The sequence below is a fragment of the Oreochromis aureus genome, linkage group 7 (assembly GCF_013358895.1).
Source record: "Oreochromis aureus strain Israel breed Guangdong linkage group 7, ZZ_aureus, whole genome shotgun sequence".
Taxonomy (NCBI): domain Eukaryota; kingdom Metazoa; phylum Chordata; class Actinopteri; order Cichliformes; family Cichlidae; genus Oreochromis; species Oreochromis aureus.
In genome coordinates, this window is record NC_052948.1 from 42,184,266 (window position 1) to 42,240,422 (window position 56,157).

Below are 56,157 nucleotides of genomic sequence, written 5' to 3' on the forward strand. Positions count from 1 at the left end.
TACTGTGGCGTGGTGGTTAGCATTGTTGTCTCACACTAAGAAGGCCCTGAGTTTGAGACCTTTCTGTGCAGAGCTTGCACGTTCTCCCCGTGCCTGCATGGGTTCTCTGAGTATGTAGTGGGGTTAGATAAACAGGTGATCCCCCACACCATTTAACCACCACCAGCACCCTGAATTATTGATACAAGCCAGAATTGATCCATCTATTTGTGTTGTTTATGCCAAATTCTGACACTGCTTTGCAAATGTTATAGCAAAAATCAAGACTCCTCAGACCAGGCAATGATTTTTTTTTTTTAAATCTTCTGTTGTCCAGTGTTGGTAAGTCTGTGCAAATTGTAGCCTCAATTCCTCCTTCTTTTGGAGTCCATTTGAATCAAGGTTATTTTTGTTTTGTTTTCTCATTCAGAGATGCTTGTCTTCAGACTTTGGTTGTAACAGGTGGTTATTTGAGTTACTGTTGCCTTTCGATCAACTAGAAGCTGTCTGGTCATTTTCCTCTGGCATCAACAGGGTATTTTGTCTGTTTCAGTTAAGTCTCTATAAACCCTAGAGATGGTTGTGTTGGAAAATCCCATTAGATCAGCATCAGCGACCATACTACATTCAAAATCACTTAAATCACCTTTCTTCCTCATTTATGACTCTCTGAACTTCAGGGGGTCATCTCGGCCAGTTATACATGCCTGTTGAGCAGTTGAATGTGCATAGCTAATAAATAAACCAATTATGTATTGCGTTATGTAGTGTTCTTCAATCATAAGATGTACTGTTGCCTTCCTATCAGCTATAAGCACTCAGTCATCACTCACTTTCTGATAAAATGCTACAAAACAGAAAACAGATAAATGTGCAGTATCTTCAAAATTTATTATGTGGATAAAATACAGTTGTCAAAGAAGTTTCTCTTTTTACTACAAAATTGTTAGTAAAGAAACAACCAACAGGACAAGCTGCTTCTTTGTTTCCCTTTCTTGATAAAAAAACGTTTCAGTCAAAGCTTAGAGAAAAAGAGAAGAACTGAAGCACGCAGGCGATCAAACAATTCTCAGACGGGTGATAAAGAGCCTGTCAGTGAGAAACAAAGGTCAGTCACTCAGATACAATTTAATTCAGTATGACTCCAGTTAAACAGTGAACGTGCTGTGCATGTCGAGTAGAGTCTGCGGCTCTAAGGCAAAAAAAGGAGGGTGGTGTGAAAATAGTTTATAAGTCTCTAGAAGACGGTCAAAAAAATTCAAAAACACTGTACAGTGTTTTCCTGCACGCACAAAGGAGCACTGAGAGAAGAAGAGTTACAAACTGAGGGAAAGATAGGAAAAAAAAAATTACCATTCCTGGTAAATATAAATAAATTAAAAGATGGTTCAAAGAATCCTGTTCAAGCTGCTGTAGAGCCAGAAAAAATACTGTGTGATTACAGGCACATGATAGGAGAACTTGTGTTTTGTTTTTACACAATTCAACCATCTGATATCAAGAAATAAGTTTTACATGCTTTTCATATAAGACTGCAACTCTTAGAAGAGTAGAGGGACTATAAAAAGTAAAACTCTTATCCCCTCTGTGTCGGAAAGACAAACATATTCAGCCCACACTGCTGGACTTTTGTTACAATTCAGATATTTTTTTACTTTTTTACTACAGTAAACAGTTAACCCCTCATATGTAAATAATAATAATAATAATATTAATATTAATATTAAGAGGAACATTAATTCATTCAGGTGCCACTGGAACAAATAGTGCGTTGTTATACTCGAGGAAAAACACTGACACAAAACAGGGACATCAAAGATATCAACCGTTATCAAAGTACAGTTACTTAAAAAAAACATGACAGGGTAAAACAGTTCAATAAAATATATAATTCTTTTACATATTTTTTTTTTTTAACTGATAGGAAAATTATCAAGCAGCATTTTGCTTTTTCTTCATACAAGTCCAGCCATTTTGGGGGCTGCTGTAGAGCAAAGACTCATGCAACTGTTAACACAGCACAAATAATTTTAATTCTATCAGGAAAATGTGGACAGTTAACATTTAACAGCAAACTCAGATAATACTAACACTGCTGTATCATAAACTAGACACTAGAACAGAAACAGACTCACTGTTTTCATTGAGCTGATGGGTGCACGTGTGCAACTGCATGTGATTTAAGGTTACTGCACATCTTCAGTGTAGTGTTAACATGTACACACTTTAAATTTGGCTGGTACACACACGATAAACACCTGGCTCCTCTGTTTATCTGAATCATGAGTGAGCTCATGAGCACAACGCTGACCTGACAAACATCCTAACATTAACGCCCCAATTCCACCTGGTATGAACATACACGCTATATTTAGATCCTGACAGCCGGTCCATGAATGTTTGCATTTATCCTGGTATTAAAACAGCCTCTCATTGTCTTGATTGTGCCTGCGATGTGATTAACAAGAAGATGAGCTGGGAGGACACGGCCAACTTCAACTACATGTGTGTTCAGATTACAGTAAGCTACCTAGACATGTTGATACCAGGTGTACGTTAGGTAACTGGGTCAAAATGACATTAGGTAAAGGCAATGAACACCTGATTGTAAACCAGTTCCTTATAAACAAATCCTCAAGCTTCATCCAGAGGCACCGTGTGTCTGACAACATGCTTTTGGTAAATCACTCCCTGCGTGTCTCAGGAGGCTTCCTTGGCTTGGCTTGGCATCTTGCACATCATCAGGATCTGCTTCAAGGCTTTCTGGACGTCCTCATCCATCTGACCCTAAAAGTCCAAGACAGACGGTCAGTTAGTCAACTGACTAAAAATAAAGAAAACCATTGCTAAAGTGATTACTAGGTGGATAATATTAAGCGACATTCATTTAAAAAACCTTCCAATGAATCACAAACAAAAGTATCTGGATGCCTGACTTAAAGTTAGTTAGGGTGACCTGATCCCTTAAAAGTGAACACATCATCAAACTGTAGTCCAAGAAGACATAAACAAATGGATGGACTTACCTGAACAGCATAGAGGAGGTGCATTCTGTAAACTGACACTACTTCACTGTGTTGCTTCTTTGACTCCTAAAATGATATGAGGTAAAGCCAAACTTAACAACTGCACTTTATTTATATCAAAGCTAGCGTAAGTAATTTACAGAGCCTCCAGATGGGGGGGGGGATATGATTCTGTGACCTTTTGGGAGCTCCATAAACTGAATGTACAAGAAGTCTGCTTTTAATCTGATTGGCTAATTATTAATGAGAAATCTTACAGCGAGCTGGTACTGCAATTGTTTGATTTGCTGCTGCATCGTCTCAAGCTGCTGATTTTGCTGCTGTCGTTTGGAGGGGGAGCATGAGCTGTAGGAGAGCTGTGATAGGCTGTTTAAGGCATCCTTCAGCTTCACCACCTCTCGAGACAGGTCATCTATCTAATGGGGGGAAATGATAATGACAAATATGAAACATTCGTTTGGCAACAGGACAAAAGTTCACTGTAAAATGAAAATACTTTTAGCTGACGTTTTATTACTGACCCTCTTGTTCTTTTCTCTCTCTGATGCAACATGATTCTCCACCAGCTGTTTGAGCTGACACACAGCATCCTGGGACTCTCCCAGTTTGGATGTCAGCGTCTGGTTCTCCTTCTCCTTTGACATAACTAGCTCCTGCAGGGCTTCTCGCTCTGCACCATTATCCCGTGCCTGATAGATGGATGAGCGGTTAAGATAAGTAAGTGTTAAGAACAGATAGTACTAAATGTTATGGAGAAAGGAGCCTTCGGAAAGTGGATATGTTGTTTTTGCCTATCCTCCCACCTTCTGCCAGGCATCAGCAGCCTCCAGAGCCATCTCATCCTGCTTCCTGAGAGCCTCCTGGAGGAGATGTGTCAGATGGTTCACTTCACCTTCCAGCTGCTCCCGCACTGTGTTGTGCTCCACACGGGAGACTGAGTCATCTGGGGTGACATCCTTCTCAGCTGTCAGCCTGTTTGTGAAAGGGACACATGGTAGTAACTAGAACTAAAGTACATTTTATTCTAGCAGGGGGGAACATTTAATGGAATCTTTCTGTTCACTGTGCACAGTGAACAGAAAGGACAAAACCCAGTAATCCTGTAATTGATGTTAATATATTTTCAATGTATTTTATCTTTTCATCCTCATATTTTGATTTCCAACTAAAAAAATGAGACAAATGTTTTTCTCTATCAATCAAGATTAGTCAGCTTGTTTTTTCTTTCATTAACTTGTGTAATTACACTTGCAGGAAACTCAAAAATGAAGTGCGATCTACAGATATACATTGCTAAACAAGCTAATTAGTATTAGCTGATAACACTAATACTAGCACTCTATTACCCCATTATGATCACTTTTGGCATCATTATACTAAACTTGAGGCTGCTACACCACAAAGCCTATTGCTGATTTTGTGGTACACTATGTGCATCCTTCTTTTATATACAGTCTGTGCCTTAATTTTATACTCATTTACTGATAATCATTAGTGCAATATTAGCTCCTTGTTATTATTTCACATTATCCAGAAATTTTGTCTCTGTGTTACATCACTAAATATTGTATGAAAACGTTATTTATACTGTTGCATCAATGTGTAAGTAAGATTTTACTGTTGTAGCCAGCCACGGTGGAGCTCAGTAACAAGTAGAAAACACATGTTCACCATCAAAATTTGACATATTTAGTTGTGCGTTTGTGTCCCCATTTTTCACTCACCTGTGTTGAAGAGCCTCCACCTGCATGGTCTTCTGACGTAGCTCCTCTCTCAGGGCTTCCACCTCATTTTCCAGCTCTTTGATGGCATTACCTAGAGACGACATCACCTGCATTTGATCGGCAAGAGCCACAGAGCTCTGTGCCTGAACCTCTGCCTCCTTCCTCAGTAGTGAAATCTCCTCTTGAGCAGATGAATATTTCTTCTCAGCCTCAGCCAGCAGCCTCTGCAGCTCCTCCACCTTACTGTTTAACACCTGCAGTTCCAAAGTTGGAGAGGGGGCCGTACTCTTCTCAGCTTGGGCTTCAGCCAGCTGTTTCTGAGTGGCATTGAGCTGATTTTTGGTTTCACTGTAGGAGCGTGAAAGTTCCCTGCAGCGGAGCTGCAGTCCAGTGATTTCCTCATCTCGCGCAGCCTTCATCTCTTCAAAGTCTTTGGCTGCAGATTCAACAGGCACTGTGCCCTTTAGAGCCTCCTAAACAACAGAAAGGGGATAAATTGCAGGTCGCACAGATGAATGATATGTAACGAATGGCATTTTAAAAAGCAGTTTAAAGAGAAAAACAAAAAACCTCTGCTCCTCTGATAACAGCTAAATCTTGAATTGTCAGCCTCAAGCAGAGATGAAAGAGACTACAAAAGTTGGACATAGAACTCTGCATTTACCTGGAGCACCCTGACTTCCTCCTGCGCCTCCTTGTACAGCTCCTCGAGTTGTGCTGCCCTCTGTTCTTTCTCTTTAGCACTCTCTTTATCCTCCTCTGTCTTCTTCAGTGCCTCTTCCAGATGTTTGATATGTTGTGTTGCTTTATCTACCTCTGACTCTGATTGGGCGAGCTGGGCCTTTAGCTGCGTTACTTCATGTTCAAGTGCGGTTGATGTAAGTCTCTGGCTCTCCTGGGCTTCTCTCGTTCCCACCTGTACTCTCAGATTCTCCACTTCCTCCACAGCTTGGTGGTATCTCTCCTGAGTGTCAGTCAGCTTGGCTTGCAGCTCTGCTAGACTCTCCATCAGCTCTCTCTCTCTTCCTCTCTCGCTTTCATGCTCCTCTCTTTCCCTGCTTCGTTCTGGCTTCAGCTGAGCCTGAAGCGACTGGTTTTCCTTCCTGGTTTCAAGCAGTTGTATCTGAACTTTCTCTAATGTCTGCCTCAACAGTCTGATCTCCTCTTCGCCTGCTCCTCGTAGTTTCTCCCTCTCTTCTTCCTCCAGTATCACAGAGTCAGCTCCTGGACCTTCCCCTTCCACTTGGGTGGTGGACGGGACTTGTGGCAATGACTCAAACTCATCCTGGGTAGAGTGGAAAGATGAGTTGGAGGCAATGCTGTTTGGACGACTCATCTCCTTCAGGTCCTCATTTCCTTGGAGGGAGGGATGCTTCTGTGGGATGAGGGAACAAGCAGAAGTAAATGAAAGTTAGTGAGTGAGGCTGGAAATACAAAAAGCTTAGTAATGAAACCGCAGCTATGTTTTTCTCTCACATTCGCTTTGATTGCTTAAATACAAAGCAAAAAACAGAAGTATGTATATAGCTGTGGGTGTTTTAAGAATAGAAGTCAAATTTTTCATAAAAAATGAAAAGATGGAAAAATACACTATAAACTTTCACTTTTCTGTTCTTACCGAGCACTTAGGGCACTTCTTACTACAAGCCACAATCAACCGGCGGCCACGTTCTCTTTCTATCACACACAATCTGATGGATTCAATCTGGGTTCAATATCTCGGCCAAGGTTGCTTAGACATGTGGACTGTGGGAGCTGGGGATGAGTACTCTACTTCCTCAACCACATTTACACAATTTTAGGGCACAGTCACTTTATAAAAATACCACAAAGCTGGGTCAGCTGTTTAATTTAATCAGGATTGGCAGATTAATTAATAATACACACACACACTAAATTAACAAATAGATATAAGATATTACACAAATGCATTATTGCGCATTTACTCAACTGTACTGAGCAACACTTGGCAACATTAGGGGAGGACAGGAGGGATAATTAGAGTGTCAGCATTGTTTATTTAAACAGAAACCAGTGTTGAGTAATATTACTTTTAAAAGTAACATTAAATTAAAAAATATGTAATATGTGGACTACCTTTTGGTTACCAGAAATAAACACGCCGTTGCTATGACACATAAGCCAGTGACGTCATTGCACTAATGCATATGCACACTATAGGTTCCCTGCTTTTAAGAATGTGCAGTTTGCTGGCAATATTATTGTTGTTGTTGTTGTTAGGCTGAGCTTTTCTGCAGTTTTCTTAGTGCTTCCTAGCATTCAGCTAACCATAAAGAGTACACAAGTTATTACCTTTTTAATATGCTTTAAATAAGCTTTAGGACAAACCTTATAATGGAAACACAAAAGTGTAATTATTCTGTGTGTTTATTAATGTGAAAAGTGAAACAAAACAATAGTATATTTGATGACGTAAACTGAATCCTGTTGTTCTAAGTCTTAAACGTCTTCAAAAGCCACTGCAATTGTCTTAGTAAGCTTTTCAGGCTCCGGCTTAAACCACAAACAAATGTCACGTAATCTGTAGTTAAACTGACACATTCCTATTTCCTAAGTGTAACGAGCACGCTCAGTAAAGAGGCATTCATCATCTTCAGGATTTCCCGCCAGGCATAAAAGGATCAAACACTGAAACACTGTAAGCCTACTTCTTCTATGCTTCTGTTTTTCTCTACCTCTACTACTATTAACTACTACTACATTATTTGTGGATTAAAAACAGAAAACTTTAAACATCACTGTAAACAATCTGCAGTAGTAACTTGGCTTGAATTAGCAGTTTACTGTTGTTTCTTTGTCTGTTTTTGGTTGTTCGTTTCATAGCTAAACTCCTGAACGTGAATCGATGTGTTACATACCTTAAGTTTGCTTGCAAGTTGCTGGTTTTCCAGAGTGAGAGCCATAATCTTGGCTTGCAGAGCAGAAACCAGAGCAGCAGACGCTGTGAAACTTTGCTCAGCCTGCCAGGACATACACACACATACATTCACATGCCAGACTGAGGCATAAAGACAACGCTAAGGACCACCACCTGCCTACTGAAAAACAACACGAGTCGTGACACGTCTTAAGCTTAGGACAGACCTCCTTCAAGAATGCTGAAAAGCTGTTGTGTTTGTTAAGCACTAAACTTACAAAAGGCTTCTGGCTTCTTTGTAAACATATGACACACAGAAAACTGTTTAGATTAATCTAATGTTAAAATATTCAGTATAAAATATGCACAACACAAACATCTCTGATTCAAGTTTTTCCCAAATGTATGAAAGGAGTCTAACTTTCCTACAAAATACATATAAATGCAGTATATTGACTCTATGTGGGGTACTCCACATGGTATGCTAATACTCATTATTAATTAATTTATTTTTCTCCAGATAATTTGGTCTAGCCAGTACACCTGGTTTAAAAACCTGCATATATGGAATTTAAATAAAGCACCTAAGTGTTGTCAACTATTAGTCACCTTTGTATCCACCTCAGCACCCGTCACCGTCTCCACCGTTTGTTTCAGGTCTTCGATTGTTTCCAGCAGCATGTTTCTCTCCTTCTCAACCTCCTCTTTCAGTGCTGTTCCTCTGATCTCATCTTCCTGTGAAAAAAAAAGGGGAGGAGAAAAGAGTGACGAGTGGCAGAAAAAACTAGGGGAAAAAAAACATCATATGAAGGCTGATGGAAAGAATTTATCCAAGTTTTACTTAAAATGGCAGCGTGTCTGTGAAGGTTCTCAGTCATCCAGGTCATCGTAGTCAAAGGAGTTTGCAAAGAAACTCTTCGTCCAGACGCTTTTCTTTGCAAACTCCTTTGACTTAAAATGGCAGCCTAAAGGCTAATGCAGCTTTCAGTTTCATATTTCTTTTGTAATGCCTTGTGTTTTTCTGTTACCTTGTAGTTGAATCTTTTGGGAGTGTCACTTTTGTTGGACGCTGGAGTGCCAGTAGATGTAACAATTGAAGGGGAAGAGGGTCCAGAGCTCTAAAGGAGGATTGATGCATTAATTTTCCTGAAAAATTACTATCATTGATTTTTCCACTTTTAATGTCGCAACCATCTCTCAGAGATTTTACAACCTAAGGATGGCCTGTACTGCACTGACTGTTTATAGAAACAGTTTCCAAATACAAATTCTACACTTTCCACAGTTTTTACCTGCGGCCTCTTAAAAAAAAAAAAAAAAAAAAAAAAAGGGGGGGATTAAATGCTAAAAAGAGTTATAATCGCAAAACTTTTAATTGAATTTGGATACGAAAACCTTACAATTAAAGCTGATGCTATGCACTGCACAACTAAAATAACAAACTATGTCAGTGCATAAAGTACACACACTGGCCACGTTAATAGGTTACCCGTTAAAAACTGCTCAGTATAACCTAATACAAAATACCTAATCAGCCAATCACATGACATCTACTTAATACATTTAGGCATGTATACATGGTCAAGACAACCTGCTGAAGTTCAAACTGAACAACAGAATTACTTGTTATTAAAGAAACTGCTGATCTACTGGGATTTTCCTACAAAAAACATCTCTAGGGTTTAGAGAAAATGGTCAGAAAAGGATAAAATATCCAGTGAGCTGGATAGTGAGTTCTCTGGGTAAAAATTACTTGCTGATGCTAGATAACTGAGAAGCCAGACTGCGTTAAGCCAATAGGAAGACAGCAGTAACTTAAATAACCGCTCGATACAATCAAGGCTTGCAAAAGATGAATATCGATGACTGTTGCAAGATTCAGATAACAGGGTCAAAACTGGGAATGAACACGATGAAAGCATATATCCATCCTGCCTTCTATCCAAAGTCCAGTCTGCATGTGTAATAAGTTCAAACTGAGCATGAGAATGGAGAATCTGATGCTTGGCATATATTCTTTTTTTTTTTTTTTACTTTTTTTACTTTGCACCTATTACTAACAACTTAGCATCACTTAAATGCCACAGAATACCTGGGTATCGTTGCTAAACATGTCCACTACCATAACATGCCACACCACAAAGCTGAAATCAGCTCAAACTGGTTTCTTGAACATGACAAGGAGTACTGTGTACTCAAATGACCTCCAATGTCACCAGCTCTTAACCCAATAGCGCAGCTTCAGGATGTGGTGAAATGGGAGACTTGCATTATGGACATGCTGCAAATCTGTAAAGCTAACATGCCAATATGGACCAAAATATCTGAGGAATGTTTTCAGCCCCTAATTAAATCTATGCCATGAAGACTTCTGGCAGTTCTGACGGCAAAGGAGGCTCCAACCCAGTACTAGAAAGCTGTACCTAATAAAGTGGCCAGTGATCATACATGCTACAATGGAAAAATTTGGCTGATGTTTTCTCACCAGAAATCAGTTAATAGTTTGTCAAAAAGACCTTCACAGATAGTATGTAAATAAGCAATCACTGATTTTGTTCTCATATTACTTTTTGTATGAATACAGTACAAACATGCATTAATATTAATATGGAGAGTGGCACACTGGTACAAGCTGGCAGACAGAGAGACATGCATTTACCTGCGGTGGGCTAATGGGAGGTGGAGGTGCTTTTCGTTTTTTGGGAGTTATGATCCGTTCATCACTTATCTTAGCTACTTGATCATGCTGAAGAGCCAGCAAAAGAGGCAGAGAGGGAAGGTGACAAAAAAAGAGAAAGAAAAGTGGGATTCAGTGCTGGTTAGTAAAAGGAGTCAATCGGTGGGTGCTACAGTAAGAATTAAGATTTGTTTTTCAAAAACAGCAATTAAAGATTTTTTTTCAAAGCTCAGAATTATGACACTAACATATAAGAGAAACTGAACTATATTATTTGTAGCCATGAAACTGAAATTAGTCTGAAGTCGGTTTTTATTAATTATTTTACTTCTTAATTCTATAAATCAGTTGGCAGTGCTAAAATGTTTATTCACTGTCATCCGCTGTGGAATTTCACTTGTTTTAGTACTTTTGATGGTCGATGTCTTACCTGGGGACTTTTAGGAGACTTCGTATCTGCCAAAAGAGATGGAAAGGTATTGTTAGGTACAACACACCATATCTAAGAAAATTTCAACAGTAACAGGAAGCAAACTGCAGGTGGCAGTGTTGACTTTGTGTTGAACGTAGAGCAGTATGGATCTCTGTCTCACAGGGGCAGTATGTGTGTTTTTATTGGCACTGATCAGGTTTTGGGAGGGGAAAAAACTGAAAGCATTACGACTGGACCTCACATTGTTTTTGGTTAGGGTTAAGACTGTGGTTAGGTACAGAGTAAGTTTCCATGGAAATATACTGGTTCACTCCAATGCCCTTAAGGGGAAAAAAACCCCAAAACAAATATGCCCGGCTACCACAGCCTGAGTGACACTGTCCACAAAATTTACATACAAACCTTTACTGAGTACTTCCTCAACACTTGCATAAAGCCAGCTGCACTCACGTCCTATCTTTCCCTGAACTGTAGGTTTGTGTTAATGCTCAACTCTTACCTGAGACAGGATGCTTGTTTAGTGCAGCTGAAAGGGCAGTTTTGGCTTCAGAGCTGCCTGAGACCTTAGCGTAATGTAAAACATCATGGCCTTCTGTATCTACAGCTGACTGGTCTGCTCCTCTCTGAACCAACACTTCAACAACAGACACTGCGCTGGACTCTGTTGCGAGCATCAAGGCCGTCCTACAACACAGACAACACAGCATACTGATCACCACTTCAACATCAATCAAATATTCTACGATGAGCAACAATTTATTTATGTTTTTTTTTCCTTGCATCTTATTGTGTGTCGACTTTGTTAAGGGTTTTTTTTGTTTGTTTTTTTGTTTTGTATACCTGCCACTGTTGTCAGAAATGTTGATTTCAGCGCCAAAGTCGAGCAAGGTGCTGCATACTTCTGCATGACTGTGTTTGGCTGCCAACAGCAAGGAAGTGAGACCATCCTTTAGGAGAAACAAATATAAAAACGAGAAAACAAAATGACTAAAATCATCCTATAGAGAAAAAAAAGTCAAGCCAACATGACACAAATTTAAATGGACACACACTCACAGCAATATAACTAGTCACAGCGTGGGCCTTGACAGACTATGGTAACTGTGTGTAAGGTGAGAGAAATCTCAGGCCTGTGTGAAAAATGAGTGAACGTCTCCTGTTCTAAATGAATTCCCCAGCAGATAAACAGAAAACATTCAGTTCGTATGTTTAAGATCAAAGAAATAAGAGCATGGGAAAATCTCCCAAATCATATTATTGATTGAGGTCAGCAGGTTGCAGAGAGTCGGTGGATGACTGCAGTGTTTCATAAGACATAACCTATCTCATTTTTCTCCAGGATTCCCAGGGTCTGACCCCAAGTCTAACCCTTCACTTAACCCCAGCCTTGTAATACTCCAGCATAAACATTTGACTGGCTAACATGGATAAGGGAAATTCCCAGTCTAGAAAGAGCTACTTCAAAGGCATAAGGGTATAGTTTCTAAAAACTATGATGAGTAACAGATAAACAACTCAGTGCTGAAGAGTATTAACAGACATTTCCTCAGTGAAACATGTTGGGGGTGGGGGGGGATTCAAGTCTCGCCTGCAAAAAAAGTATGAAAACGAACTTCAAGAAACACTAACGTCTGTCAGCATAGTTTTGTGTGTGTTTTATATTACAAGGCTGCTGCTTTCACACACCACAGAGAACAAAACTATGTTCTGGGTTCCTCTGAGCTCTGCTAAACACTTCAACAGGCCTGTGTCTGTGTTTGCCCTCAGTGTTTTATGTTTCTCCGGAATCTAAAAGACAGAAGTAATTTTGTTCTTCTCTGGGTAATAGGTTCAGTGTGTGTCTCTGTGTATAAAGGCATGTGGGCGCACAGGTGTATTACTGCTTGTTTGCTGGCAAGTGTACTCGCTGTGTTTCTAACTTGCTGTCATCGTCTCTGACGTTTAAAGCCATATTTCCCAAATATGGGCAACAGTGTGAACGCTGGGCAGAGTTGATGCATGACAAGTTAACTGTTAGAACAAGGTGTTACAGTCTCAGAAGCATGTCGATCAAGACAACTAAAATAAAAACACAGCTCTGCTTAAACCTGAATACACTCGCCATGCAACAGTATTCTCAACATTACCATTATATGTTCGTTTGCCAAGTGAAAACTGGTTTAAATCCAAATAGCGTCTTTGTTTGTATGAACTGGATCCTAAAACTGTCTGTCTGTTGGCTGTATGTACAATCAATGGCCACTCAATTAGTTACACCTTGTTAGCACTGGGTTAGACCCCCTTTTGCTTTCAGGCCCACCTACTTCATGGCACAGATTCAACAAGGTGCTGGAAACATTTCTTTAAAACAATTGGTCCATATTGACATGAAAGCATCACACAGTTCCTGGAGACTTGTCAGATGACACATCCATGATGACAATCTCCTGTTTCACCACGCCTCAAAGGTGCTCTGTTGGACTGAGATCTGGTGGCAATTCGAGTACAGTGAACTTATTGTCACGCTCAAGAAACCAGTTTGAAATGATATGAGTTTGGTGATATGGGGCTTTATCCTGCTGGAAGCAGTTAACATAAGGTGTGTATACCACCTTCACAAAGGGATACACATGGTCAGTAACAAAGCTCAGGTAGGTTGTGGTGTTTAACAATGCTCAGTTGGTACTAAGGGACCAAAGTGTGCCAAAAAATATGCTCCAAATATTACACTGCCACCACAAGCCTGAACTGTTGATGCTAGGCAGGATAGATCAGTGCTTTCATGTCGTTTCCACTAAATTCTCACACAACCGTTTAAATATTGCAGCAGAAATTAAGACTTGTCAGATGAGGCAAACAATTTTCCAATCTTCCATTGTCCAATTTTAAACTGCAGTCTCAGTTTCCTGTTCTTAACTGACAGGACTCGCTTCCAGTGTGGTCTTCTTATGCTGTAGCAGCAGAAGACCAGGGTTGGTATGTTGTGTATTCAGAAATTTTCTTCTCTATACTTGGGTGTAATTTGAATTTTTATTCTAATTACTGTTGTTTTCCTATCAGGCTGAAGTAGTCTGGTCATTCTCCTCTGACCTCTGGCACTACTGAGGCATTTAATTCCAGGGATTTGCCACTGACTAGATATTCTCTCTATTTTGAACCATTCTATAGCAGGAGTGTCAAATGTAAGGTCCAGGGAACAGAAACAGCTCAGCAAAGACTCCAATCCAGCCTGCAGGAAGGCTTTGAAAAATGTGAAGGAAGGCATAAAAAGTTTTCTAAGCCTAATAATAAAACCTTCACCAGATTTGGAATTCATAGTGCAGCAAGAGTTAAGCAATAGATAAACAACAAATAGATAAACAATTAAATGACAGAACAATTCCTGCTTTCCAATATCTACTTTTTTTTTAATTTAAATTCTGAATTGACATTTTATTAGTGTTTTATGCATACAGGACAGTCTGGGCAATGAGCGACCAGCACCTTTTTTGTCTTTTTATATTTATAATGTAATAAAACTGAGACACACTGTTGAAACTGTGCTTCTTTTTCCTGATATTAAGATAAAATAAAGGTTTAGTTAAATGTCTTTACACTGACTGAAAGGACAGTTTCACTGGTCCGGCCCACTTAAAATGCTGTATGTGACCCAGAATAAAAAATTATTTGGGAGTTTAACTGGATATGTGGTTGTTCGTGGTGGCTATGTAGGAAAATCCCAGCAAATCAGCAGTTTTTAATATACTGAGAGCAGCCCATCTAACATCAACAAACATGCCATATTCAGTCACTTAAAAACACCTTTCTTACTCCATGCTGTTTGAACGTCATCATAATTTTAATATGTTTGTCTGAAACAGGTTTCTCTTGTAAATGAGACATTGAATCTCAATGGGGCTACCTCTATAAATAAAGGTTAAATAAAAAATAGATTAATTTAAAAAAAAAAAAAATCAGCTAATCTACATCTTAAAGGCACTGAGTTTCTCGACAAGCAGCTGACCAGCTATACCTAATTAAGTTGTTGATTTTGGTCATTAAAGATAGAAGATAATGGACCAGACAGCTTGGAGCCTAACAAAACCAGATCATTTACAAATAGCTGCATACTTTCATTTTCTTGTTTCATGTACACACAGATACTGCGCATACATGCAGGCGTCTGCATGTGACTATTAAATGAAACAACACCTCTTACTCATGAAAAGAGGACGAAAAATGATTCAGTGGGAAGTGTCTTAGTTCTCAGGTAGTTGAGTGCCATTATAAACACCCATCATTTTACGTTGCAGAAATATTTATCTTTGTTTTCAATCCAGCACTCACCCAGCTACTTCCTTGTATACTGTATATGGATGTTATCCACTATATGAGCCAAAATTTGACTCATGCTTTAATTTTAGCCATGCTGCCAGGAATACACACGCATGCTGTAATTTTGCCATGTAGAAATGTTTGAGCTATGACTCGAAAGCAGAGTACATGTATTACCCCCACGCAGATCACAAACTGTGTTTAACATAAGGAAAACCAGCAGTTACACAGAGCCAGTCGTTATAAAGACAGGACAGCTGAGCAACATGTGATGTGAGCTTTCAAAAGGACAGTTCACTTCAAAATAAAATATACATTTTTTTCCTCAATTAGGATCCATTTCAATTATACCAAAGAGCACTCGCCAACCAAATGAAGGACAGAGTTACTCAATTTCCACAATTTATGATTATGTCACAAGCAAGAATCTACAATTATCTGTAGATACATGCAGTGATAAAGTTGGCAGGTATATCACGGCTCAAAGGGCAACAGTTCCTACATGAAATGGTAAAAACTAGCAACCAGTTCATGATTTCTGTAAAGAGACACTGCCTATTCTGAATTTTTCAAAGCATTTTCTTGGCTTTCGCTTTAGCACCACAATGAGAACGCAATCTTGTTCCATAATATCCAGAAATCTGAATAAATAAATCTGTCTTCAGCAGGTAGCGCCAACATTTAGCAACTGAGTCCTAAGCAATCTAGATGAATAAACAGCACTACAGCTCAGAGAAACTTGTACATTTTTGGTATACTACAACCTCAGATGATGCTTAATTGTGTTTGCAGCATTTCTGCAATTTTAGACCATTTCAAACATAACTTACTTCAACACTGTATTACAGTAGTTGCCTGTGTATGATCAAATTTATTTCCAGTTGCTCCATTTAGAGGGGCTCCTTCAGTTATGTAAAAGTAAGTAGTGCAGAAATATTACTTTTACATTTTACTTGTATTATATTACAAGTAAAATGTAAACATACTTCATTACTCATGTAAACATAACATAGTTAAGACTAAGTTTCCACAGTGAGCATATTCTATGCATAAAAGCTGCCACCACAGTTGTGTTCTCACTGTGTGATAATTATACATCAATGTGTAAACAATTTATTGCATTACTTGCTCAGCCTAACTGTTTAATAGATAATTGGGCGGCTGAATGTGTAATACTGCATCATATTAGTATATGAGAACATCATATCAATGTCAAATCATAACAGGCAATAATAAAGTATCTAGAAATGCCAAGAAATGGAGAGTAAATAGTAGAGTAAAAAATCTCAACCCACTCAAATCCAAATGCACGAATGCTGAAGAATTATGAGGGCATAACAATGAATTGGGCCAAAGCTGAGGTTTAAATATTATGCTAATTTTCGGCTTCACAGTTTTATTCTTGGACTTTTCTACAGCTTTGCAGAGTTCAAAAATAATCCTTATTATATTTCAGTTATGTCTTAATCTAGGAATATTTTGGGAGAGAATATTAAAGGCACCTAAAGAGGTATTCCACCAAATGATCTGAAGATGCCACTTCTTCAAATGGGTCAAATATTAGAGGATATTGGCAAAAGAGCTAGATGTAGGCACTAATCAAGTGTAGCACAGTCAGAGAGCTTAAACCTGACCCCTTCATAGTATACCAATTAGATCAAGAAATAAAGTAGATATCACGTGGAACCAACAACATGCTCCTTGAGACTTCAAAAAGATGTCAATCAAACGAAGGTGATTGACCATGGTGATCATGACTTGATTAGATCTGATTTCAAAACAATACAAGTTTTCTATATCTATCTATCTATCTATCTATCTATCTAGATAGATATAGATATATATCTATATCTATAGATATCTATATTTCTATCTATAGATATAGATATATATACACACACACACACACGCACACACACACCTGCTGTGGTGACCTCTTGTGAATAAGACAACAGCTGAAAGTAACTTATATAACCAGGTACAGATATATATTAAGAGCGTATCCCCGAGGCTAACAAGCTGGCTTGCATTCACAGTCTGCATGTCCACTAAACAAAGACAGAGCTTTCATATTTCCAGATTATGTTGGCTGGACCACTTTCATTCAACAAGAAAATATGACTATAAATAGAAATACCAAAATTAAAATTAAAATTAAAATTGCACCACTATTTACAGTTAGTTTCTCACCAGTCCATAAAACATCAAGAAAAATGTATTGTCTATCATTTATTGTCTTACTATTTTATGAAGAATACTTGTAAAAGTCACAAGAAATTGGCAGGGCCTGGATTTGAAACTACACTTAAACTACTCCAAAAAACTCCAAAAAGCATATGGTACAAAGTGGTCACAAGAACCAGTTTAAGAAGCTTGAACATACAAACTGCCACTGATTTAAACATGAGGCTAAAATTAATTTTAATTGGAAATAACAGGACATCTTTTCATGTAGGCTGACAGACCATCAGTTTCTGTTGTACACAAACGCACACACACAAAATTTCATGCTCACACAACCCCAGTTAGACAGAAACCACAGGCATGGTGCGTCACTGCAATGGAGACCACATGTCTGCGGCTTGCATTCCCACAGTACACTGATTTTTTTTACCTCACGCACACACAAAACAATACAATATTAATCCACAAGCAGATGACAGACAAGAGGAAATGTCAGCTAATGAGGAGCCTTCATAATATGGATTAACAACTATTTGACATAAAACAATCAGAGTAAATAAACAGACAATGATTCCTCTAGCACATTCAATACATTCCTCCCTGGAAATGGACTCATTGGAGCATTTTTGTGGTCTTTTTTCTGTTTTAGAGCCCCCCAGTCTATTGGGCCAGGAAAAATAAGTCTGGGGAGTGGAAGAAAGAATGAAAGTACATACTGTGTCTTTAAGGTTGATGGGGCTTTTGAGTTCACACAGCAGTTGGACAATCTGGATGTTCCCGCTGGCAGCTGGAAGGGGGTGAAATAAAACAAGAGAAATTAAAACGAGAGAGAGGAAAAACAGGATTGTGTTTAACAGAAACTAACTGGGCTAAAATGCATTTTAGTAACTTACTACCAAATATGATGATGACTTTATTCAAATGAAATTAGAGCTTAAAACTAGTAGATATCATTCCACATCCTTTTCAAAGCACAGCAGCCTAATTTTTTATCAGTGACTCTCAAGATCCTGATACACTTACCAGCGTGATGCAAAGCAGTCTTTCCTGATCCGTCTACAGCATCGATAGGACATTTACTCTGGATAAAGTGGAAAGTTATTAGTAACAATAGCATACAGTATACGCATACAGTATATGCCATGAGTACTGTTAATCAAGTGAACTCATGAAAGGCTCCAAACAATTAAAAATATATGTTTTAAATTTGGTTTAAGTATCTGTGTGTTGTGTTGTGTGTTGCTTGTTTCATTTCAATTTTTTTTAATAAACTGTGTTTACACACTTGAGCTTATTATCTGAGGAACTGATGCCACAATCCCTTTGCCAGTGGTGCTTCAGGCAAATGTAGTTTTATGTAATATTAGATGATACCATAAATACATACATCTGCAGTAAACAATATACAACTGAATGTTTTTGGTTCTTCTCTTTTGCACAGTACTGCTTTGTACTGAATGACTATTTGATCAGGCAGGTGTGTGTTGCTGAGATGCTGCCGACTGTCACGAGAAAGTGAGGTCAGCAGATCAGAGCTGTGTGTGTGTGTGTGTGTGTGTGTGTGTGTGTGTGTGTGTGTGTGTGTGTCTGTGTGTGTCTCTCTGCTAAGATCTGCTGACCAAAACCCAAACACGCACACACACAAATCAGCAGATTGAAGAAATGAAGCAATAAAAATTTCTTGGTTTCAGGCATCTTCACTGAACAGTAAGATGATTCAAGATGTGGGTTTCACACATTGTTATTCATAAACAAGAACAAGTGGTCCTGCTGGGCGACACTGACAGTCATAATCAAAACAATCTTAGAACTGATATAAAAATGAACCTTTGTTGTATAACACATCTTGAAATCATGTTGCCCAATCATTTACAAGCAACATAATTTATAGCCCTTATATTAAGAACCATGTCACATCTTAACACTGAGAGACCAGGCTATATGTAAATATCTGGCTTGACAGACTGAATCAATTTCTTTTTAAAATCAAAGGAATTTGGGGAGGGAAATTAAATAGGTTTAACTTAATAAAACCTCACTTCACTTCATGATCCTTACCTGAATGAGTTTTCTGCAGCATTCGGTGTGGTTGTTTTTGGCAGCCAGGTGTAAAGGACTAAAACCTACACAAAAGAGAAGGAAAAGACAAAAAATGCATGCAGCAAGAACACAGGTCATGAGGTGCTTGAGATAATGTATGTGAAATCTTATGTATCAGCCCAAACAGTACATTACACCTGTTCATGTTACAGTATTTATAAAGGGAAACTCTCAAATATATGCAGAAACTATTTTTTTAAGTTACACTGAACATAGCTATACATACCAGCAGCATCAGTGACTGACAGGTCAGCTCCATGAGCCAAGATGAAAGAGAGGCAGTCTGTCTGTCCACGAGCAGCAGCTACATGAAGACTACACACACACACAATTAAAAGAACTAATTACACATACAGTACTTTAATTGCCAGTAGTTAAACGTTTTACAGCAACACAGATGCTTTTAACAGTTTAACAAATATTATAAAACATGGTACAGCTCTGGTGAGGACCTTATGCTGGAGCAGTGAGTGCAAATAGAAGATTTAAAGAAATAAAACCATCACCTAGTTTTCTGACTGCTCGGCCACACTAGTCCTCCATCTACCACTCTGAATTACACTGAAGAATGATTTCTTACTCTCCAATTAAAAGTTTTCACATTTTAGGAAATAAACTTATTTGTCCACTCGCCTAAGTTTAGATGAGAGGATTAAACTACTCCCATATCTGTTAAAAAATAAGCTCTGGTACTTATAGTGTAAATACGCTTATACTTAGTTTCTTTAATCCCTCTCAGCAACTTAGCCGACTCAGCGTCTTCCTAGAGCCTCCTCTTGATTTTCGTTTCGTTTCTTTTTTTTTTCCTTTCTTTTTTTTTAAAGCATGTGTGTTAATTAGAGGCTTTGTATTTAGAATTTATAAACTTTGGACAGACCCAGTCTAGCTGTTTCCTTCTGCCTCTGGTCTTTATGCTGAACCAATCGGCTAAAAGCTGTAACTTTATATTTAGCAGAACGGCATGGGAGCACCTCTTCTGCTCCAGCTCAACATGAAACAAAATACGTGCAATTCCCAAAGGGTCAAACTATTTTTTTAAACCGTGTAATGAGTATGAGATTTGATCTTGTTGATACAAAAGCCAGTATTAATTATGCTTACAGATTATATCTTTTATTGAAACTGAATTATGCATTTCTTAATTAATATTCACTATGGAGGAGAAAAAAGTAGGTCTACAGAGCTTTTCGAGCGTCAGTGTTTCAGGCAGTCTCACAGTAGAAGAAGGTATGCACGTGACCCAAGCATGCAAAAGCTCCACTGCCACTGTTTTGCAATATGCAACTGCCAGAAAAACATGTCAGCACTGATAAAAGCAATGGATAAGCTTGGAAATGATAGCATTTCAGAGAAGCTTTATGTATAGCAAAAATAAATAAGTAAAAGCAGTTATTGGGCACAGCTTCAGTTCTTGCAATATATACCCATCCACTGACCATTTCTAGGAAAACGGGTAAAGCGCTGCCTTGTGAGCAGGAATGCTGTAAGTCGATATGACTGCGTATGCAAAAAAAATTGCCCTATGTGTGCACTGTGTGTGCAGGTTTGTGCATATGCATGCAGCAAACAATCAATACGACCTCTTTCCACCTCAGTAAGATGAACGGGGGGGGGCATTAAACAAGCCCAGCCTTCCTTCAGTGTGTGCGCAGGATACACATTCACACAAGTATGTCTACATGCCTTTCAGTCAGGTTTTATCACCATAGAGATACTGTAGACTCCCCCTTTGTGCGTCCTGAAAAGATTGGAGCATTGCGATTCCAAGCCCACACATTTGCCATGACTTACAAAGGCTTTGCATGCATTTGGATGTGCGTTTCTGTGTTCTAGCAGCACACAGAGAAAAAGGTCAAGGATGTGAACTACAGGTGAATGGGAAAATAAATGAAAACCTACATATTTGTTTTTCATTGCATTTATTCCTGAGATTTCATTTTCCTGGCTCTGTGAGAGCTGCTCTACACATTGAGGTCAGCAGGTGTTGAGTTTCAGAAAAAAGAAAAGGGTCAAATATTAACACAAGCCTCTGCGTTATCACTAATACTAAGCGGCGACGCAACAGTAAGCTCCACTGGCTCTGCGGAAGTGAACTTGCTTTCAAAACACAGAATCTCAGAGGCTGAATGAATGTCACCGTTTCAAGAACGAAGTAAAAGGGACATATTTTTAGATTGGCCATTCATTTTTAAAACAGTGCTGTGGAGCATGAAAGCAGTTACATAAGCCCATTACTTGAGAATCTGAGCATATTGTGTAGACATATGTCTAATCTTTGAATTGAAAGGAAATGAGAAGCTTGCCAGACATAAAACCATGTTGTGTGTCAACACTTTGTGCATTTCTCTGGTTTGCAGCCTCAAGTCAGTTTGCTTCCCCCATGTCATCCTCATTCTACAAAAGGCACTGCAGAATGTGATCTCTATGTGTCAACAAATTAGTCTATATTTTAGGCAGAAGTTGTGCTTTGACTAATGGAATTCTTGCACTGGAAACATAAACATTTAAATACCACCAGAAATAAGTAAGTGAATAAGTCCAAGACCACTTACGCTGATTTGCCTTCGCTGTCCAGCTTTACAGGATTGGCACCTTTCTTGGCGAGAAGGGATGAGACTTTGTCAACCTCGCCATGCTCCACTGCAGCAAGCAAGCGTTCATCGTTTTTGTTCCACTCATTGGTCTAAAGAGAGAGGACAAAGAAGGAGAATGAAAGGTGGTGAAGAATATACAAAGACTACACAAAATCTAAATATACAAATATATAACCCCAATTCCAAATAAGGTGATACACTGTTAAATGTCAAGAATTTAATGTCAGCAACACATCTGTTTACCACTGTGGAGATGTAGTGTTGATGTTGCCTTTCCACAGGCAATGATGCACTCCTGTACCATCAGAGATGAGGCTTTTGAAATGACTGTAGATAAGCTGGATGGTCCCTCTCCTCTTTAGCCCAGAGGACATTCTGTCCAGGTTTTCCAAAAAGAATTTTACATTTTTGACGATAAAGGAGTTTTTCACGTTCCCTCGGGCCATTTTAAATGAGCTTTTGAGAGATTTTTTTTTTTTTTCTTTTTCAAATCATGTTCACGCATGGCTTCTTATTTGCATGTCACAGCTTTAACCTGCATTGGTAGATGGCACAGTGAACTCCGTTCACAGACAATGTTTCTGGAAGTGAACCCAAACAGTGACTTCCATGAAAGAATCATGCCTGTTTTTAATGCAGGGCCACCTGAGAGCCTGAAGAATATGGACATCAGATACTGATTTTTGGCAATTTTGCACATTTTTCCACCATTTGTAAATGCAGCTTTTCAGACTGGTGAACCTCTGCCCATCTTTAATTCTAAAAAGCTCTGCCCAAAAATCTCTGCCACTATGATGTTCTTGTTATACCCAATCATGTTGCTAACCTGTTGACAATTAACCTGATTAGATGGAAACTATTCCGTCAGCTGTTTCCTCTTAGTACCGCTTACTTTCCAGCTTTTTGTTGCCCAATGTAAACTTTTGAGATGTGTTACTGCCACCATATTGAAAAATAATCTTTTTTTTTTGTTTTTTTTTTTGTTTTTTAAAATGCTACACTATTTCTTGTTTTGTTGTGAATAAACTATGGGTTTTATGTGATTTGGAAATCTCATAAAACCCATTGTGTACTGTTTTTATTTACATGTATTACATGTATTGCATACACTGTCCCAACTTTTTCATATTCTGGGTTTTATTATCAAAGACTTTTTACTAACTTTAGGACGTATCTACTATCTACTAACTTATCAAATAATATCAATAATAATGTGAACAAATGGCATGCTCCATTTATTAACACTCATATTAGCATGTTTACTTTGCAGTCAAAGTAGCCGTGATGCCCAGAATGTGAGTAATGTTTCTCGGCTCTGCTGTGGCCCACACAAAACATTTGTTATCATATGTGTGCAAGAGCACACACTCACAGTATCCAGTCTAGACACACTCACTCACCAAAGAACACATACACAAACCAAATGGCCCTTTCTACCACTGATAGGCTGCTCACACAGAAAGAAGTCAGCAATTGGAAAGCTTCTAGCATGATCTCATTCAAAGACCATCTTGCTACAGAACAGTTTGATGGTACAAGATACAGCACAGCAAGCTTTAATTGCAGGATACAGCTATGAAATGGGCAAGATTTGGCATAGCTGAAACACTTCTATAATGACCTACTTTATTAACAGGAAATGTATTTAAGGAAACCTTTACTGGGGAATATTGGAAGACGTTCCATATACTAATAGCAGAATCAGGGAGAGAACTGAATCCATGACCCCAAACATGACAGCAAACAAGTTCATGCATCAGCTATTCCTACAAACACCTGTGCATATTAGGATGCAGTACAGTATTAGATCTTGACCTGATAGCCCACTGACCTACACGTGACAAGGAAGTGAACTCTCTGACTCCAGAAATACCTGTGGTGGTAGACTAGATGCTATTTTAGGAGTGCAATAAGCCGGCAAAGCAATACAGAGTGTAAATAACCTCTGTGGCAAACACCCAAATGCAACCACTGCAATACATTTTGCACAGCTGGTGGAAAAATGCTGTGCTATAAAAATCCTGTCACTCCTGTCACTGAAAGAGCAAAGATGACCACTGAGGTCTGCAGCCTAATAAGTCATGAGGTAATTAACAGATTATTGAGTATGAAAAAATGTGTTAGATGGCTGAGAACAGAGGAGTATTCCTGCCATTTTCAAAGGCTAACTCTGGAAAAGCAATTCTTATCCAGCTGTAAATCAATACCACCCCCACGCACACATGATATCCATGACTTGTGATCAAGGATTCAAGGCATTTCGACAAAAAAAATCTGAGATACTATTTAGGAGGTCGCGTAAGATGAGAAGGTCCTCTGACAGACTGGAAATAACAGATTGGTTAGAAAAACATTCAGCTGGACACTGAGAAGACAGAAAAAAAGGGGGTAAGATTTGAGGCATGCAAGTCGAAGATAGGCTCTATCAGGCACATGTAATACATCCAAGAACCATTACAGATTTGATTTAAAATAAAATAACAGAGAAAACACTCCCTTAACACACATGGTGTTAAAATACAGCAATGCAACAAACAAAACCAAATAAGACAAGAAAACACCAGCACACGTGCTGTACATGTGATAAAACATTTAATAAACAGCTTTTAAACGTTTTATTAATCTCACCACACTGCATACAATTATTATTTCTTTCATATAACCAGGAAGCCCCACTGAGATCCAATTTCTTTTGAAAGGGAGAACTGGTTAAGCTGGGAGCCATGTAAACTCAAAATATGCACAAAAACAAAAAAGCACAATACATGTTAATGGAAAAAATACATGCAATATAACTTCTGTTTTTTTAACAAGAATACACAGGAACCTTTAAATTACCAGGTTTTATTTCCACCAGAGGACTAAGATTTACAATCTATAGCACATATGGGCAACCTCACCTAAACCACAAATTTTGGGAGGAAAAAGCAAGACAAGGCTATTTCACACATCAACTGCCATATATGTCACATGTTGGAAATTATCTGAGACGTAATATGAATTAATTATTAGTCAAGATTATTCAATACTTTTTCAGGTTACCACCTCAGCTAAAGAATTTCCAGAAAAAAAAAAAAACTGAAGAATTCTTGTCTGTCACTGTGATTAGTGTGCAGAAAAGCATGACACAGGAGCTCATTCCTTATAAAGGTAGGAAGAATCTCATACACTGTAGTAGCTGGGATTTCTTCCTTTCACGGGTGAGCTGGCATTGCTTTTTACTTTTTCAAGTCTGATGATTTCATACATGCAGCCATGTACTGCAGTTATTCATACAACATAGTTGTGTTTGGGATTGGAACTGAAATGACAAAAATTACATTAGGAAATAGAAAATAAATACCAACTCTGTGCTTGTTTTCCCCAAACTTTGACCAATATAACCAAACAAAATATAAGAAGTTTATTTATACTATTCAAGACATTTAATTAAGCAGGGACAATACTTGTTTAACAGTGGCCAGCACTTTCCTATCTTGTTTTGTGGAAACCAGGAAGGGCAGAACCTACTGTGGTAATTGAGTGCCTTTGTAATCCGGAAATAGTAGCAAAACAAACCTATCCCCTTGGATGACAGACTGAATATCAAAGCAGTCAGAGACACTTATTACTTAATTATAAATACTTGCAAAAACCCACCCTATTTGCTCTCTTGGCACTTTTTCAAATTCTTCATTTCACATCTAGTGGTGAGTTGAACAAATTCCAGCATGATTTATATAATATTTGTATTGTATAATTCGAGTATACAAATCTTGGTGAGTGTTAAAGTTACATTTGGCTGACATACACTGAACATGTGACATGAAACAAATGCAAATGGAAAACGTAACAATGCATTTGCAGGGTTATGATGAAATGAACGTAATGTATAGGAAATTCATAAGAGTAGAATAAACCTAAAAACATATAGATGTACATAATTGCTATATGCATGGTGATGTTTGTGCAAAGTTTCATTCAGATTGGCCCACCCGTTAAGGAGGAGATAGACTAGGCTATTTAATACAAGCTGAAATTAAACTAATGCCTTTTCCTTGAAATGTAATCACGCCCAAGGAGAAATAAAGCTCCCCTTAAAGATGGTCAGTCATACAAGCCTAAGAATCGGTGAGCTGAAGTGATGTATTTTTTTTTCAGTCAAGAGTTTTACTCTGCTATAATAAACACCACTAGTACAAGCGTAGCAGCACCCTGCATACTTGCTTCAGTGGACATTTTTTCATGCTTTTGTTGGTTGTCAGTTACTTTGTTTCAAAGAACTTCAGAATATTTAGGTCAAAAGAACAGAGTAGAATGGCTCACTATCCCCATCTTTTAATTACTCCTACTTCACAACATCATTCACTTTAAGTACACTTTATCTAAAAGCCTATGATGTCTACAGTGTAGAGCAACACTTTAAATGATTTGCACCATTTTTTACTATTTTCAAGCAGGTCTTCCAACTTGTACAATAAAGTACTATGCTGGTTCTGAAATACCTTCACAACAGGTGATGATATAGTTTGGGATAGTGAATGCTCCTATTGTGGTCCCATTAACAAGAACTGCATGTTGGGATAAAAACTGCCACTAGCACTGATGTCAACTATAACGTGATTGCTCCTAATGGCCTATGTGACTTTGCAAAGGCGAAGAAGGAATGAAGGGCAGCCACATCAGAGCAGCATGACACCGATAGCGTTAGACTACATTGTATTGGACAGATTTAAGTGGAGCGGAATGCACTGCTCCACTTTCAGCCACATACACAACCAGTGTCATCAACGGGAGGCTGATGAAATAATCATGTAGTGGGAGAGGTGGTGCAATATCAGCAAAGATGTCAGCTCCAACAAAAAGATGACCAAGAAGTGTATTTTCAAGTTTTTCTACAACAAAAAAATATATAAAAATGTAAGACAGGAAAATGTATAAGCTAGCACACCGCCAAGGAAAGATGAATTATTATTTGTAATGCAGAATTTCACTGAAAACTGAAATTTACTTTTTAGAGTTTATTAAGGATTATTATTAAAAACATGTCTAATATTTACAGGTATAATAGTATGTCAGGTTATATTAGTATTTAAATATGTAGCTCCAGAAGGAAAGCATTTTTTTTCTTTCTGAAAAGGAAAGTCCATTTGAAGACAGTGCTGGGGTTAGAGTTTGAGAATCAATTCTTTAAAACACACAGAAATGTTCTGTTTAGGTGATGCACTGGGCATCCTACCTCTACTCTCCCTCTGCATGCCCTTATATAATCGCTATTACATTAACTGTGAGTCTGATCTTTTCCTTTCTGTTCCCACCAGCCAGCCAAGTGTCTCTCATGTGGGTTGTTTGTAGGGCTGCACGATTTTGCATAAAATGAGAATCACGATTTTTTTGCTTAGAATTGAGATCACGATTCTCTCACGATTTTCTTTTCCAGTATAAATATTTATTGCACTTATTAACTGCACATCAACTTCGTAACAGTTGAGACTGAACATAAAAACAATAAATGAACATAAAAACAATAAATGTCTCACATTTTGTTGTTGCCGCAAAATGTTGTACTGCTTGTAATTCCGTCTCCACCGTTGCTCGACACTGCGTGTATAGAGCAGGTAGTGCAACATTTGAAAAATAGTTGCAGGACGGCACTGTGTAGCGTTTGTCTAGGGTGTTGATCATTTTCCTAAATCCCTCGTTTTGCACAGTGTTGATGGGAGCCATATCTTTAGCCAGGTGATAAGTGACAGCCTCCGTAATTTCTTTGTGCCTGCGGAGTTCGGCGGGTATGGGGAAGCGCTGTATAAGGTTCCCGTTATTGATGTGGTTGACCGGGACGGATTTTCTCTGTCACTTTCTTGGCCTTTACAGCTTCGTCATCTCTCACGTGCTCTCCGTTGTTTTTTCCCTGCCAGCTGGCTTCGGTATTACGTGGTATAAGGCTCCGCCCTTGTCATTTGTTGAGCAGGAAGAGTGAGCGCTTGTTTTCATGCAGATTATGTCCCGGATCAAAATGCGGTACAATCGTCATCTTTTTTTTTTTTTTTTAAAAAAAAATCGTTGTCATTTGGAAATGAGATCGCACATAAGTATGAATTGAGATCGCGATTTTCTAACGATTAATTGTGCAGCCCTAGTTGTTTGTTGTCTCTATGCTAATCTTTTTCTCTATGCTCTCCCCTCACCCTGCCCCAACCAGGCATGGCAGATTGCCAACCCCTCTCACAGCCGGGCTTAGGCCTATAATGCCTGAGGTCTTCCTGTTAAAATGGAGTTCTTTCTCACCACCACATCCAAGTGTTTGCTCACAGGGGGTCACCGGATCACAGGGGCTCTCTCTAATATTGTAGGACCTTGACCTTACACTATATGAATGTTTTTATGAATTGCCACTATCTGCACAGGTCACTTATTCTGAGATTATTAACTAGTAAAACCTCCGCCATACTGTTTCTACAATGGGTTGTTACTTCCTCTCTTGGTTTCAGTCAGTTTCCTCTGCCTTTGGCTGTTTGCCAGTGTCTATTTCTAAGTCTGCATCAAGTGTTTACACTGCACTCAGGGTGTGTGTTCCCTCTCTGTCTTTGCCCTGACGCTCATTAAGACACACAAAGTCTGTGCTGATAACACTATGTGATTCCTGTTTGTCCAAGCCTGAAGCAGGCAGAAAGGGCAAGAACGAGAGAACAAGAAGCCAGCATTTCAAAGTAATAAAGAGCCAAGGAAAAGGAACTACTGTGCTGGAAAAGATACTGAGAGACAGAAATAATAAATCTGACTTCTGGTTACTTGTACTCTTCAAAGACTCACTCTTTTTTCACATGTGTTTCACAGGTATCCATTTCTCTGTCAAGCTCTGAAACTCCTCTGCCCTTCTAAAGTAAACAGCAAACAGATGCCTATCGGTTGTGTGTATGTGTGCCTGTTTGTTAACCTAAAGATCTGTGCATAAACAATTTGTGTTTTATCTTCTCTGTTCTCAGAAAAAAAATAAACTAAGATCAGGAAGTAGTAATTCCTACATCCGATTCTGTATGTTTGTAGAGTTGTACTGCTAAGAGCACATGGAGTTTAACACATAAACATTTACTTTTGGAAATCCAATAGTATTACCCTCAAATGACATTCATGTTGATCTAGGAATGAAAAGGTGTTTGTTGTACTTTCACTTCCATGTAGTTCTGTTTACTTTCAGTATGCTCTAAATCACTCAAAAAAAAAAAAAAAAAAAAAAAAACAGGACTTGAACTTCTGTGAGCCAGCTGGTTAAGACTGACCCAAGAATCAGGAGCACCAGAAGGCATCTAACACCCTATTGTTCAACAGATCTGTGCAAAACCTTTCCCAGGAATTCTAATGTATATCCATGGCAAATTTCATTGAAATGCAACAACTGCTTTTCCAGATGCCCTGTCAAGGATTAGGGAGTGGTACAAGGAAAACTCATGAAAAGTGAAATCTGCGTCTGTATAAGTAGGTAACAGACAAGGTAAAAAAGTAGACATTAGAATTTTTAAAAAAAGGTAAACTTATTTAGACAAGCACACACACACACACACTCCACTTCTCCAATTCAAACTCTAACCTACATTTATCTTTATTATGTACTGGAGAGAATCTTTTTAGCTTTACTCACATTAAAACTAGGTCAGACACAGATACAACAAGGTTTAAGTCCAGTGGGGAATAACACATCTATACAAGGATATTTTCAGATTGAGAACAGTTGAAAATCAGAAGAAGGCAGGACATACAGGAAGTGGTCAAGAGGATGCAAGAAAGAACAATGTACAAAATAAAAGGAAAAGAAGCAGAAGAAAATACAGAAATTGGTGCATCAACAATATCTCTGCCCTTTGATCAAGCTGTGTCTGTTAACTTCAAACCCCTTATCTGTAACAAAACAGATCCTCAAATGTCCTCAGACAATACATCCTTTCTCTCAGGCCACAGCTGAAACTGCTTACTGCCCTCTGTAGTACAAACACACACAAGCACGTCCACACATACACATCACAATGGTTTAATAGACTCTGAAAACAAGAGTAGAAAGGGTTAGCATAGAACTGTCAAACAAAGACCAGATGGTTGCTTTTGTAAGGAAAGATGCTGCCACATATTTCACAACACTGCCGAATGTGGGCCGCACGTTTAGATAATCAGACAAATTTACATCATGAGAATATTTTCTAGTTTAACGCTCTTGTTTATAAATCTCCAGCAACTTTTAGCACTACCCTTTCTTCAAAAAAGATATTCCGCCCTAAAACTAGAGCAAGCTGTAGTGTCCAACGTAACATTTTTTTCTTCACTGGACCATCAGGAGAGAGATCAGCACAAAAAAGGCTTGTGTAATTTTACTTTTTGTACTACTATCTTAATCCATAATAAAGCAGCATAATTTATTAGACTTGTATTTTCTATTACCAATCCTAATATGCAAATCATGCTTAGTAACCTAGGCTTTAAAATGTTATATACATCCAGTTCTGCTGCAGGCATCACCAATAGAGAGACAGAGGTGTAAAACAAATCAGCAGTGGGCAGGAGCAAGTGAAAAGGTGTCTTTCATTCACATTTAAATGGTTCGATGAAGAAATTTTATTCAATTATATTCAATTTTTATTCATATAGTGCCAATTTACACCAACAGTTGCCTCAAGTTGCTTTATATTACCAAGTAGAGCCCATATAATATTAGAGAGAAAACTCAAACAATCAAATCCCCTATGAGCAAGCACTTGGCGATGGTGGGAAGGAGAAAACTCCCTTTTAACAGGAAGAAACCTCTAGCAGAACCAGGCTTAGGGTGGGGCAGCTGCCTGCCGTGCCCAGCTCAGGGTGAGGGGGTGGAAAAAGAGGAGGGGAAAAAAGAGCATATAGAGATGAGGACAAAATACAAACTGGTAAACACATTTTTGATATAAAACAAATAATCAAATAAGTACTTGTCAGTGAGCACTCAGCCAGCTTGCTTCACAGGTGACTCGTTTGGTGGAAATACTGTCTCAGATACTTTATACGGACCGTTAGGCTACTGAAAAGAATGTACCCGATCTTGGCAGTGCAGTAACATTAGTCAGCTGTGTAGTTAAAAAGACTACAAGATTCACTATAATATATCTATAATACTGTCTAATTCCTGGTGGACAGTTTTGGAGAATTAGAATACAAACTAAAGAAATAAACAGAAAACAAGAGGTCTTCTTTCTTGTCCAAACCTGGACCTCACATTACACCTCAACTGCTAATAGTTGCATCACAGATTTGGGTGTATTACACTAGTGGTGACTAAAGTGGCCACAAGCCAACAAAAACAATGACATTTTTTTAATATGTTGAACCTTAGTCCTAACCCATGCTGATTTAAGCGATTAACTACATCAATTTACCAGACTTACCAGCTCCCTCTGACGTAACAAAAAGATTACACAACTGCCTTCCCCCATACATATACAATATTCACCATGACCTAGAAATAGACTCCATTGTGTTAAAATAGTCAACTTAGTTAAATGGTATTCTGTCTAGCCCTTATTAAAACCTGATGTCGGCCAATGAAGATGGTTTACTTAGTAATATGTGCCAACTTACCCAAAAACCAACACTGCCAATGCAGAATATTTCTCTTGGATTCAGTGACCAAACATACATTTCAAATACATTACATATGCATGACTATGTTGGCCTGCCTCACTGTTATACACAAATGCAATTTGATTGAATTAATTTCCAACAGTTTTGTACATTTATTTTACAGTGATAGAAGACATTACATTTCCACAGCAAGTAGTGAATGCTCCGTTCTTTGGTGGACTGATGGCTTTCTAGTAATGCATTGTTTTACTGCATAACGTTCTGTTAATCAAAGGGAAGTAGATAAAGTAGCTGACTTGTGTGAAACAACATTACAATGGCTGACATGTTTTCTTTTCTTTCCATCTTTCCCAGTTTTTTTTAAATCACTAGCCAACATTGCAGCACACATAAAGACAGGAAAAAAAAACAAATAACAAAACTGTGAGCACATCCATAAACTCCCTCCATTCTTTTCACCTCTTCACTAAGCGCTGCCTTATTAAAACACACACACAAATTAACAACACAAATTAGTTAACCTTCCTAATTGCCTCAGCTTTTATAGCTTTAATTGTGCTCCTGTCATAAACAACTTGTGCAGTTACAGGAACAATAAGACCAACTGTTGAGCAAAGCCCACTGTAACTATGTGCTCATTCACATCTGCTGTGAATACTAGGATCAGCTAATTGTGTACAGGCTAAAGCTTTAATGAACCAACTGTATTATAGACTGCAACCTCCTTAGACTATAAAGTGGCGGTAGATCACTTGAAACCCTTTTTTTTTTTTTTTTCAATAAAATACACTACGTAGAATCAATTTTAAAGCCAAAGGACTGCATAGGATGTCCAGCTAGGGACCTTTGTGTGTGCAAGGGGACCTCCAGTTAAAAAAATAGTTCTCGTACAACACTTCCTTCTGACACAAATAGCTCTTCCTGCCCTATAAATAAACACTGCTAGACTTGGAAAGCGACCAGCCTCATTACACTAGAGGGCTGCTCATAAAGTTGAGGGAGTATAAAAAAAAATACACAGTTCCACTTCAGTCAAGATAGGAGCCAGTTTAAACACACTCAACTGTAGACTCACATGTGTATCAAGTTTGGGGGTTTGGGTTTTTTTTTTTTTTTTAAAAAAGACATTGTGTTGAGCTAAAAGCTGGAAATCTTTACACCAATCTTATCCATAAACCTGTCTGTTGCTTCACTTAATTTTAAACCATTACACAGAACAAGAAACACATCTCACAAACTGTTCTCAGAAGTACAACGCCAAAAGTCTCTTATAAAGAAAGTCGACGTTTTTTTTCAGGTGAACTGTGTCTAACCCTCCCTCCATCCATCTCCTAGTATGAACATTGTTCCAGTTGTTCAGAGAAGGCCAAACTAAACAACCCATCTGAACTGAACTGGGGGCAGGGAGCCTGAGTACCCTTCTCAGAGAAATAGGCTTTTTCTTACACACTTTCTTCCTTTCCACATCATTTAAAATCACCATTTCTTTGCTCTTGTCATATCATCTCTTTATCACATTTTGCTCCTGATGACTTCATGGCAGTCTTCATTCCCTACTCCCCATTCAACTGAACTCCTTTCACTCACCTTATCTGTTTCTGTCTGTTTTACTGGTGCCGCCATTTTTATCAAGGATTTGTTGGGTCTTACTTCATTACTTCATCTACATGTAGTGCAGTAATGCTATGCTGGATGTAACACATGCTTTTTCCTAAACCCAGTCTGATAAATGTCCTTTCTCTCAGACATGATTACATCAATACTCACACAAGGCAGCCAACAGGCTAACCTTACATCACCACTGATGTCTTCACACCCACATGAGACAACAAACTAGCCCATGCACAAACATACACCCACACATAAATGAGCAAGCAAACACATGCAGACACCAGGATCGTCATACCCGGCTCTTCTTTACACGCTCTGCGTTTCATGTATTTGCTGACAAGCAGGTTTTCTAGCAGTGTGTCTGCAGTTCATGTGCACAGGCGATAAGAAATAAAGAGATCCCATGGGAAAGTCCTGTTTTAATTGGATCCATGTTTAAGCAGACCTTAAGCTATTTTCTTCTGCCTTTCCTTGGATTAAATCAAAGTACTTCAAGGCTGTATTTTTTAATATTCTTGTAGAGTAGTATGTGGAGTAAATCTGGAATAATGAGAGCATTGCGAGTACAGTCAGCAGTTAACTAACTCCAGCATAGAAAGAACCAATACTGGTAGACTAAATGCACCTCAAAGGCTCACTATCCAGCTAGATGACCAATTTTCAATCAATGAAATGGTTAAGTGATGAAACCGTTTAGCTCCATTTCATTGTTCATGCTGTTGAGTCTTACCAGGTTTCTAAAGCTCCTGTGACTATATGGCAAGTGTTTTGAACCTAAATCGCCATCACATGTGTGTTTTGACATTTTGGAATATTCTCTCAACTGGTTCTAAGATACAATCTGAAAATATTGTATGCAGCAAGTGTCATAATTATCCGTTAGATTCGTGTACTCCCTAATCTCCTGCTGACAATTGACACACACATAGGCAAACGCAAACCCTTCCTCCTCCTCTCTCAGATTAATGCCCGGCTGTCCCTAAGGTTTTACTGTCACTCTCAGTACTAATACCCTTTTCACTACACCCAGCCAGAACAAACCATTAAATGCCAAACCAACTTAGACTGGGCCAAATCAAACACTGCCAAGAGCAGATACTTCAGTCTATGGCTTACTTATGAGGAATACTTCTTTAATTGAAGAACTAATATATTACAGTGATTCTTTTACTTTACAGAGTGAAAAAAAAAAAAGAATGTAATGTTTTTCTAAGATTTTCCTTAATGTTCTGCACTTATAACCCAGTAAATTCTTTTGGTTCAATGTTTAACCACCCAGTGCAAAAGGCATTCTTTTATAAATGTTTTCAGATGATCAGCATGTGATTATGATTGCATTGTTGCACCAGTTAACACAGCAGACACATTTCATCACTCCTGATAAGGACTCCTCCATCCATTCCTCCTGTTTTTGCTCAACTACATACAGACGCTACACATTTTGAATATGGCAAAAATACAGCAAAAGCTACATGTACAGTTTAAACTCTAGCAGCTCCGTTAAATTTATGCTATGAAACAGCTGTGCTGAGTGAGAGGAGACAGCATAATCCGCACATCAATTAGACACAGAGAGGCTGGATGATAAGGCACGGGTATGTGTATGTCTGATAGTGGTCTTTGCGCATGACTGTGAATATATGCATGTGTTTTAATGTGTGTGAGTGTGTAAGCCTTGAGTAATCCTGCTTAGTCCAGCAGCTGGGGGAGCAGGTTTAAGCAGTCTGGCAGTTTGAAGGGCTGGAAGAGGATATAACACCAGGACCACTGTCAACAATAATTGAATACATAGACAATAACATGCAGTCAATCAATGTGTGTGTGTTTAAGTATGTGTCTGCATCTCAGTGCACAACTGTCCAGCTTGTGAAAATGTGCTTGGGGGAGGGTAGTAAGAGGCTGAGAGTCAGATAACAGCTAAAGCAAGGTAACTCATTTATAGAAGCTTTGCTCAAACCGCAGGGACCAAGCTGTTAATGCGACCTCAAAAGGTCGAAGCACACGAGAGTCAGTTAAGATTTCTCAGACTAATGACACAATCAAGAAAAAGTATGCTACAAATATGCTACATGACACTGTAAAAATTTGTTACGCTGTTTTGGTGAAAAGTTGAATAATTAAAAGAAGGAAACAATACTGAGGAAGAAACAGCACTGACAGCATGCTACTGTAACTTTTAAATGCTATATAATACAATAGTTTCTTTCTTTTCCAAGCTTTAAAACTGATGGGAACACTGTTCTTAGATACCATTTTGATGGTTTCTAAGAACAGTGTTAAGGTTTAGCTAGTAATAGGCAACCAGACTGGCCAGCAGTTGTCAGGATGTTTGTTAAAATGGCAGCATTATCATAACTGTGCAGTGCAGGAAATAGGGCAACTGGAACAAAGATGATTTCTTGCCTTAGATCAAAATTATTTCAGGGAACATGGGCAGTACACTAGCAAGCAGACTGTACTAAAACTGTTGTTTTAGATTACAGATTACAATAGACAGAGCGTAAAATGAAAGTGAAAAGTTAGCAAATCTAGCTACCTGTAATTTACAGGGAGATTGTGTAGATGACCTGGTACACAATAGACGTGATAGGCGCTTTTTATACAATAACCCAATGCTTCGTTCAATTATATTTCTGTTGTACATATGCCTAGTACATCGAGTATTTTTGTCCATGATGTTTTTTGATATGTGGGGATATGTGGTTATGGTGGATACAATAGATAATAAGTGAGTTTTGGGGTTTTTTTTTTTTAAACAACACACACACACACACACACACACACACACACACACACACACACACACACACACACACACACACACACACACACACACACACACACACACACACACACACACACACACACACACACACACACACACACACACACACACACACACACACACAGGTGTATCACAATTAACTGTCAAGTGTTTTTATAGCAGTGTCAAATGTAGACTGGGAGTATTGACTTTCTAGCACTAGCACTAGTGTGGAGTACCATCAACACTAATTGGTGTTAGCCACTGTGCACTATTAACTTCTTTACGGTGAAATCTCTCTGAGTGAGTGTTAACACTTGAAGTGTCGCATTAACACTCAGGAAAGTGACTACAAAAATTTACTTTCCTAATGCTGAATTTAACAGAAACAGTTTTGATCCAGCACTGCCAATTCCTACTGTGTTTACAGTAGCTTCCAAGTTTACAGTAGGAATACTGTAATTTTATTTTTACAACAGCAACAAAGCTGAGTATTACACTGTAAAATCTATATTCTAGAGCAAAGTACTACTTCTTTATAGTAAGAATCTGTTGCCATAGATTTGAATAGGTACGCTGTAAAATAACAGTTAAAACCTTGTAAATGTAACCGTGTGTACTGACAGTTTTTAACTGTGACATTAGTTAGAGTGTACACGTTTTTAGAATAGTGTTCATATCACATCACTATAAGTATGTATTATACTGTAGTAGCATTTGGGAGGCATTCTGAAATCTCAGTTATTTCTGTTATCAACCAAAAAGTGTTTGCACGACCAAGAACTGAAACAGCTACTCGGGGCTGGAATTAAATACTTGTTCTCTTCCAAATTGAAAGCCAAAAGGCTGCTTTCTGCACAAAATATTTAAATCCACAAACCAGCAGAAAGTTTAAGCTTTAAGTCAAAGAGAAAACAGGCTTGCACGAAACAATCACACACAGTAAGGAAAGCATAGTATTGGTGTGGGTAGAGAAATTAAGATGTGGTTTTGCTATACTGCAGTATTGAATACTTTCATATTCATCTCCACTAATACAGAACTAAGATAATACTTGCCAACACATTATTCCAACTAAATATATAACACATGTATTATATATAAAGACTGTATGTAACATATGATAGAAGTGTTACCACATATCGTTGTGTGCTTTGGCCTATATTCTACACTTAATTAATCTTTGATATTTCAACTTAGACTTAAATTAATTAAAAGTGCATTAATATTACATTGCAAAGCTGGTTATTAATAAACTGAAAGCAGTTTACATCCTTAGGGTACCTTACTTCAAAGAAGGTTTTGGGCTTACTTCAGTTTTTTTAACATGTTTAAATAAAGTAGCATTGACCTAACTGAATTTAAATTAAATTAAATTATGTTTTCATTCATTTTAACAAGACAGTTAAAATATTTCTTAATAACACTGCCAATGCACAGTTTTTGAAAGCTGACTGTTCAGACATGGCTGAAGCAGAATGCTTTAAGTCTCACTGTGGCTATTTGCCAAACTCATTCCCAGAAACCAGATTACACCGTCTGCTTTTCTTAAACACAAGTCTCTCGCCAACACACACACACACACACACACACACACACACACACACACACAAAAAACCCTCATTATACTGGTTGTTTGGGTAAATAGGCTTAGCTGAAATGATCCACAAATTCCAAAATGTCAGTAGCGTAGTCCATAGAGATGCTCAGGCACAAGGACTACAAGGGAGACAGAAAGTCTAGCAGACAAGCTTACAGCTACAAACATAGTTTTTGTGGTATTTCTCCATTTAACAGTAAAGAGAAATTCTTCTGATTCACTGACCTTGCATAACTGCACACCTGCTCACAGATTCTGATAAAGCAAAATGGCCACTCCCTCCATATCAAGCATTGGTATGTACTGAATTGGTGGCAAAAGACAGAGCCATGATGATCCCAGTGCAGAAAACCCATGTTATTATCGCTGCTGTATAATCTGTGACATAATCACACATTTAGCTGTGTTCGCAGTTAATTCTTTGTACAGCATTAACGCTGTTTAATATTAAACTTGGAAATGCATGAGTACCTCAAGCGTAGGAGGCATTTTCACACTACTTAGCCTCACAGTGCATTCACAATGCAGTATTTGAGGAAGCTGATCTACTTAACCTGCCTGCATATTCTGCTGAGTGTGCCTGGCTGTACAGTTTTGAGCTGGTTTTCTACATTCATATCTATTATTTCATCAAACCTGTTGTTACATGCTGTAAAATAATTCAAGTAAATGATAGTGGATTTGCTGAACATAATGGGGAAAGAAAGCCATGGTTTCTGTCATGGATAATAGAGATGATGATGAGAATTTAGTAAAGCCATAGTGGAAAATGAGCAAAAGTTGACTTATGATAGAGGTGACATTTCACTCAAACAGAGTTTTATATGCCAGCAAGATCAGATTTTAGCTGCATTAGTAACCAATTACAAAGTCTGGGCTCTACACCTACTGTTTCAGTAGTCTATATAGCACCAGAATGACCCCCCCCCAAAAAAAAATTTAAAAATTTAAAAATTAATTTAAAAAGTCACAGCACACAGGGACAATGGTTTTTTCCTGTGTGGTTAAAAACTGATCAATTAACCCCAATGGCTTCCTCCCATCTTCTCTTTCACAAATAATCACACTTAAGCCTGGAGGTGACACACCCTGCCACAGCAGCCTAAACATTTAAACGGCACACCACAAAGATCAAGGTGCTTTAACTATTCGTCCCAAGTTTGATGTTGTCAAAACTGTTAACTTTTTATCCAAACAAACACAAGGTAAAAGAAAGATCAAAAACCCTATAAAAACATCATATTTCAATGGAAAAGGGAAAAATGCTAACATTTAATATTCACGCAAAGTGCTTGTGTCCATGTCTTTATCGCAGATTAAGTCTTGCAGGGGCAATTGGCATAAAGGTTATGTAAAGGGTGATCAGGTGTTATGTCATATATACATATTAGCGTTACTGTATAGTGAGTTTAAATATTAAACTTTAAGATTACATTTATGGTTGTTCAATAAAAGCTTTCAATTTCAATTTCAATACTTAGCTTTTTTAAATGAGGTTTAATTTGTTTATAAAATACAATTTTGTATATAAAATAGCCAGAAATAATAGGAAAATGCACAGCTTTCTGTAAAGTGAAAGCCTATTTTGAGCATTCAAATTCTCTCCTCTCTGTAGATACAGTTGATGGGAAAGAAACAAATAAGTTTATTGCCCAATCCAGATATCAGGTGAAACAACATGTGAAACAGCTTGAGAGCATAGCATTTGCCTGTATTCTTTTTTTTTTCCACTTCTTTACTTGTTTGAGCAGTTATATAAAATTACCGTATTTTCCACAATATAAGGCGCACTTAAAATCCTTTAATATTCTCAAAAATCGACAGTGCGCCTTATAATCCGGTGCCCCTTATGTATGAATTCTGGTTGTGCTTACTGACCTCAAACCGATTTTATGTGCTACACGGCGCTCAAAAATCTGTCAAAAAAGTGTTTTAGTACGACTTTGGTAAGCTACAAAAGCACTCCGCTTGATGGCTTGTCGGAGCATTACTGCTACCGTAGTCAGGAGCTTTGCGGATTCTGAGTAATCTGGGTCCAAAAGACTGTCTGCTTCAGGTCCCAAGGTCAAACAAACCCTGCAGCTGAGAGTTAAAAACTGTCTAAATTCTTTCATCTTTAATAAAATGATCAGCATTGCTGCTTTACCAGGTGTAACAATTACGTTTAACATCCAGGCATCCATGAAAACAGAATGTATTAAAAGTAATGGAGTTAAAAGTTGGCAGGAAGTTAGTTCGCTAGTTTCCACCTAAACATGATATACTATGTTCTGACTGAGAAATTTCTGAAAGAATTAAAATGTATAGCTCTGCTATCACTTCCAACATAAATGAAGACAGAAAACTAAAAAGCAGTGACGTTTGTAGAGTTACTGAAGTTAGACTAGCTAGTATATAATGATGTGCTACGTGATCGCTAGCAACATAGCTATGTTAGCATAACATAAACACAGTGAAGCTGGAAGATGAACACTAACTTTTTTTCCACTCGATAAAAGTTAATGCAAAATTCCCGATGATTATGGACAAATGCAATTGCGTGGCAGGATGCTGTAAACGGACGAAATTTCAGTCAGGAGAACAACTGAGATAATCGATCCACAATACAAGGTTAGTCATTAATATACTGCAACAACATGGGAGTAGAGCAGCGGCGAGAGAATTCAACATTAATGAATCAATGGTACAGAAGTGGAGGAAGCAAGAAGAATGAGTTAAGTAAAGTTTGACTTATCTGATTGTTTTGTTTTGCTTAATGCGCCTTATAATCCAGTGCACCTTATGGTCTGAAAAATACGGTAATAGTAACAGTAGGCTCGTAAGATTAATTAGCTTAACAGCTGCTCTTATTACTAGTTGCAGCTTTTGTCTATGGTAGGCCACCAAGCTTGCATTACAACAGCAGAGGCCCAGTCATGTGCAGTTTAGTGGATATTCCAAATACATTTCCGTAATGTGTAAAAATGACACACGACAAAAAAGCAGAATACAATCCAGTATATTTTCAAAATAAATGAGTTTCTAGCAGTGCAATGTTTACAGCAAAACTGAGTGGGGAGATGCGGGATTGAAGACACGAACAAAGTGTTTTCCTGGGGTTAAATAGAAGTAAAGCAATCTGTAACATGTGTTTTTCCTTATGTGAATAAAATGTTTCATTACAAAGTTTACAGGTCATGTACAGATATGCTATGGCTTGAATAAATTTTCATCATGAACCCTTCTCAAACCAGAAAAAAAACATGTAATCAATGTGTTATCACTGACCTTCTATAGCTCATAAATCACACTGTAACATTAACACAGGCTGGTCTTTTCCCGTTAAGCCTCGTGTTGTAAGCTTGTTTGGCTGAGCTGGGGAAGGATCATTAAAGTGAAGCATTTATTTAAGATTTGACACTGAACCACAGTTTCCATTGCACATTGTCTTGAAATACCTTAACGTCATAAGAAAGCTATTTATAAACTTTCTGTTACTATTGGGGGTTTTTTGTAGTTTTTTTTTTTTTTTAAAAGAGCCTCTGTTTTTCAGGGAGACATTCCTGAGCATCTGTCACTGCCAGACTGAAATAGTACTAATGGCTGTTAAGGGTTTCTGTAAAAAGCAATGGAATGACTATTGGCTAAGGTAAACACAGCAGCCTGTGAAACTTTTTTGTGCTGCATATCCTAATCACGACCAGTACGTTCTATCACTCTGTGTGGACTAAAGTCCTGGTACTGTTTCAACTAGTTTTCTACAGCACAAAAACAAGACTGTGCTTTACTGAAAGTTTCTTGCTTTTAAAATAAAAATTAAATAATCTTCTTTTAAGCATCTGTTCGTAATTAAATGGTGAAAAGAATCTAACATTTTAGAAAAAAAAACATTGGCTACTGTACTTTTCAAGCAGCCAATAAGACAAACTGTTTTTTCCGAATATAGTAAAATCAATACAAGACACATTGAGGGTGTTATACTGACTGAGCGATGAGGAAGGTGTTCCATAAAGAAATAGACACTTTTGCAGGGAGATCAATGAGGTTATTAAATTATTTAAAAATATGGCCTTCTTTACAGCAAAACATTGCTTGGATATAGTGAGTTTCACATGGAATTTTACAAGAGAGACATCTATTATCAAAAGACTGTCTATGACTTATGCATGGCACAGAAGTGCAGGTCCAGACATCAAATTATAAATATGAAAATGGGGACCAATTACATAAAATAGGAGACAAACCAATGAATCGCCCAAGCAATCAAAAGTGCAATAGTGTACTGTATGTGGGTGGCAGGTCTGCAAAGGCATGCATGACAGCAAACGGCATCGGTTGTGTTTCTAAGCAACGCTCACATCCACGGCTCTCTCTTTCTTCTCTCATGCCACCTACGACTGGCTATTTTAGTGAGGACGGGCATTTCACTGTAGAAGCATTTCAAACAATTCACAACTGCTACTGATAAAACAGGGGTTTGGACAGGAAAACACCTGGCAAAGGTGACGCAGACACCATCCATTACACGCACTGTGAAGGAGCTGTTTGACCTTGGAGCCCAGTGCTAAACTCCACATTTTCAAGAACAATGGACACTATTGTACTCCTCCCACATAGCTGAATGAATTTGCAATAATTTACTGATATTAGGCAGTAGAGACATATAACACAGAAAACTGGGTCGTTATTGTGAGAAATCAGCCCGTGGTAGGACCAGCCCACATGGTGGTGTGGTACTTTAAAGTTTACCCAAAATGCATACTTAGGTGTTTTGACGTTTTCTCCAGTTAATTATCAGAAAACAAAGCAAAAATCCAGGGTACTGATGCTTCTGTCTGTTACTTTCTATCACAGATGCTAAATTGCTACTGCTACTGAAACTATGATGTATGCTCAACGTCGCTTGCAGGAAAAAAAACTGAGCTGAGAATAACTGATTTAGGCTTGTGACATTTGGAGTAAGTGTAAAAATGATTTGATTTCTGTTCTGACAAAACTTTCAGCTGTGTACCTAAAACGTTATCAATGCTTAAAAAACTTAAAAAATAAATCAAATTAAAAAGCACCAGATTTCAGCCCACTTTGGGAGCCCATAAATCAGAAAATATTTATAATAACAACCATTTATTTTGAATGGTTTCATTAGATTTTCTAATGTTATTGTACAAAACAGAAAAATTATTCCAAGGGGGGGCCTTTTCTAAGACTTGATTGATTTTATATGCAATGACGCAACTTAAAAAAATAGAATCAAACATTATGAATAAATTGCTGATGCTGTTTTGTTGTTCTCAGAATAATTTTAAGTGTACATTTTATCATTTTCCTAGATGTTTTACATGTGGATCTAGAGGGGAGTTTCATTTTCTCCCCACTAGCACACATCTAGCCCTCTAAACAATAATCCAGAGTCGTGTTATGCCTTGCAGCTCATGTTGTGGGTATAATTGAATAAAAGGGTGTATGTACTCCACCTAATTCCTCCTCTGCAGATCAGTCTCTCTCCCTCTCTCTCAGCACAGCATGCCATTAAATCAGAGCTCACCATCCTGCCCCACCACACACTTGATCACATGGAAACTGTTTACATAAACCAAGAGTCTCATTTAGATACTATTCCTCACTACAGCTGCCAACGTCTCCACTTCTGACACACCCTCCATCGCCTTAAATCCAGTAAACTCTGCAGACCTTTCCTGTCTTGCCGTTTGGCTCTGTGTCATTAGGGTCACTGTGACAACAGATGAGTCAGACACTGTGGAGACGCCTAACTTCCTGTGAGTGTGGAGCATCTCAGACTGTGACCGAATGAATGACTGAACTACCTTGGAGCAATTCCTCAGAAAAGAATGATTCATAGTCAGCAGGATAAAATTCTCATTCGGAGCAATCTACAGTCAGAGGTATCTGTGGTTTTTGTAGAATTCATTTAAAAAGTTTCCAAAGTGACTCAAAGAGAAACACGTATGGCTTCTACATTGTTAAGCTGGGTAAAAAAGCAAATAGCTACCACAATAAATAGTTCTGCATCCTTCTTTGGGCCCTTAAAATCCCCTGACATGCCAAGCGAAATCAAGCATGTTTATAAAGAGCTCCAAAATGGATTACGCGGGCATCATGATTTGTTTTTGTTCTCTAAACCCATTTATTTTTCCTACAGCAAATATCAAAATATCAACAAGCTACAGGCTTCTGCTGCAGAGCCCAAAAACGGAGGAATTCTGCCAAAAATCATTCCCGACTGCTCAAGACATACATGCACAGACAGTGACTCATCCATGCAGACATGCACATGTGCACACACGGTTGCATGTACACAACATACACAGCCAGAAACACATGTTACAGTACTTACATCAGTTTTTCTAAACTTGGCTTTGAGGCTCTTCATGTTCAGTCCGACCCATGCAGTCGCTCACTCAATCGCTCAGTCAAGACTGCAAAGAAGAAGGGAGGAAAAAAAAAAAAACCACACAGATGTTTAAACTTAGCCTCTGTGATGTTAGTTCCCATTTTAAATGTGACTCAGTGTTTCTGAAGACTTGATTTTTGGGCTTTGTGTAACATTATATTCGCATAGGTTAGCCTTGGTGAGCTGTAAACACTGAGCACAGAAGCAGACACAAACAGTAGTCTGTAAAAACTAAACAGCATTGTTTGCTAAAGCCTCATCAATGAGTGGTAGTGCAGCCCTAAGGGGCAAAAAGAGTCCTACATTTGTTATATGTCAGAAGCACTTTTTCATTTCATTTCTCCTCTTTTGTAGTACCACATGCAATTCTCTTTTAAACCTGTTGCTGATTACGATGCCTCGCTTTCTATCGTTTCCTACAAGGATGTTATAAATCACAGCAGAACCCTTGGGGATGTCTGGCGACTGTATTTTTGCAGCCTGACTGCCTCGAGTAATTTTCAGTTCCTCAAGCCTGAAATGACCTTGTCAGTGATTTAACCCCAAAATATCCTTTGGCACATTCTTGCTGAAATTGGGCAACTTACTTACTTCATTATTTCCAGGGTATTCTGTGTCTGCTTGTATTACAACTCAGAGCACAGTGCAAGCAATTTGAGACTCTTTGCCAACAATACTGGCAGTCTGGGGAGCAGGAATAAACATCTTTTAAATGTTTATAAGGCACAGAAGCATAAGTTAGAAAGAGTTAATCAGATTTTAAGTCTAATTAGAGAAGTGGGAGGGTGCATAATAACTCCTGTAATATCTAGCCAACATTCAAGCTATTTGCTAACCGCATTCATAAGGCAACCCTGATCCTGCTTTGCGTACAATGAAACTGGCGTGTGCTGCTATAATTTCTCTGCAGAAAGCACGGGAGTAGAATAGAAATGAATTGTCCAGGATGTCCCGCTGAAAAGCAAACTTCACTACTGACTCCTGCCAACAAGCATCTCTGACCCTAGCGTCTCAAGCAGCAAACCTTTGCATATTTGCCTCACTGCACATCAAACAGTGACATTTCTTTCTTCTTTTTTTACATGGATATTACGAATACGCGGAGAGACACGGTTAAAGCCTGGATATCAGATTGGACTTACACGAGAGCCGTGCTCTGTTTAAACTAACCACCGGGACTCACAAACAGTTCAACTCTTAATCATCATTTCGACCTAAACTGCTTACATGACGTGAAATTACCGGACACACTTACCCCAGTCCTTGTGCCCAGAGTCGCGGGGAGCGCGAGACACATAAAAGGAGAGACAAGCGCTTTTTTAAAATAGCTAAAACCAGATTAGCCGCTGAACAAGTGGGAACACAGCGAGTCTTTGTGGAGCTATGTCGACCAGGAGGGAGCATAAGGAAGGAGAAACCGGCGCGAGTCTTCACGGCGGCTCTCCTCGGCCCGCATTCATTAAAAGTTGAGCTGTTGGTGGACTCCTGCTCGTCTCTGGTTTGGGACTCAACTCAACGGCCGCTGCCCGGGTTAGGAAAGTGACGTCACTCCCCTGGAGCTCTCGTGACCGCGGCGAGCGAGCCCTGTTCTGTTCTCTATTGTACCCCCCATTCATGTTGTGGTTAAAGGGGCATTTCCCACAAAACCCCACCGCAGGGGTGCACATTTGACCACATTTGGACCCTCGCCCACAGAACAGGTGGGCCACGAGTTTTCATGCATTAAACTTCTGCTTCAGCCATTAATTCAACTACATAATAATAACATTAATGCAGCTTTTACAGTGATATTACACTTGGAAAAACACTTTAGGGCTACAATTTATTTATTTGTTAAAATAAAATAAAATGTATTTTGAACAATTACAGCTTCCTTTGCCATCAATGCCACAGGCAAGTATAGTGCGTAAGAGCTGTGCTTTTATCCGTTCAAAAATATGTTTTTTAACATTTAAAATGGAGTAATTATATAAAACTATCAAATATTTTATAAACATGATATGGGATGTTTCTGCTTCAGCATTTATACAAAATGTCTAATTTCTTCCATTCACACACACTAACTCTTTTCTATATCTATGTGATTTCACATTCCAATGAATGCATCAGAGGCAACTCAAGGTTAGGTATCTTGCCCAAGGACACTTTGGCATGCAGATTGGAGCACCCAGGGACTGAACCTCCAACCTTCTAGCTACTAGATGGCCACCTCAATCTCCTGAGCCACAGCCACAAATGTTTTATGTATGTATGTAAGCTAAATATTGTAAAATATATAAAGAAAGTAATGGTAAGTCCAGTGTCTCTTTTCTTTTTCTCCTTTTTTTTGGAACATAGCTCAGGATATTTACTCAAATGCTTTAACGGGGATGTTCTTTATTTAAGTAATTATATAGTTTCACTATATTTTAGATGCAAATGTTGTACTTTGCACTGATACCAATTATTTTTAAGCTTTAACTACTAATAGTTTGCAAATGTTAAAGCATCCATTATTTTCATCCAATTGTCCGATTCAGGGTTGAACCCCAAAACAGATGAGCCTATCTCAGCTGTCTTGGATTGAGAGATGGGGTACACTCTTGACGGGTCTCCGGTCTGTCGCAGGACTAGATCTACTAAAGGCTAAAACATTTTTTGGTCACTTACGTTGGACTACAACCTTTTTTGAGAGGGCTAAACACCCGATTTTCTAAACAGTTGCAAAACTGAATGAAAGTACTTTTGAAACTCATTTCAAAAGTACTTTCATTTTCACTTTACAAGGAAACTGGGCTGCGCACTAGCCCAAAATCCATACCCAATGTTTTTTTTAGACCAACTTTTTTTTATTGTACACTGATCAAATAGTCTAATTTCCTGTGGAAACCTTCTGTCTGGTGTGCCACTCCTTGTAAAAAAATAATGTCAACACACTGGAGTCTTACTCAGAAAGAAAAATGTTGATGTATGGATATATTCTGAGTAAAACACAAAGATGATTACCAGACAGAAAAGCAGTAGAAATAAAAGTTTGATTGTATTTGTTGTTGGATGGTGAAGATCAGCACAACAGGAGTTAACATATCACAACATTTCTACCCTAATATTATTCAACCCCCACAAATCTGGACTCTGCACTTCAGTGCCCCAAAGACTTCACCGTGCTAGACATGATTCACTGGGAAAGTGAATGGGTGTTTGCTTAAGTTGTGCACAGGGTGTCACCTGGTCTCCAGGGTGTTAATTCAGTGTGCATCATCTCTAAAGTTGAGAAATGCTGCTAGCTGAACAAGTCATGTTGATGTTATGGGTCTATGTTGCAACAGGACTGCGGAGAAACTTAATAATACAGGTGTGAACCTGTCTGAGCTGTAAGGGTGTGACGTTTATATCATTTGGTAAGATGTGATAATGTATGCTAGGATAGCTCACTGTGTCATATAGTAGCAATTCTTTCAAGTGATTTTTCCTAATTTTATATTTTTTGTGCTTGTAAACTACACATTTTTACTAAATTGTTGGTATTTTTTATAATTAAACTAATAAAGTTTGTTTTGATCTGCTTCTCAAAATGTTTACTTGATGAGAATGAACAACATTTTTTAAACGATAAGGTCTTATTTGGGAATTTCTGATCAGAGAAGAAAAAAAAAACAGAAAAGTGAGACAAAGACTGACACAGGTTGCTACTCATAGTTTAGTCTGGGTAGCCTAAGGCAGCGGTCCCCAACCCCCGGGCCTCGGACCGGTACCGGTCCGTGAGTCGTTTGGTACCGGGCCGCGAGAGTTGAGGCTCAGGTGTGAAACGTATGGTTTTCAGGGTTTTTATCGGTTTTCAACGTTATTTTGTTATCGTTTTTATCGTTAACTCGGTTTTCCTGGGTCTTTTCACGTGTGTTATGAATAAATCTTCTTTTTTTCGGTACCGGCACTAGTTTTATTTTGTTGTATTCATCCGCGACACCTCATTGCCGGTCCGTGAAAATATTGTCGGGCATAAACCGGTCCGTGGCGCAAAAAAGGTTGGGGACCGCTGGCCTAAGGTGACGACCCCGGTGTAAAGTCCGCTATAATTCCAGTTTGGAGACAGCAAAGAGAAGCAGATTTCTTAGTGTATGACAAGACAGTGACATCTAGTGGAGAAACTGTTTACTGCTATGCCACTTCCTAAAACCTAGAATATTTGAATTAAAGTTGTGACATATATTAGATAAGTATATGAGATAAGATCATTTTTGAGTGGTAGCGTAGACTAAAGAAATCGCACATACATTTGTATTTGTTTTAAAAAAAATAAGTCGCAATGCCAAGATTATAAATAAAATAATATCATAACCTACATTATTGACATACATTGTTATTTCACACTACTCACAAGAATAACTATGTGTTTGTTGTTAAGTGTTGTTATTTGACTGTGATCAGTGTTAACTTTATAGTGTGACCACTGCAGCAAGGGAGCACCTGCGGGTGAAGCAGCCTGTTATTGAGGGAACTGATCACGTTAGCGTGGAATTCATGGGGTGAGAAGCGTTGTCCATCAGGAGAACATGCAAACTCCACATAGAAAACATAAATGCATATTTGTAAAACTTACATGTTTAAGATTGTTCAACTAATTTTAATATTAGACAAATGCACAAATTACAAAATGTGAGTTTTTAACTCACAGTTTTATTTAGTAAGGGGGAAAAACATTTTAATCTAACTGACCCTATTTAAACTCTGTCACCCTATGGCCAAAAAAATATCTTGATGATCTCAAAGGCTTTCAAAACCAGTATTCTGTGACTTGAGACGAATTTTGGTATTTTAATTCTGAATGTGTAGGCGTTAACAACAGGCATAGAGAGGACAAATGCCTTTGTGGTATCTATATTCTCTCTCTTGGGGGAAATAGACTGGTATTTATGCTTTTCAATTCTAAGTGTGCACTCAAAGTCATTTTTACTTCAAGCCTCACACACAGAGACTCATACAAGAACTTTTTCTAGACTTAACATTCATGCACACACTCAAATCAGGAGTGCAACTTATGGTTCAGTATCCTGCCCAAGGACAGCTTGACATGCAGATCAGAATTGATCCACTGACCTTCTGGTAAACACCCCGCTTTACCTCCTGAGCCACAACTGCTGAGATACAATCACACATTAAGTCAAATCATTGGAAAAAAGAGAGAGAAAGAAAAGGCCTAAATTTCAAGATATGATAACACGCGAAGTATTAGCTTGAAATTCACAACAGTTATGAAGAGGTGAAAACATATATCAGTGTCTGGCCTCGCATTAAGTAAAATCACCATCTGAACCACATCATGTTTCTAGATTTATTGAAAAAATTCACAACAGTTAGTAAAACACACACACACACACACACAAGAAGACAGACAGACAGAAACACATATTGAGTAACAGTGTCTGGCCGTGTTTTCCTATTAAATATCTTGTCTTTGTGTGTAGATTCACCCCGTTCCCCTGCCTGTATGTGAGTTTGCCTGACTAGTGTGGCGTGTGCGAGGAGGAAGATCCCACATGAGGAGCTGTGTGCGAGAGTGGAGACCCTGTTCCCCTGACCCTTCCCGTGAACCTTGGAAGCCCTGGACACCCTCTCCCCCCACTTGTATATAGAGCGCCTGGTGTTGTGTTAATAAAGAACTGTAGTTTGTAGTATTCGCAGTCTGCACGTCCTGCCCCTCGTGACAGTTGGCTTGTCTTGGTTCTTTTGTCTTTTCCTCTTGTCTCTTTATTGCAGTTTGTTGCAGTTTGTTGTTGTTGTTGTTTTTTTAAAAAAAAAAAAAAAAAAAAAGCTTAGTCCAAGTCGCACTGAAATGAATGCAGCCACACAATTTTATACTCATATTTAACAAGTATGTTTTAAAAAGTTTGTAAGAAAGGTCTAACTGCTACTGCTTTAGGTAATGAAACAAAGAGTGTTTGTCTTCAAGATAGATACTCGCTCTGCGGGGCCTTAATAACAACAAGCTATTGTGGAGGAGTTTAATTTATTACGTTTTTCATACATCACATTTCACCATTAAGCCCCATAACATACGTTAAACGGATTATTTAAAATCACTGCAGCTTCTTTTTTTACGGCTGAATGCTCACTGACTCTATCGACTGTCTATGAAACCGGATGTGGTAAGAGTGAAGTGTTTTATTCCGGAAGTGAGTCTTTGCTCTACCGAGCAAGTTCCTGGCTTCTCAAAACAAAAACAGCAAACAGTGGGTATCTGCTGTCAGTGAAAGCTGAGAGAAGTGTTTAGCCTTCTGCTGCCTCGTCATGGTGCTAAAGTCATGTTGCGTTTACAGCGTCGGAGTTGTTTCTGTACTGATGCTGATTCTCGGCATTTCGTTGGTTTTGACCAGCGTCTTTCCACATTTAGTACAGTCGATGGTTAAAAAGGTAAGCATCTAATTTAGGCTAACGTTTGTAATAGGCGTTAACCTCAGATAAGCTAACACGAGACGTTGTCATAGTAGCTAAAGTTAGCTCATTTAGCGTTTAAGAATTACAGCGTGGATTTAATTATGGAAGTGTTTTGGTTTGTTTATTTGTTTTTTGTTTTTTTTAAATAATTTTAAGCGTTTGAGGTTTGAATGTTGAATGTTTTACAAATGGCTCGCGTTAGGATAAAATTTCAGACCTGTTCTGTCACCCACTTGTTTAAGGAGCAGTGTTTATTTCTATGGTTGAAAAGATGAGATAACATAAAGTGTACATTACGTATCCTAAACATGTGGAAACCTTTTGGTAACATAGCTAAAATTTTAAAATAAACACAGCTTGTAATAGCTTAAATAAGTAGAATAATATTTCAATAACAGCTTAGGAAAATTAAACATAATATGACAAAACCCAAATCTCAGTATGGTTCAAACCTAAAAAGCGAAATGGCGCAAATTCAACAGAGTGTTACAGAATGTAACACGCTTTACTAAATGTAATAAAAACAGGATAGTAACTCCGATGATTTTAAGTGGTCGCAGACAGTGCTGTGCAGTAAGAGCTCTGAGTTTGTGTTAACTGTTTTGATTGTACAGGGTTTAAATATTTACATGAGAGAACAGCTGTATTGTAGACAGTTAAATTAAATTAAATTTTGTGTGGATCAGTTGAAAAAAAAGTTCTCGACTGCCTGTTTGACAGTTGGTGTAGAGAGTATTGTACACTTTAATAACATTTATTGTTAAATATAGTTTAACGTGTGACATAGATGCCATCTCAATATTTCACATTTGATTATTTTGCCTTTTATTTGTCCTTTGTGTTTCTCACCAACTATTGTGTATCATATGTGGCATAGACACTCACTGGACACTTTATTAGGTACACATTACTAGTATCAGATTGGCCATCCTTTTGCTTTCAGAATTGCCTTAATTCATCATGGCACTGGTTCAAAAAGGTGCTGGAAACATACCTCTAACATTTTGGTCCATATTTACATGATAGCATCACACAGCTGCTGCAGATTTGTTGGCTGCACATCCATAGTGTGAATCTCATGTTTAACCACATCTCAAAGGTACTCTACTAGATTGAGTTCTGGTGACTGTGGAGGCCCTTTGAGTACAGCAAATTCATTATCATGCTCAAGAAACCGGTTGAGATGATTTAAGCTTTGTGACATACTGCGTTATCCTGCTGAAGCAATAGCCATGGTCACCAACAGTAATCAGATAGGCTGTGGTATTTACATGATGCTCAACTGGTACTAAGCAATGACTGTAGAAAACTGTTTTCTACAGTCAGTGGTACTATGAGGTCCAAGAACATATCCAAACACCATTACACCACCAGCTCCAGGCTAATCCTGACCCTGCCACCTGTATGCTGTAGTTGAAATCAAGACTTCTCAGACTAGGCAATAGTTTTCCAATATTCTATTGTCCAATTATGGTGAGCCTGTGAGAATTGTAGTTTTATAGGTTGTGTTGATGTGTTATGGTTTTAGAGATGCTCTCTATCATAACTTGGTTGTAACAAGTAATTACTTTTACTGATGCCTTTCTATCATCTTGAAGTGATCTAGTTATTCTCCTCTAACCTTCACAATCAACGGGGCATTTTCACCAAGAGAACTGCCTTTCACTACATATTCTTTCTATTTTCACACAGTTCTCTGTGAAATCTAGAGATGGTTATGTGCAGAAAACCCCAGTAGAACAGCATTTCCTGAAATACTCAAACCAGCCCGTCTGGCACCAGCGGTCATCTTCAGAGTCACTTAAATCACTTCTCTTTCCCATTACAATACTCAGTTTGAATTTCAGCAGGTCATCTTGAGAATGGTCATATGACTAAATGCTTTGAGTTGATTATCTATTTGTGTCAAAATGCAGTAGTGTCCTGTGCTTGTGTGTTTGTGTGTGTCATGACACCAAATGATGATTTCATCTGTTTCAGCAGGTTCATACCCTCTGTTATGTGAAGTGAAACTGCATATCATCAGCACAGTAGTCATCTAAAGTCACATTTTGAAAAATGGTACAGATGCGTTTGAGGCCTGGAACCCCACATATCTACATGCTTTGTCCCTCAAATCCCAAGAGGTGTTGGATGGGGAAAGGCCAGCTGTGGTGGAGATTGGACCGTATACATACAGGTGAGAGAGGAAAAGAAGAAACGTTTAACATTTGTTTCTCCATTCATCTCTTGACGTAAAGAAAACAAAACAACAACAAAAACTAAGGCTACGTTTCAAATCCGAGGCCTGGAAGGATCCACATGGTATGACGGTGTGAGCGGCACACATATTTTCAACATGCAGTTTTACTGAATCGATACATTCCGATGTTTTAATCTCACAAATGGTCATGTCAAGAGGTGTTGGATGACACAAGACAGGCGCCAAAGGCCAGCTGTGGTGAACGAGATTGTGACCTGTTGGGAAGACAACGTTGGAGGTGAGAGAGGAAAAATCTGCAGAAACGCTCCTCTAACATTTAATTATTAGTTTCTCCATTCAACAAAATCTCAAAAATTGGGAAACGTAAAGTCTAAAGTCTTTAAAAGAAAATCAGTCAAACAACAACAAAAATCTTCTTTTAGTGTCAAGTTGCTGGAACATCTTATGTGCGGCAAAGAGCATTAAGACCTGCAGAGGCCTAAGTGTCAAGTTGCTGGAACATTTTAAGAGGTGGCGGCAAAGCAAAGATTTATCAGCACCCAGATTAGGAGCTTTTAATATCCAGTGGTGCCAGTCTTAAGATGTATATTAAGAATAAATGTGATGCAAATTTCTTGAACAGTAAAGCAGTATTTAACCCTTTAATGTGTAATACAATCTTTTATTAATTTCTAACTTGTAAAGGGATATTGGCCATTGTCTGAAGGTGTTGAGTTAGATGAAAATGGTTTATAAAAGCACAATACATCTGATTTGGAAAACCAACAACCTGATAAAAGTAACAAAGCCAACACTGCTGCACACAAACTGGGGAGCAGTTAAAAAGATGGGATAAAGACGCTACAATAATAATTGAGTGGGTAAATAGCAGCCAGGTCCTGCTAATCAGATGGACTTGATTCAGTGATTCCCAGTATGTGTGAACACCTCTGTACAAACAAAATTTTTTGACAGTTTGCTGGTCTAGTGTATCTACAATGGTACAATCTTCCAGAGAGTGGATGTCAAAGCAAATTCACCTTGAGGTCAGACTGTGCAACACTCAGAGAAATAACACAAACCTAAGAGCTACCTACATCTCAGACTCTTTCATGCCTCAGTTAGCATTTTAATAATAAACTTCATGACAGTTGGAAAAAGACTGAACAAGAGTGGCTTGTTTAGCAGGATTTCCAGGTGGAAGTCTCTTCTCTCTAAAATAAAAAGAACATGACAGTACAGCTTAGGTTTGCAAAGTTGCATCTGAGCAAACCTCAAGATTTCTTGAACACTGTGCTTTTGTCAGATGAGACCAAAGAGATGACTGGCCACAATGCACAGCTACTTTTAGGAGAAAGCCAAACACAGCATATCAGCACAAACGTCTCATACAAATTTTCAGCCAGTTTTGGAGGAGTGATGATTTGTTCTTGTTTTGCAGTCATTGATTAGATCATGAACTGCTCTGTATACCAAAGAATTTAGAGCCAAATGTGAGGCCATCTGTCTCACAGTTAGCTTAGCTGAAACTGGGTCATGCAGCAGGACAATGATCTCAACCACAGCAGCAAATCTACAACAGAATGGCTGAAAACAGAAAAGAATCAAAGTGTTGCAATGACCCAGTCAAAGTCCAGACATCGAACTGACTGAAGTGCTGTTGCAGGACCTAAAGAGAGCTGTGCATAAACAAATGCCTGTAAACCTCAATGAATGGAAGCAATGTTGTGAAAAGAGCAGACAACATCAATGTGAGAGAGTGATAAAGTTAATACAGAAAATTGTTACATCAAGTTATTTCTGCTCCAGCTTCTGAATCACAGGGTGTGCTTAGATCTCACAGGACAACCTCGTCACACAAACACTCTCATTTTCTCACGACTGTCTAAAGCAGGGGTGGAGGAACTCCAGGCCGGTGTCCAGCAGGTTTTAGATGTGTCCTTGATCCAACACAGCTAATTTAACTATCTAAATTACCTCCTCAACATGTCTTGGAGTTCTCCAGAGGCCTGGTAACGAACTCATCATTTGATTCAGGGTGATATCCAAAACCTGCAGGACACCGACCCCTGAGGCCTGGAGTTCCCCACCCCTGGTGTATAGTGTGTTTAAAAAATCATGTGAATGTTTTTTAGAGATAAATTAAGAGAGATGCAGAGCAATCCTGTGCTTGGATACCTGTAAGCACCTGAGAGAGAGTATTTTTGTACTAGGGTCAGTTTTTGCGCTGAGACTTAAGAACTGGGCCACTGAGATATTTATTTTTCAGAAACCACATTTTATTGTTTTTTTTATTGTGTTCATTCAGTGTTATTGTGCCATGAAAGGTCAATGTGCAGTCCGTTTTCTACCCAGTCCACACCCACAGGATCTCGACGTTCATAAAACTGGCTTTTAATTACACACGCTTTACAGATAATATTTACTACTTTTTTACATTTTTAACTTAATGTTTTGTTTTAATCATTTGACTGTTTGGGTTTTCTGTTTAATGTAGCATTACTTTTTTAAAATTAATTTTTATTGGCCTTATTTATTCACTTGGTGTATTCATGTTCTAAAGTTTATTCTGTTTAATTTTCTTTTAATGTATGCCAATTTTAATCTGCCTTTTCATCTGTAAAGCACTTTGAACTAGACATACGTGTATGAAAGGTGAAAATACAGTTTATTTGATTCATATTATCTTGTATACCCAGTGATAGTATAATATATCGCTGCAGACAGCTGATAACCATCTTATCTCTTTTGGCACTGACTTATTTTCAGTAGCACTGAAAGCTAACGCAAATACTTACAAATGATATCTGGGTCACCAAATCAGTTAAAATAAAGCAGTTTTGGGAAATTCTTATTGAGATATTAAGAAACAACTACTGTTAGTCACTTTCCTCACCGTTGACATGTTTTGTAGTTTTTAAAAAAAAAAGCTTCTTTTTTTTCCCAATAATTGCACAGAGTCACATCACAAACTGCACAGATGTGCTTTTTTTGACAGTCAAGGGAAATTGAGCCAAAAAAGAAGAACAATCTTTAACCCACGTTCCATGTAGAGTAAATGTGACATTATCAGTCATGTAAAGAACTGCACCTTCTAATATCCGCACACTATTTCCATATATTGTGCTTTATATAACATTGCGTGTTAAAGAGTGCAGATGCAAAGTAGGGAGTTTAATGCTACGTCATAGTTTTTTGGGTTTTTTTTATCACAAACAAAGTTAGTTATTATATTTGGCTCCAGCTCTGTAACAAAGAATCTTTTTTCTTGTCTAAAAATGTTTTGCCTTTCCTCCACAGAGAGTACCGGCCTATGGAGCAGATTGACTTTCAGGATAATGGCACTAAAGTAACAGCTGTCAACAGTAAAACCTACATTTTTCAGCGTAACATGTCCCGAGGTCCAGAGAGTGACCTCATCAGGACAGTTAATATCCCTGCCATGGTGAGCAATAGAAATCTACAGCACCGATCTGATCTGCCACTCATTTACATTAGTATAGTTTTCTCACATTAGGATGTATATTGAGGTTTCTCACATTCAAATTCAAATTCAAATTTTATTTGTCACACACACACAACCATACACAGTATGACATAGGGGTGAAATGCTTGTAGCTGTACAATACCCGACCATTAAATGACAGAAAAAAGTTTTACAGTATTTACAATTTACAGGTTACTACAAAATTTACAAATTAACTTAGAAATTTACAGTAAAAAATGTG

General features: G+C 38.3%; 1 protein-coding gene across 2 annotated transcripts; it reads right to left on the reverse strand.

Annotated features, from left to right (window-relative positions):
- Positions 1 to 845: 845 nt before the first annotated feature.
- On the reverse strand, positions 846 to 45,425 carry rai14 (retinoic acid induced 14). 2 transcript variants are annotated; one of them, XM_031758832.2, is made up of 21 exons: positions 45,089 to 45,425; positions 43,777 to 43,858; positions 21,847 to 21,977; positions 19,521 to 19,609; positions 19,253 to 19,317; positions 18,218 to 18,275; positions 17,911 to 17,981; positions 11,558 to 11,664; positions 11,217 to 11,401; positions 10,715 to 10,740; positions 10,267 to 10,353; positions 8,636 to 8,725; positions 8,217 to 8,342; positions 7,609 to 7,710; positions 5,394 to 6,104; positions 4,730 to 5,202; positions 3,809 to 3,977; positions 3,527 to 3,694; positions 3,263 to 3,421; positions 3,006 to 3,071; positions 846 to 2,766 (listed from the first exon to the last, which is right to left on the reverse strand). In XM_031758832.2, the coding sequence occupies exons 2-21, from the start codon at positions 43,810 to 43,812 to the stop codon at positions 2,680 to 2,682; spliced, it is 3,006 nt and encodes a 1,001-aa protein (XP_031614692.1). In that variant the 5' UTR covers positions 43,813 to 43,858; positions 45,089 to 45,425; the 3' UTR covers positions 846 to 2,679. The 2 variants fall into 2 exon arrangements, with proteins under 2 accessions (XP_031614692.1, XP_039471117.1); XM_039615183.1 differs by lacking the exon at positions 10,267 to 10,353.
- Between the last annotated feature and the right edge of the window lie 10,732 nt (positions 45,426 to 56,157).

Excerpts from the sequence above, each read along its gene's own strand:
- rai14 (XM_031758832.2), bottom strand. The coding sequence starts at position 43,812 with ATGAAGAGCCTCAAAGCCAAGTTTAGAAAAACTGAT. Across the intron at positions 8,343-8,635 it reads CCAAAAGATTCAACTACAAG|GAAGATGAGATCAGAGGAAC; the intron begins GTAACAGAAAAA and ends TTTTTTTCACAG. Across the intron at positions 2,767-3,005 it reads ACCTCCTCTATGCTGTTCAG|GGTCAGATGGATGAGGACGT; the intron begins GTAAGTCCATCC and ends TTGGACTTTTAG.